Source organism: Nicotiana sylvestris, chromosome 7 (assembly GCF_000393655.2).
Source record: "Nicotiana sylvestris chromosome 7, ASM39365v2, whole genome shotgun sequence".
NCBI classification, from domain to species: domain Eukaryota; kingdom Viridiplantae; phylum Streptophyta; class Magnoliopsida; order Solanales; family Solanaceae; genus Nicotiana; species Nicotiana sylvestris.
In genome coordinates, this window is record NC_091063.1 from 90,487,704 (window position 1) to 90,559,792 (window position 72,089).

Consider the following 72,089-nt stretch of genomic DNA (forward strand, 5'->3'; position numbering starts at 1 on the left):
TAATTTGCGTATTAATTATACATGTATGTTTAAAATTTTCCGACGAAGCCGCATCGGATGACACCACTTAATATAATATGCATCCGCCCCTGGGTGACACTGCTCGGAAGTGTAAGTGGGAACTTTGTCTGTCTCCGAGAAATGCAGAGGTTCAGATCACTCTTGCCGCGTCCTGTTGTACGCAGAAGCCTTTGTACTCTGTCCAATACCGATGTCATTGTCGACCCAGTAAGCTAGCTCACACACTTTATCAATTACTGTATTTGACACTTCCACTTTAACCAATGCAATGATCCACAAATAATTAATATTTCTTGATTTCAGGTAATAGTTGAAGGGAAAGGTTCTAATAGGACTGTTATTCTCAATAGGCCCTCTGTGCTTAATGCTCTCAATTATTCCATTGTCAGTTTTTCACCTTCAAATTATGCATCTATATTTTGTTGTTGCTGTTAACTGTTTGTTTTTTTTCGTCTCGTTGAATGACTCTTTTTGTTGTTGTTGTTGTATACAGTTGTCTAGGTTATGGCAGCTGTACAGAAGTTGGGAAGATGATCCTGCTGTTGGGTTCTGATCACGCCCAACTCTAGTCCTAAAAAGGATAAGCGGTCGCTACAAATATAATCCGGTCTAAAAGTCCGGAGTCGAATCCCACAGAAAACTAATGCTTATTTATATCTGTTTAATATCACTAAAAAGACAAGTTTAAACAATTTTTTAAATTATAAAGATTGATATTTATAGTTCTAACTAATTAACTAGCAAATACTAGAAAACGGTAAAATTATCAACTAACAAGACAAAGGGTTGGAGACTAAATTAAGGAGGTCTAGAGTTATGATTTCCCCAATTGTCGGAATCCTTCTAGCTATGTTCCCTATCATTTTTCCAACGTATTCTCTACTGATCGTGAGCACTTTAGGTGTCGTAATTCTCTCTCGAGCAACTACAACAATTTACTAGACATATTCTTTCGAACTACGCTAGTTGGCTTTATCTAATCGCTCATTATGACCACGCCAAGGCTTTGTTATTTCTAAACCTACCTTTAAACCCACTGTATTGATTTCTCACATACGTTAGGAGTGACGTTGTTCAACAATCACCTAAATATGTATCCTTTCTCAAGCAACACATAATAAATAGGCATAGTCAATCGATGGTCATTCAATCAACAACAATAAACACGTAGTTGAACAAGTAGAGAAATCCAACGGCTCAATTATATAAAAACATAACAAGAATTTATCCTACAAAAGGTTCTATCAAAACCCTAGATAACAATTTAGCTATTCATAATAGTATGTAAAACTACAATACTAAAAATCATAACCAACAATGAAAAATAGGAAGAAGAAGGAAAAACTCGTTGAAGAATTCTCAGCCTTGCTCCTATCCTTAGGTCGAATCCTCAGTCTTCTTAGCCTCTTTAGGTCTAATTTTTATGTCAAAAGTGTGTCCCACCCTTAAAAATACCATTTTTCCATGTATATATACCAAGTAGGGTCGGGCCCAAACAATTATACCTTCTCCTACGCGAAAAAGGATAATATTTCACGTCTGGACTGCCGCGACCGCGGTCAACCGCGGTATATGGCAGGTATACTGCCTCAGCCTGCCTCAGCTCCGTGGTCGCGGTTTCGACCGCGCTTTTCACCCTGTTACGTTTAGAATTTGAAAACACGTAAAACATGAAAGTTGTATCCCTTTGAGTTAGCTTTCCAACCATATATTGTGGAGCCCAAATGGAGTTTTGAGCGAAAAATTATGTGTATTTTACTAGACAGTACGCAATATGCCTACTCGAGTCTTCGTTTTGTTGCTTTATCATTCGTTGATCCCCGAATACGATCCCGGATTAATTCCTTGGGCTTTTACTCAGATTTCAAAGCTCCAAATCATTTTAATTCATTATATAACATCTATATAGCTCGAAATCACTCCTACAAGGTATAAAACACATCGTTAGTGCAAAACACTAGTGATTAAAGCGCAAACTCAACTAAAGTGCAGTAAATTAGAGTGTAATAATCGACTAAAATACGCAATTATAGCCGATCATCAACACCCCACACTTAAACAATTGCTCGTCCTCGAGCAATTAAATTATACTTTATATAGACACGACCTTTTAAAACAATTTTCCTAACTCATCACACTAAGAATATTTAAAATAGACTAAGCACAAAAGCGTAACATCTTCACCTCAAGATTTGACTCACAAGTACCACGCATTATTCACAACTCACCTACTTACTCTAACATAGAGGTCACTGACATTACTTTTCCTTCATGAATCAAGTGCCCTCACACAACAAAAGAGAGTAGTTCCACACAATAAAATTTAAGGACACTTAGGAACTCAAGATAGAAAGAATTCACTCACTCTCAGAAATAATATTCATATGCCACAAAAGATTCACCATAAGCTTGCCCGTAGTGTATTACTCCACTAATAAAGCTCATTCAATCTAAGATCAATTAGGACTTTATTTGGTTATAATGTAGGCTACGGGACGGGTAGGATACATTTATATATAAGAGTGACTACACCTCCCTAAGCACTTTAATACTCAAACACAATACTTATGTCAAACCAAAACTCCACCTTCACATCAATGTATATTACCCCATTCTTTTTTTAAGCGCACTTACATCAAGAGCCACCACTTATCAAGGAATTTTTTTTCACAACAATCCAACTGTTTTTTTTTAATTCAAGTGGCTCTTACTTTTTCAAAACAGTGCACCTTTCTCCTTATTTAATTGTTCCACTCAAAAGCCAAACCAAACACCCCACACTTTAACCTTTTCAAAGTTCATTAACAATTCAAGTGCTCATGAGAGGTTATAATGGTTCAAATAGATGGTTAATTCGAACAAATGAGTAAGACTTGTAATGTGGTTGCCAAAGAAACAAGATTACAGGCTCAAAGGGGTTAACTACGATACATAACAATTAGGCGGATAAAATATACATATCTGGCTCAACAAAGAAACACCTATATCACTTCCAAGACTGAACAAAACTACTATTTCGCTTTGTAAATACACGGGGCAAGTTCTATGCATCAAATGCAATGCACAGAATGACACAAAGCCTTGCACACACATGACACATAACTCACTCAGGATTGGATTCATAGACACTCTAGTCAAAGCAGTTAAACAAAGTTAAGATCATACAATTTAAGGTACTTATACAAGAGTCAAAAATTGAGTCTAAACGTCATAACCAAAGTACTCACTATTCTCAAGGCATAACAAAGTCAAGAGATATTTCTTCAATTCAAAACACAACACAATGGCTCCTACTCCAAAAAAAAATAACTACACTCGGTTCAAACAAAACCCTTGAAAAAGAACCGTGGTTTAAAGAAAATCCAAGGGGTAATTGCTACACTACCTAACAAAAGAAAATCTTTTTTGTTTTTTTTTTATTTAGACTTAAATCCCTCAAAAAAATTGTCTAATAGATCCATTGTAGGGAGAAGTCCAATCTTTTCTATTTAAAAAAAAAATTATTCAATTAAATTAACAAAACTAAAATAGCATAGAAAGTCACCCAGACAATCTCCTCACCCCACACTTAAAATTGTGCATTATCCCCAATGCACACCATAACTAATAAAAGGATAAAAGAGACTCCCTGGTAGACCAAAGGCCGAAGCACTAACAGCTCATGGGGGTACTCAGACTTCTCCCAAGCTTGGTCCTTCGTGCGGGTACCTCACACTTAGTTCCAACCATTTGGTTTGTTGTTGCATCTTTCCAATACCTTTGCTTTCCATGCTCCTAGAAAATAAAAAATTGACACTACAAAAATAATTCAATTAAAAAAAATAAAAAAATAAAAGAAAGCAATAAAGTTGGGTTGTCTTCCAACAAGCGCTTGATTTAACGTCACGGCACGACGCGAATCACTTTTTGCCTCCACCTTGAGCTTATAAATTGAACCCCCAATTTGGCATCAAGTTTTCGGCTAAGATCTAGGGGTGGAGGGAACAAATCTAATTGGCCCAAGCAACCATTGTACTATTCTACACTTCTTGGCTTTTAGATGAGGTATGTAGTCCTGTCTTTCTGGCAAGAAAAATTCCAGACTGTAGGCACCTTGTTCCTCATTCCTTGACTCCTCAATCGGCTCGGATGACTCTATTTCCATATCATCATCCAAGCCAATGTGGAAAAATGTTTGGAGTGAGGACCAATGCGCTCAAACACATGAACTTCAGGACTTTCAGCATCCTCAACATCAATGATACTAAAGTCAACAAAATTTGTATCCTCAACGTCCTTGGCTGACTCTAGTCCCACTTCTTCAACATTGACATCCTCAAATTGTAGTTGGCTAGGTTGTTGATGTTCTACTCTGGCCTCCCCAATTAACACCTCAAATTCATGCTCTTCTTGGCTACTATCCCCAATATTGGCTTGTTGAGCATTAACAGCTCCAACCACTTGACTCAATTGAGCCTCCAAGTTGCGAATAGTTGCCTCTTGTCTCTCTATCTGCAGTTGTTTCTCATTATTTTGTTCCAGAAGACACTTTAACATATCCCTGATCTCCTTCAGGTCTGCATCCCCAAGCTCTTTGTTCCTGCTAACTTCACAAGAAAAGGTAGAACCATCATAATAAGGGGTTAGGGGAAGATAAGAAATATAAGCGCAACCATAAAAGTGACCATTTTTACCACCACACACATCACACACATTCCACAAATAAGATTGAGTTGGTGCACATAACTCGCTCTTAGGAACGTTTTGAAAATTTTGCCATGGGTGGTTTCCTTCACAATATGTATGGAGATTAATAGTAGAATTATCTACACCTAAATTCCCATAATTCCAAGATGTCATGTTTCTCAAATCAATAGCTATAAAAAAATAAAAATAAAATAAAAAAATAAAATAAAAGTTCAAACTCGAAACCTAGCAATATATACAGTTACAACTATACCGTTAGTTTCCCGGCAACAGCGCCAAAATTTGATCACGCCCAACTCTAGTCCTAAAAAGGATAAGCGGTCGCTGCAAATATAATCCGGTCTAAAAGTCCGGAGTCGAACCCCACAGAGAACTAATGCTTAGCTATATCTGTTTAATATCACTAAAAAGACAAATTTGAACAATTTTCTAAATTATAAAGATTGATATTTATATTTCTAACTACTTAACTAGCAAATACTAGAAAACGGTAAAATTATCAACTAACGAGACAAAGGGTTGGAGACTAAATTAAGGAGGTCTAGAGTTATGATTTCCCCAATTGTCTTAATCCTTCTAGCTATGTTCCCTACAATTTTTCCAATGTATTTTCTACTGATCGTGAGCACTTAGGTGTCGTAATTCTCTCTCGAGCAACTACAACAATTTACTAGACATATTCTCTCGAACTACGCTAGTTGGCTTTATCTAACCGCTCATTATGACCACGCCAAGGCTTTGTTATTTCTAAACTTACTTTTAAACCCGTTGTATTGATGTCTCACATACGTTAGGAGTGACGTTGTTCAACAATCACCTAAATATGTATCCTTTCTCAAGCAACACATAATAAATAGGCACAGTCAATCGATGACCATTCAATCAACAACAATAAACATGTAGTTGAACAAGTAGAGAAATCCAACGGCTCAATTATATAAAAACATAACAAGAATTTATCCTACAAAAAGTTCTATCAAAACCCTAGATAACAATTTAGCTATTCATAATAGTATGTAAAACTACAATACTAAAAATCATAACCAACAATGAAAAATAGGAAGAGGAAGGAAAAACTCGTTGAAAAATTTCCCGCCTTGCTCCTATTGTATTCTTGACTCCTTAGGTCGAATCTTCAGTCTCCTTAGCCTCCTTAGGTCTAATTTTTATGTCAAAAGTGTGTCCCACCCTTAAAAATATCGTTTTTCCATGTATATATACCAAGTAGGGTCGGGCCCAAACAATTATACCTTCTCCTACACGAAAAAGGACAATATTTCACGTCTAGACTGCCGCGACCGCGGTCAACCGCGGTATATGGCAGGTATACTGCCTCAGCCCGCCTCAGCTCCGTGGTCGCGGTTTCGACCGCATTTTTCACCCTGTTCCGTTTAGAATTTGAAAAAAAGTAAAACATAAAAGTTGTATCCCTTTGAGTTAGCTTTCCAACCATATATTGTGGAGCCCAAATAGAGTTCTGAGCAAAAAGTTATGTGCATTTTACTAGACAGTACGCAATATGCCTACTCGAGTCTTCGTTTTGTTGTTTTATCATCCGTTGATCCCCGAATACGATCCCGGCTTAATTCCTTGCGCTTTTACTCAGATTTCAAAGCTCCAAATCACTTGAATTCATTCCATAACATCTATATAGCTCGAAATCATTCCTACAAGGCATAAAACACACCGTTAGTGCAAAACACTAGCGATTAAAGCGGAAACTCAACTAAAGTGCAGTAAATTAGAGTGTAATAATCGACTAAAATACGCAATTATAACCTATCATCAGGTTCCTAGTATTGAAGGTAATTAGTTGAAAATGTTCTCGGCTTGTACAATCATTTTTCCATTGAATGATCAGTTTCCTTTTTTATTTTTCAACTTTTGAAAGGGGAAGGGCCGTGCATTTTGCTGGCGGTGATGTTATCAATACTTATAATATGATACAGAAAGGTACAACTGCTATTCCTCTTGTTATTTTTTGTTCAAAAAAAGAAATCAGCCCAACGTATAACCAAAGGATGTTTGAAGATAAGTTTCGAAAAAAAGGAACAGTTTTTATGGACAAACGAGTCCTGTCTTCCTTCCGCGGACGCATTCTGAGATGTAGACACTATCTTGTCCAAAACCTTCTTTAGTCTATAGAAAGCACCTTAGAAATTATCTTATAGATACTAACTTGTCACGACCCAAATTTCTCACTTTTGGAAATTGTGATGACGGCTACTCGTGAAAGCTAGGCAAGCCGAGTATTATAAAATCATTACCCTTTTTATTAAGCATGTTCAATAATTCAAAGTAATAAGTGATTAATCAGCGGAATAAATTAAATAATCAGAAATGCGGAAGACGAAAACTTAATCGTTTAACCAAACATTGCTACATAATCTGAAGTACAATACTACCCAGAATTTGGTGTCATAAGTCACGGACCATCTAAGAATACTACAAATAAGGTCAGAATAAAAATACACAAATCTGTCTCTAAATAAGTAAAAACAGAAAGAAAAATGATAGGAGGAGACGCCAAAGCCCGCGGACGTCTGCAGGGCTACCTTGGGTCGCCTGAGTGGACTGAAGACAGCACCCTCACTGCGGTCCAAACGCTCCGGTATCAGTATCTACACACAGTGCAGAGTGTAGTATTAGCACAACCGACCCCATGTGCTGGTAAGTGCCTAGCCTAGCCTCGGCGTGATGCGCGGATAATTTGACGGAATATTAATCTTATAAAATTATGATCTAATATATAATATTATTTTAATAAATATTAATATTATTATTTTATTATTTAATGCAATGTACATAAATATAATAAAATCTATAAAAAATCAAAGGATACAAATCATTTTAGTAATCAAATAAATTATTTATTCCTTGTTTATTCTTTATTAAATTAGCAGGTACTTAGTACTATACATTTACTAATGTGATACTACTTCTCTTCTAGTAGAATATACATATATATTTTCTTATTCTGAAAATATATATTTTTATACTTATGTTATACTGTTTAAAATTCTTCAATTGTCTAAATTTATCCATAATTTTCTTGAGTGTTATATATTTATATTTTGTTTATTAATTAATTTAAAATATAAATATTATAAAATTATCTCTATCCACCTCTTTTCGTACATTCTTTTCTACTATAATATTTGATTAGTTTTTTCATTTTATATTTTACTGATAATTTAAATAATATAATTATTTTTACTAAATTATAATTTTTAATTCATCAAAAGTATAAAGAGATAAGCTTTTTATTATTTTTATAAAAAAAGGTACTAATATTTTTACTAATTAAATAAAATGTTTTTTTATATAAAATATATATCTTATGTATAATATCCTAATTATTTATTTTTTAGTATTCTTCATTTATGACTAATTTTTTATTATTATTTTAGTTATGTGTATACGTACGACTTTTCTCATAATAATTATAATTATTTTATAAGTCTTATATATATATATATTTGTTCCTTGATTACCTAATTGTATTATCCATTATTTAATATTGTTAAATCGATATATGAATCTATTTATCTATATAGAATAGGAGAAGCAAAAACACTACATTAAGACAAGTGTCTTAACCACAAAAAACCAAGTGGCATTATTAAGAAAAAATAAACTATTTTTTTTTTAAATTTTAAATTTTAAATTAATTGGTTACACTACTTGAATTAATAAATATAGATATCTTATACTAATTATCAATAAAAAAACAAAATACAAAAAATATCCTACTCACCTCCTCTTTATATAGCGTTCAAAATCATGATATATTGATTTTTGCGCTAATTGTTACACAAATGCTACAGGGAACCTTCTTCTGTTGTTATTAATTTTGGGAGCTATTTTCTCCCTTATAGATCTTGTTCTTTTTTTCTCATTAATTATAATATATTATGCAGGTAACATTGACGAGTGAGTGTAAAGAACTTTACCAGAAAATATAGTCTAGCATATGTTATTGGCACATACTCGAAACCACAGGTGAGTGTGTGTGTGTTTTTTTTTTCCTTTTCTCCAGATAATAGATAATAGATGACAGAAATTTTTGTAATCATTGGATATTCCTCTTGTTGTTCTCTGGGTCCAAAGTTCCAGGTGAGATACTGGTCTCCAATTAGAACAAATCCCTGTAACCAGTCTATCACACATTTGCATTACCTCTCTTTCAGATTCTTCCTTTACTTAACCTAGTGTACTCAATGTCTCCCCGTTCTTAGAGTCAAGGGATTGTGGTTTTAGTGGTAAGATAAAGAATTATGCACTGTTGCTCGGTAGCATACACACAAATGTTCCAAGTCCCAATCAAGTGATAAAGAATAAGAGTATCGTCTCACAGAGAATTGTTAGTAATTAATTCTTCAATTATTTAGTATCAAATTTAGAACAACTTCAATTTGTGCAAACAGTAATTGTTGAATTAATTTTCTAACACTACTCGAGAATTTAGCTGACAATTAAATAAGAACAATGATACGTTATGGAATTCACGTACAATTTACTAAGATTACACGAGAATTTAAGTTTAAAGCCTAGAGTTGTGACCTCCCTCGATTCATTTACTACTTGCATTCTCTTTAACTTGCTTCAACGAATTGAGTCATTAACCAAAGGCATAACTGTGCTAATTAATATATCTCGGATTGCTCATAAGTTTATCTTCTTTAATTTATTATCTATATCTCTATGAGAATAACACTATTTAAGATGCTTAGTTTTACACCCTAATGATGGTTGCAGTTAAGAATTATGAAGGTGTTAATAGGGCAAGCGTCAATTCCTACGATTGTGTAATTATGAAGATAATTACTTTCTTTTCTTATTTAGGATTACATATAACACTATTTTAACCCCAACATACTTGAGGAGATAATCAAACAATTCAATTACCAAATCACTTCTGCTCTTTTTCTTTACATGGTAGAGCATTAGGAAGATTAGCTACATTTGATGATGCTCAACCGAAGCAGGGAATGTCCTGGAAGTAGGCTATGAGTCACATGAAGGACTTTGTTTACCTGTATAATGGGTAGAAATATCAGCTTATTAGCGGGTGGACGTTTAGTTGAGGTCATCTGGAATAGGCTAGAGGTCGTTTGGATTAGACTTAAGGAGGAGAAGCTGGAGTCAAACGAGTTGGAATGGCAAGAACCGTGGGGATGGCCTTTTGATTGTGTAATTTGGTGAGAAGTAGAGGATGTCTAAAAATCATTACATCTGCTGAGACAAAGTACTTATGTGTAGCAGTATCATAGCATTTGTAACCTTTTTGGTGATGGGAGTACCCAAGAAAGTACATTTGATAGACTTTGACTGGAGTTTGTCATTTCCGGGAGTGAGATCTTGGATGAAGCTTGTGCACCCAAACACCAGTTGAGAAGAGGAATCAGAGATTGATCCGACTAAAGGATAGAAGAAGGACCTTTGTGCTGTAAAACAGAGGAAGACATGCGATTGATTAGATAACAAGCAGTTAGTAACAGTGTCACTTCATAGAGGAACCGGATCATGAGAATGAATCAGTATGTGCAAGTTGTCTCGATCAATTAACTTTCATTTTAATACTTGTCAACATAGTATGGCTTATTTGAGTAGTTTATAAGGTTCTGAGTTCTCCACTACTAGTGATTGGGACTTAAGCTTTCGAGTTAGCAGGGACAAACCCGAATAGCTTGTTTGGGCCAGTGTTGGACTAAGGATGTTATTCACATCCATTATTTTTCTGTCAGCACTCTGTGATCTGCTAATCTCTAGTGTGAATGTGTGATGCATGGAGTCCCACACTCATTTATGAAGATCTTCATCTATATTAGCTTTAAGCTAGGATTTCTTCCCTTTTTGATTGACAATAACTTTCCATTACCTTTTCTATTTCTTCTTTTGGGTGACTGTATTACACCTCTTTTGGCAATGGGAGTAGTTTCTTGCAATTAAAGGACTCAACTGATTCTCACGCAGGTAGCTCTTCTATATGGAATCACAATGGGTGGTGGAGCTGCAATTTCAATCCCAGGAACATTCCGTGTTGCGACTGAAAAAACTGTAGTATATCTGCCCTTATTCTGCAATTTTGTTCTTTTTAAGTATCTTTCATTTGCTTTGATGTATCCCTGTCAAGCGGGTGCAATAAGGGTGGGAATACTTAGTGTGGATTCTTCAATATACACTATAAATTAGCAAAATGTTTGGTGTTTCCCACATTGAATACTTATGCACATACATACTTAATACGTACCCATAAATGAATAACATAACTTCTGCTGTTCTTTGTTAGTTTTACCGTTAAATTGACCAAATTTAATACTTTTTGACTCTGGTATTCTACCTACTGGGGGTGCCTATGTGACTAGTTGTATGGGCATGCATATTTTGAGTCCAGATTGCAATTTTCATATTGTTGAACAGTCTTAATCCTTTTTTTTTTCCTAAATATTTGAACAAATTCTTCCTTCTGAGTTGAGGTAAAGAGATTTTGAGTCCCTAACAAGGATGATCTCGAGAAAGGAAAAAGAAATTTCTAGCTTACCTTTACTTCTTGGGATCAAAAGAAGACACTTTCGCTTGCAATCAGCTTCGTTTCTTAACTTTGCCTCTTGCTCCTCCATGTAATTCGTCTGTCATATCACAAATTGAGTACCCTATGTTTTGCGCTGCTTTATGCCGAACTATATTCGTTTCTGATCTTATGGTGTAGCACCTGTTGGTTTCAACTTCACTCTCTTTCATATGATTCATTTTCCATTATCCACTCCTATTCTCTCACCATTTTTCATGCAAGTGATAAGGCTGTGATCCTGATATCCATGATTGACGTTTTGGACTTCTTTATTTGAACCAAAGATTGATCTAACTTGTGATTTTCCATATTGATAATCTTTTCTGAGAATTTGCTTAAACATGATATTTGCTTGGTAAGAAAAAATAGGTTTACTAAAGTTGGATCGTGGAATATGTGATAGTTAAAGTGAATGTATTCAATTTGTAAGAGGGTGCTGCCCTTACCCTCAAACAAAGCTGTCAGACTTGTCTTCCATATGCCTAGATCACATATTCTGGATTTGTTCCCAACATTAGGTCTCTTATTCCATCTCCTCAAAGAAAAAAAAAAAATTGTTCCCAGAGTACTTCTGTCCTCATCTCAGCCACATTTTTGGATACGAAATGTTGAATGCTGGAGTGAAATAAAAACTGTGCTGCTGATGTTGGAAGGAGTGAAGACATCAATGATTTGTTAACCTTTATGGATGGACAGGGTGGAAAGGGAAGTTGTGGATATTTTAAGGGAATGGCATTCTGGCGATGCTATTCTCATTGGAACAAAGAAGAGGAGCAGCGGGGTGCTGGTCATCTGGACAGGAGATGGAAAAGGAAGGGAGGAGAGCTTGGATGTGATTGAGTTTCTTTAAGTGGTCTATCTAATGAAATAATATGTGCTCAACTCTTCAGCTTTTAAGATATCTCTTTTTGATGATGTTCAGCTTTTAAGATATAGATATCTTTTCTTACCTACATAACTGCTCCACCTTTTTTCGGAAAGGTCCATGAATTTTGATTTCCTTCCAAATTCTTTTCTCTTGCCCATCCCCCAGTGTTTTGACACAGGAAATTCTTTATGTTGGTATATCTTTTAAAGAAAAGGTAGGAAATATAAAACAATGAACTGCAGCTAGTAATTCCTCTTTGGATTTATCAATACTCAATTCACGATATTGCGAAACATACTCTATTATCGTCATGAATATTATTCCTTCACTGAGCAATTCATACATTCAATGCCATTGTATTGCTGTGTGTACCATGGCTCACCCTGGTTCAAGATTTGTCGCAACAGGCAATATTAGTTGCTAGGGAGCTGATTATGTACTGCATTTGCAGGAGAGTACCTGGCCCTAACAGGAAACAAGCTCAGTGGAGCTGAAATGATGTCCTGTGGTCTTGCTACACACTACTGTCTCAGTGTAGTCAGTTCCTTCCACTGAATCATATGTTTTTCCGGTTGCTGTACAATTACTAAGATTACCTGATATATGTATCATCCGGCTATGTCACCTTTCTTCTTTTCAATCCTCTCAGAGGCTTCCCTTAATCGAGGAACAACTCGGAAAGCTTATAAGGGACGAACCTTCTGTCATTGAAAGTTCCCTTGCAAAATTTGGAGATATTGTCCATCCGGATAGAATGAGTGTACTTCAAAGGTACTACTTATCTTGTGAACCAGTTCCAAATTAGAGATCCATACTGTTTGAGCTTCCCTTCACTGGGTTTCATTAAGCTTCTTTAGGTGTCTAGGCTTCTTTAGAAATTCAGCGCCGCCCTCCCTCTTGTTGGAGAAACCACTTGAACCAGTGTATGGACCCTAAAGTTTTCATGCTTCCTAGTTCTCGCAATGCTTCGTGCACTAACCTATTTTGAGTTGTTCTCTGCCTTCTAGCAATTATTTTAGCTAATTTTTATAATTAATCAGCGAAGTGACATTCACTTCGTATAGCAACGTCTTTTTTGTGATACATAGACATGCTTATTGGAGATTATGCCCTATGCAATCTTGATAAAAGAATTACTAATTACAAAATTAAAATGTTTGGCATTGTTAGTTACTTTCTTTAGAACTCTTCATTGCGCCTTGAGCTCTGTTTGTTTTATCATTCTTCTGTATCTATTAATACCTTGCTTGCCTAACTCCTGATGCTTTAAAATTATGCAATTTGAGAAGTATGAATTTTACAAGCTGATGATTATGGATTAAGCTTTCTCATGCTTTCATGAATCTTCTAATTGTGGTTTTTCTTTAGTTTTCAAAAGTTTTTGGTTATCTATCCTGTTTTCCTTCTGCGTCATTTCTGCTTAAATACCAGCCTATATCTGATGTTTTTGTTAGTTCGTCTTGTTTGTCCTGTGTAGGATTGAAACACTTAATAAATGTTTCTGCCATGAGACAGTGGAGGAAATCATTGATTCTCTGGTAAGCATGTAATCTTTACCTCCTGTTTCTGTAAAAAAGATGTAATTCTATTTTGCTAAGCAAAATGTGATAACCCGCCATGTCATCATGCCACATAGGCGCCATTTGGCATATATTAATGCCATGTGGAAGCTTACATAAGAAGAAGGCTAGCATTTGTGAGAACATTCTAGAGAGGTATGCACATTTCCTTAGGAAGAACCTAGATCCTTATGGATTTGCTAAGAAAGTCCTTGGAATCTTCTAGGTTTGTAGAAAATTCTAGAAAAGGCCCTTATCTTGTAAATATCAAGGACTTGTGTAATAATTAATATTTACACACTAGCCCCTAGGAGACTAGTATATAAAGGGGGCCATTCATTTGTAATTCATCAAGCAAACAATTCAAGTTCTCTCTAATACAAAACTTCCTTTAACAATTCTCTTGTGTTCTTTCTTCCATTCTCTTAGCGATCTTGAGAGTAGTAAGGCTGACTTGACATAGCAAGAACGTGAGCAAGTTGTGCAAGATCGTGAGCGAGTTGTCAAGTGCCGCACGTGTACTTAGTTAACAACTAAGGACGTGACAACGTGGTATCAGAGCAAAGGTTTCAACTAAGGGACTAGCGAACGACGGAGAAATTAACGCTGCCAACACCCAAGCCAACGTCATCCAGGATGCTGCTGGCAAGAGCGGCCGTAGCAAAAGAGGAATGCCACCAACAAGAGCCATGAGGTGCCACCCGAGGTTGTGTCAAACGAAGGGCTTACATCCCAAGAACCATCTGCCACTGAGGCGAGCGAGGATGAAGTGGAGGTCCTTCCAGAGGACGTCTCGCTCGGTAAAGAGTGGGTGATGAAGATGAACACGGGGATGGACGCTTTGGAGATCTTTGGCCAACGCTTGGGGAATGTGGAAGGCACCCTTAACGTTCTTGAGGGGCACACTCTTGAAGAGATTGAGAGTATCCGAAATGACTTGGAGGGACGTACACAGACTGAGATGGAACTAAGGCAAACCATCACTGCCTTAGAGTGCAGACTCATGGAGGCTTTGAGTACTATCGACGCTATAAAGGCAAAGATAGAGTCACTCGAGGAGCATGTCAATGCTGGCGTGACCGAGGTAGCAGCAATGTTGTGGTGACGAGGGAGGCCAAGATCGAGGCTCCCAAACCCCCGGTGTTCAAAGGTGTTCGTGATGCACAAGAAGTGGAAAACTTCCTTTGGCACTTGGAGAACTACTTCAGGCACGACAAAGTGAGGGACGACGAGGCCAAGATCAACACTGCGGTATTGTGCCTCTTAGAGACTGCCATGCTATGGTGGAGAAGGAAGATGGCCGACGTGGATAAAGGTCTATGTACTATTAGCACATGGGATCAGTTCAAAGCGGAGTTCAAGCGATAGTATTTTCCAAACAATGTCTTGTACGAGGCAAGGCGCAAGCTTAGGGAATTGAAGCAAACAGGGAGCATATGTAACTATGTCAAGGAGTTCACTACCCTTATGCTTCAAATCCCCAACCTGACCAATGATGACTTGTTGTTCCACTTCATGGACGGGTTGCAAAATTGGGCTAAGCAGGAGTTGCAACGCCGACAAGTCACTGATATAGACCAAGCCATAGTGGAGGCCGAATCATTGATGGATTTCAGGCATGACAAGCATGACAAAGGCAATGTCAAGGAGTCAAAGGTTAACAATGCTAAAGGTGGGGGAGACCGTGGCAAAGTCAAGGAGATACAACAACAATACTCTAAGACTCAAGATTTCAAAAAGTCGAGTGGTCGTCAGGGCTACGCCGAGAAGAAGGCGCAGGTCGAGAAGAAGGGATGCTATATATGCGGAGGGCCACATGGCTTCAGGAATTGTCCTGACCTCAAGAGCCTCAGTGCCATGGTACGTGAGCGAAAGGAGCAACCACAAGGAGAGAGTCCGGGAACCGCACAGTTGGGTATGATCGGATTATGTGGTGCTGTCACGAAGCAAGCTATCCAACCTACCGAGAATGGCAATCAGTACGTGGATCTCACCATCAACAACAAGCCCGCTCGTGCAATGGTGGATACTGGAGCAACTCATAATTTCGTGATTGAGGCTGCCGCAAAGAGACTCGAATTGAAGCTTGCTCCAACCAACTCTCGCGTCAAGACCGTGAATGGCGAGATATAGAATGCTCGGGGGGTAGCTAATGGAGTTGGTGTCAAATTGGGAACTTGGAAAGGTATGACAAACTTTACCGTAACCGCTATGGATATCTTTGACATCATACTGGGGCAAGAGTTCTTTAGACATTATCATACTTTAATCGACCCCTACCTCCAACGTCTCTTGGTTATGGAGCGAGAAGGAGCTTGCATGGTACCTATAGTGACTATGCCACACGGACAGATCCAAGCACAACTCTCAGCTATGCAGGTTGTCAAGGGGATCAAGAAGGGGGAGCCGACGTTCGTGGCAACCATTGCAAGTCTAGAAGAAGACAAAAATTTTCAAGAAACAGTACCGCCTTGCATAGAGAAGTTGCTTAAGGAAAACAAAGATGTCAAGCCCGAGGAGTTGCCTAAGCACTTGCCGCCCAGGCGAGAGGTGGATCACAAGATTGAGTTGGAGCCAGGGGCTAAGCCACCCGCATTTGCCCCATATCGTATGGTACCTCCCGAGCTAGAAGAGCTCAGGAAACAATTGAAGGAGCTGCTAGATGCTGGTCACATTCGCCCATCAAAGGCATCTTTTGGCGCACCAGTATTGTTCCAGAAGAAAAAGGATGGATCGTTGCGTTTGTGCATAGACTACCGAGCACTTAATAAGGTCACCGTGAAGAATAAGTACCCGATCCCGCTCATTGCTGACTTGTTCGATAGACTTGGGCAAGCCAAGTAATTTACCAAGGTGGATCTTCGAAAGGGCTACTACCAGGTTCGCATTGCGGAAGGGGATGAGCCAAAGACAACATGTGTGACGAGATATGGAGCCTTTGAGTGGTTGGTGATGCCCTTCGGCTTAACCAATGCACCGGCCACATTTTGCACCCTTATGAACAAGATTTTTCATCCCTACCTTGATCAGTTCGTGGTAGTCTACCTAGATGACATAGTCATCTACAGCAACACCTTGGAGGAACACATGGAGCACTTAAGGAAGGTTTTCCAAGTCTTGCGGGAGAACGAGCTATACATCAAGAGAGAGAAGTGCGAGTTTGCACAATCAAAGGTGCACTTCTTGGGCCATGTCATTAGCAATGGCGAGCTACGCATGGACGATGCTAAGGTACGTGCTATCCAGGAGTGGGAGGCACCCATAAAGTTAACTGAGTTGAGATCCTTCCTTGGCCTTGTTAACTATTATCGTCGGTTCATCAGTGGATACTCAGCAAAGGCCGCACCATTGACTGAGTTGCTAAAGAAGAACAAGCCATGGGTTTGGACGGAGCATTGCCAAAAGGCGTTTGAAGGCCTTAAGGCAGCTGTAATAGAGGAGCCAATCTTGGCATTACCTGACTTTGCCAAGACTTTTGAGGTGCACACAGATGCCTCAGACTTTGCCATTGGGGGTGTCCTGATGCAGGATAAGCATCCCATAGCATTTGAGAGCCGCAAGTTAAATGAGACGGAGCGGCGTTACACGGTACAAGAGAAGGAAATGACTGCCATTGTGCATTGCCTTCGTACATTGAGACATTATCTGCTCGGGTCGAGGTTCGTGGTCAAGATTGATAATGTGGCTACTAGCTATTTTTAGACACAGAAGAAGCTCACACCAAAGCAGGCTAGGTGGCAGGATTTCTTGGCCGAATTTGATTATGCGCTGGAGTATAAGCCGGGCAAAGGTAACGTTGTAGCCGATGCCTTGAGCCGGAAAGCCGAGCTTGCTGCAATCACTTCAGCGAGATGGGATATTCGGGAGGCTATAAAAGAAGGCATGCAACATGATCCAGCAGCCAAACAACTTATCGAGTTAGCCAACCAGGGCAAGACGAGACGTTTTTGGGTAAAAGACGGCATATTGCTTACCACGGGTCGGCGGGTCTACGTACCTAAGTTTGGAGACATTAGACGACGGATCATAAGGGAGAGTCATGATACAATGTGGGCTGGTCATCCAGGCCAACGTCGCACCAGGGCCTTGGTTGAGTCAGTCTACTATTGGCCACGCATGCGAGATGATATAGAATGTTATGTGCAGACTTGTCTTGTATGTCAGCAGGACAAGGTTGAGCAACAACAGCCCGGAGGACTTTTGGAGCCACTACCAGTTGCAGAGCGTCCATGGGAGAGCGTGACTATGGACTTTATCACTTGCCTACCAAGGTCCGACGGTTATGGTACAATTATGGTGGTTGTGGATAGATTTTCCAAATATGCCACCTTCATGCCCGCCTCACCAGGTTGCGCAGCCAAAGAAGTCGCCAAGCTATTCTTTAAGAACGTGGTGAAGTATTGGGGCTTACCAAAGCATATAATCAGTGATCGAGACCCCCGCTTTACTGGAAACTTTTGGAGAGAGTTGTTTGACATACTTGGTACGGAGCTGCACTTTTCTACTAGTTTCCACCCACAGACGGATGGACAAACGGAACGAGTCAATGCCTTACTAGAATGCTACTTGTGGCATTATGTAAGCACGCATCAGAAAGATTGGGCAAGGCTCATAGACATTGCCCAATTCTCTTATAACTTGCAGCGGAGTGAGTCCATGGGACGGACACCATTTGAGCTAGCCACAAGCCAACAACCACAAACTCCACATTCCTTACCAGCCGCGTTTGAGGGAAAGAGTTTGGGGGCTTATCATATGGCCAAAGGATGGGAGGAGCAACTCGACACTGCTAAGTCCTACTTGGATAAGGCAGCTAAGAAGATGAAGAAGTTTGCGGACCGTAAGCGGCGTCCCACATACTATAGAGTTGGGGACATGGTCATGGTGAAGTTTAACCCAAGACAGTTCAAGGCACTACGGGGCATGCATCAGAATCCTGATTCGCAAGTATGAGGGGCCATTTAAGATCGTCGCCAAGGTAGGCAAGATCTCATACAAGCTTGACATGCCATCGTATCTTAAGATCTACCCTGTCTTCCATGCCAGTATGCTTAAGCCATATCATGAATATAAGGATGATCCGAGTAGGGGCCAATCAAGTCGGGCGCCAATGACTGTCACCGCCTCGCATGATCGGGAGATCGAGGCTATCATAGATTACCAGGCCAGGCGAAAACAATGACAAAAAGCCACCGCTATGTTCCTCGTCCATTGGAAAGGGCAATCACCAGAGGAGGACACGTGGGAACGATATGAAGACTTGTGGCAATTCAAAGATAAGATCCGAGAGTTTATGCAGCAATATTGCGCCGCGGTCGTCGCAATATTGGGTGGGGGAGACTGTGATAACCCGCCATGTCATCATGCCACATAGGCGCCATTTGGCATATATTAATGCCATGTGTAAGCTTACATAAGAAGAAGGCTAGCATTTGTGAGAACATTCTAGGGAGGTATGGACATTTCCTTAGAAAGAACCTAGATCCTTATGGATTTGCTAAGAAAGTCCTTGGAATCTTCTAGGTTTGTAGAAAATTCTAGAAAAAAGCCCTTATCTTGTAAATATCAAGGACTTGTGTAATAATTAATATTTACACACTAGCCCCTAGGAGACTAGTATATAAAGGGGGTCATTCTTTTGTAATTCATCAAGCAAACAATTCAAATTCTCTCTAATACAAAGCTTCCTTTACATAGCAAGAACGTGAGCAAGTTGTGCAAGATCGTGAGCGAGTTATCAAGTGCTGCACGTGTACTTAGTTAACAACTAAGGACGTGACAAAAAGCTCTTAAAATTATATGGGAGTTAATATCTTTATTTTTATGTTCAATCAAACAAAATTCTGAAGGATGAGAACTTATAGCAGAATTCAAAAACAGAGTTTTTGTCTGTCTACATAATAGATATCTACATCTCATCTTTGTCTGAAAACAATATTCAGAACCATATAGAAATCTTTCTAGGTTTGTGATTTAATAGCACATCCACCCAAGCTCGCAAATCTATTCAAAATAGTTTCTACAGGACAAGAGTTTTCTTTCCTGGCAATACACATAGGGTCTAAATTTCTTCTCTTGTTTTCTAAATATTTTTTTGGCACACCTCTGATCACTAATTCCTAAAGAATTTAGGAAAGTGAGGCAGGTAAAACAGCAGATGCCTGGTGCATTTCAACACTGAAGAGACTAAGAGAGGTGTCACCATTGAGCTTGAAGGTTTCTTTAAGATCAGTAAGTTCCTTTTGAACATTTTATCCTGTAACATGCCCACCTGCATTCTTGGATGACACTCCACAAAGTGCTTTTTCTAACAGATACGTGAAGGAGATTTCAAACTCTTGACCAGTGCATAATTCGTGAGTATCGAATGACATTACAAGCATTCTTTGGACGAATTACTCGTGACTACTGTGAGGTACAGCATGTTTCTTGAATCTGGTTCAATTAGTAGAAGCTATGAGTCCTTGCAACTGAAACTGCACCTGTGTCTTCTTACAGGGGGTTCGAGCACGGATGTTGGATAAAGATCTTTCCCCCAAGGTAAACCCTTTTTTTTGGGCACTTCATTGAGTTTGATGTGTCTTCACAGAAATAATTTATGTGTAGAATCAATTTTTTGAAGTCATTGATTAAAGATAAACGTTAGGGGCATGTGATGGTAGTATTAAGTGGTGGGTGAGGCATAAGGATTCATCATGAAGGCTGCCAGCCTACAAAACAAGGGTAAGGCATAAGCCTAATCTTCTATGATAGTCATAAATAGTAAAGGGTGAAAATAATTTATTCATGTGGAGCAACTGTATGGAGTAAGATTGTAGGTAGTTGTAGAAAACAATTTACACCTCTAAAGCATGCATTTTTGTAACTCATTCGGGCAGAAAAACATTCTCAATAGTTTGTTACAGTTTAAGCCGAACCTTGAGGTCCTATACAATTGAACTATTCTTTTTCCAGTTTCAAAAACACATATACAATTGAAAGGGAGAACAAGCTGACACAAACAATAAAAAACACACACAAATAAGCACAAATCAGGGAATATTGTTACATAATGCTAATCAGAGCATCCACTCTGTTGGGGTCTGTCTTATGAGCACTCAAGGGCATGGCCTAGCGGTCAATGAGGTGGGAGAAAATCTTGAAGACCAGTGCTCAAATCCGAACAAGGACAAAAAACGTTAGGTGACTTGTTCCCATTTGTTAAAGTTTTGGTGAGTAAAGTTACCCAGCACGTGATGTTACCACCTCAAAAAAAAAAAAGGGAAAGAAAAAAGAGTTACCCGGTGCTATGCGGTGGGAAGTAGCAAGTGCTTGGTGCCCTGGTGGAATAGTCAAGGTGAATGCAAGTTGGTCCAAACATCACCGTTATATCTGTCTTGTGGATAATGCCGCCTAAGTCCATTTTCTGTAGTAATCTGGCCGTGCTTACCTACTGGAGATTTTTGTTTCAGCTAACAATAGTTCAGTTCTTAGAGCAAAGCTAGTTGCCAGTTTTTGAATTGACTTACTGTGTGACATCACATGCAGTGGGATCCTCCAAGCTTGGAACATGTAACGAGTGACATGGTAGATGAGTATTTTTCTCCTCTAACAGCGTTGGAACCGGATTTGGAGCTACCGACACAGCAACGGGAAGCTTTCGCGTAGCCTCTGGGAAGGACAACAGTAATTTCCCTATTATTCTTCCCTTGGCTGACCACAGGCCAAATAAAAGAAAGGCTTACCTGTGCTTATGTAACATTCTTATTACTGGTTTCATTGGATGAATGAAATTAAGAGAGCATTGAATATATATGCCTTCTATATAACCTTAGTTGAATTCTGAAAAAGGACAACGGATCTAAACTGCCAGTGAATTGGTCGAGGAAATGAGCAAGCAGCAGTACTTTCTGACAGAAACTAAATAAAAATGAATCAATAATACATCGAAAAATGTTATCCAAAAGAACGCCAATCCTCCAGGGGATTAAGACGGAGATCCCATCTCCCCTTCTCTATTGGTCTTATCCTCTGAACTCCTCTCCAGAATGGTCAATGTGATTACTCAATGCCAAGATTTTATCCCTTACAAGATGAGGAAACAAGGTCCTTGTATCGCTCATTTAACTTATGCGGATGATACTATCTTATTCAGCTCTACTGACACCACTTCTGTTGAGATCATCAAGCAATGCTTAGATGATTACTCCAATACTTCTGGGCAACTGATTAACCTCAGCAAATCTCATTTTTTCTTACATCCTAATGCTCAGGATAATCAAGTACAGTTTATAAAAACCTTACTGGTTTCTCCAACAAGAACTTCCCATTTACTTACCTTGGTGTCCCTATCTACTTGGGAAGAGAGAAAATTGAATTCTTCAGTGATTTTTATGATAAGGTGGGTAGAAGAATTCAAGGCTGGAATGGAAAACTTATGTCCTTTGGAGGTAAACTATCCTTATGAAGGTTGTCCTCTATTCCATACCCATGCATATCCTTGCAGTTTAAAAAACCACACTCCAAATTATTGAAAAGCTGTCTTGTAACTTTTTGGGACAATTCAGGAGAAGGTAAAAAACATCACTGGTTCTCTTGGTCCTCTATGTGCTTTGGTAAAAATGAAGGAGCTGGTTTTAGGTCCATCCATGACATAGACAAGGCCTTTGCAACTAAGTCATGGTGGGTCCTTAGAACAAAAAATTCTCTATGGAAACCTGGTCTTTCCCATATTTGGAGAAGAATGATGGATATAAAAGCTGAGTCTGAGAAACATATTAAGGGGTCGTTTGGTATGAGGTATAAGAAGGTATAAGGGTGGTATAAAAATGTAATACCACCTTAATACTCTGTTTGGTTAGCAAACCATTTATAAGTTATCCCGGTGTTAATTTAAACACTGGGATAACTTATACCTTATAGAAGGTGGGGTAATTAGCACCGGTATAACTTATACTTTCTTCTTAAAAATTATACAATTATCATTCTTAATAAAACATACCAAACAATGAATAAACAACAATCCCAGCATAACTAATCCCAACATAACTTATCCCAATATAACTTATACCGGTATAAATCCTATTCGAACCAAACGACCCCTAAGTGGAGACTTTTTAATGGAAGGGCCTCTTTCGGGTGGGATAACAGGTCAGAACATGGCTCCTTAGCCAAGTTTATAAATGACCCTAATAAAGGGAAGGAGACAGTTGTAGACTTCATTCATAAAGGTCACTGGAACCTTTCTGCTCTTGAGAATGTTCTTCCTAGTTCCATTGCCAGGTATCTCTCTCTGATTAAGGCTCCTGATGGCTCCAAACTAGATCAGCCTATATAGACCATTACCAATGATGGTTCATTTTCCTGTAAATCTGCATGGCATCTTTTCAAGCAATCTAGAAAGGTTACCTACTCTACTAGTAATATTTGGTATAAAGGGATCTCTTTCAAAATATCTTTCTTTATGGTGAGATTAATTCATAACAGATCGCCTATTGATGAGAGATCAGTAGAAAATTTGGATTTGTTGGTTCATCTATGTGTTCTTTCTGTAAAACACCTAAATATGAAATCATTGAACATGTTTTCATTAGCAGTGAAGGGAAGGGGCATCAACTGCTTGGGACTTGTTTGGTGGTTCTTGTGGCTTGAAAACTACCAACAGATTGGGACAAACTCTTTCCAACTGGTGGTTAACAAAGTCCAAGAACAATTTTCACTCTTTTTTACTTTACTGTCTCCCATGCATATGTTGGGAATTTTGGAAACAAAGATGTGCTATTAGATATGGAAGTGGAAAATATTTTGTTAAGAAACTTTTGCTCCAAATCCAGAACAGGATCTGCGTTCTTATTAATGTCAAGTTCCCATTTTTGCCCATCTTTTCTGAGTGGAAACATTTGATCCAAGCTGTGGAAATATGTAAACCTTTACTAAAGGTTATCGCTATCACATGGATTAAACCACCTGATGGTTACCTAAAACTTAACATTGATGGATGCAGCAAAGGAAATCCAGGCTTTGCGGGAGGAGGAGGATGCTTAAGAAATTACTATGGAAATCTAATTATAGCTTACTCAATTTTCTTTGGTTCCTACACTAATAATATGGCTGAAGCAAAGGCTATTCTAGATGGCTTGGAGTGGTGCATTGTCAATAGATACAAGGAGGTCGAAATTGAATCTGATTCTTGTTTGACCAAAAATTGTTAAGCTTTTTGTTAAACTAATTAATGAGAAAATAGAGGATAAATCCTAGCCAAGGATAATTAGCTCTAGATCAAAGTGCATTAAATAGGAGAATGAGATATAGTCAAGCTCATGAACCTTTAAGACTTATAAAAGATATCGAATATAAATGACATGCTTACATTCTTGATGTACTGTTCCATAATGTAAGAATAAAGAAGGAAAAGAAGGAATGCTATTAACAGCTGTGAGATCTATCTTTATTGATTCAAGAAAGATGATTACAAAGATTTGCCGCCTAGATCCGAAACTTCTCTTATTTTTCTCCTGTAGCATTCTCCGGTTCTTCTGCCTCTTTTTTTCTAAAAGAGACCAGACCCCCTTTTCTGGTTATCTTCCCCCTATATATATAGTAAGTATTCCCTTTTATCCAATGGTTCTTATCCAGAATGCTTTAATCCATTGATTGTACGTTGGGTTGTTCCCCTTAAATGTCTCGACATATACTTTGTTGTACAAGCTTTCTGATAGTTCGATCCCGGCAGCAACCGAGATACTCGTTGTTATGATATCTTATGAATACGACCACAACTTAGTCGACCCCTCGCCATTCCTTTTAATACTGATCCTTGTGTAGTCAGATTTCAACACATACAGCTAGTTCCCCTATTGAGGTCACCTCTTGGCGAGCTCGATGGGCGGACTCTGTTGATTCGAGAAGGGGAAATCTGAACGCTTATTCAAGAGACAAGCACCTCATGGAGAGGTAGAGATGTGACGTTTCGAGAACTGCGTCAGACCGTTACGTCAGTTCATAATGTCATTAATGTTTTTCATGCGTCATTATGGCGCACGTTTTCTATGTTTTGCATCGTTAATCGTGCCTTTTCCATTTTCTAACTGGCGGTGCTTGGTTTTCCCGCTCAGGGCATTTATATCCCTATAAATAGGTGAGAATCTCTCATTTGAATGTTACGCTTCTTAATCGCTCAAGAGAGAACTTTGCAACTCTTCTTCTCCAGTTTCTTAAATTTCTGTTTTTGTTAGGATTTGCTGCGACCACCACATTTTTCCCTTATCATTCTCATTTCTTTAGACCAAAGAGAAAATGGTCAGTGTTTCTTCCTACGCTGATAGAGTTATTGGTGCTCCGGTGCCGGAAGATGACGTACCCCTACTTGGAGAAGGAGTGGAAATGGCGAAAGACAAGGGTTTTCCAACGGTGGATGAGGTGGTTCCCCGCCCAAGGAAGGAGAGGACCGACTTTAATAGCCCTGCCATAGATGAGCGGGAGCCCGTTCCTTCTACGATGGATGCTGCGGCGCTCACGACGTTCAGAGCCAAATGAGGGATCCCTGATCATATTGAACTGGTGCCGACGGATCAGGACATAGTGCATTTACACCGTCCGAGCTACTGCGCATTTTATGCGTATCCCTTTGTCATCGGGTACACGCTTCCCCTTCTTTCCTTGGTGGTGGAATTTTGCCGCTTCTATGAGGTGTGTCCGGCTCAACTCTCTTCGTACGCGTACAAGCATTTCCTTATTCTCATCAAGTACGCAGAGCTGGCTGCCCGAGGAATTTCTCTACGATACATACTTCACCTCTTCGCCCCCCATTTTCTTCGGGGTACGATAATTCACATGCGTCACTGTGGAGCCAAGAGTTTGGTGGTGAAAATGGACGACAAGGCAAATTGCCGCTTTTGGAAGAGCTTCTTCTACATCCAAACAGAGCACGTCGTGTCGAACCCGGTAGGGTTTCCTAAGACGTGGAATTTTGCCCGTAGGTCTTCTTTTTCTTTTTACTATGCATTTTCTCTTAAGATCTCGTCTCCCTTTAATGACCTCATTGAGGGTTTGTTTTTGTTTTTGCAGCCGAGAGGGTACCCCCTCCGCCAGTTGCTGATATTCGCGAGTGGGTGAGCGCTATTCTTCCCCATATGGTGGGATTCACGAATGGGCACCTTTCCATGAGAAGTTTGGGCGCAAGCCTCTTGTTGGTGAGTCTGCTCGTTGTGGACTGTTACTTTGTTCTTTGCTCCGTATTTTCTTTTACCTTATCTTTACTTGATAGAATCTCTTTTCATTGGTAAGTCGGAGAGGAGTGAGAAGGACGAGGGCTCCTGCGCTCGCTTTCTGCCAGCCGGCTTTCTCTACTCAACCCGTTCAAAAGACACATGTGGGTGAGAGCACCCAACGTGTGGTTGCACGGCAGACCATGTCAGCGATCGGGCTTGTTCGTTTGGAGGTTGCTCCCCGGTCAGATATTCCAGTTCTCGCCGTCCGTTCAACGGGCGAGCCTTCTCGCAACAGTAGCGAAGGGGCACCGTTAAAGATGCGGAGGTTGTCAGAGGGAGCGTCTTTGGTTGAGACGTCCTTGAGGGGAGACCCTACTTTGGCGGTATCTGGAGCTGGTGGTGACACCGATCGGGGTGCGGAGGCAACGCCTATTCCGGTTGCGGAAGAGACCACCGTGGCGGGGGATAGAGTTCGGAGGCTGTCGCGATTGTTCCTAGCGGCCCATCGTCATCTCTGCAGAACTGCTCCCCTTCTTTGGCCAATGAGAAGGGGAAAGGCGTGATTGTGGATGATTATGAATCGGATTCCGACATCGACCATAAGGATATGAGGATGTTCGAGGAGGGCTTTACCAGGGTCGATGTAAGGGAGGAAGGTCCTTCTCGTGTGCTCGAGATTCCATCAGATTTCAATCTTTTGGAGGACACAGTGGAGTTGGTGCCTCAATTCGACCTTCTGTGTTCTGCCGCCGAAAGCGAGTCTCTTCGGGAGATCAACGATTCCGCTTTGTCACGAGGTGTGGCCGAGATGGCCTTGAGGGTGAGTTTCTTTTTTATATTTTCTTTATTTGTGCTATTTTGCCTTCGCTAATTCCTCCCTTCTTTTTCTTCCCACTCCTTTTTTTTTGCAAACTTACATGCTGGAGATTGAGAGTGCTCGTAGGGCTGAGACTAGGGTCGAAGTCTTTTTGAAAATGGACGCGAAGTATCGCCGGTACCGCGACAAGTGTCGTGAGATGCATGCGCAACTTAGGGAGGACAGTAATACTCAGTCTGTTAGGGAAGAGTTGGAGAAAAGGGATGAGGAGCTCGAAGTGGGCAAAGGGGTTGCGACGGAGTGTGAAAACCTTCAAGCGAAGGTGCAGTCTTTGCGGGCCGAGCTTGAACAAAATGCTACTAGAGTCGCTGATTTAAGTGTTGAATGGACGGAGAAGGTGGCCGAGCTAGAAAAGAAGGTGATCGAGTTAGAGATATCCGAGGGGGCTCGGGTGTCGGCTTTAGCGAGGGCGGCGGCGCTAGAAGATACTATCCGCGTCCTCATGTCTGAAAAGGAATCTGAGAGGACGACGGCCACACTGAGGGAGGCACGGCTCGAAGAGCGTATTGGGGAACTTGATCGGGAGGCTACGAACCTCGGAGACCGAGTTGCGGTTCTTGAGACCGAGAAGGCGCAGTTGTTGGCTCAGGCTACCCCTCAAGAATCTTCCTCTACTACCGTCCCCCGCCGTTTGTATGAGTTATGGGTCCATGCTGAGGCCTAATGAGATATATACAAGGGTTTGTGGGAGGCAATGAGCGTTCTTGAGACCGCTTTTAAAGATGCTCGGGTGAAGGCACACGAGGTTCGTATTGCCTGCGGTTACGACCCTGCGACACCGGAGGCCGGTGAGGGTGCTGAGATTGAAGATGGACTTCCTTTTGATGATGATGGGGAGAACGGCGGTGGAGATGATGCCGAGTGAAAAACATTTCTTGCAGCTTTCGTACTAAGTTTTTTTTTTCTTTTGTTGTTTGTTTTCATCTTTTCCTTGGGAGCCCGCTTTTGGCCTTTTGTAAGGCGCAACAGTTGCGCATGTACATTTTATGAATAAAATAGTTGCTTTGCCTTGGTTATGTATCTTTTGACTTTCTTTCTCCCTTCTCCCTTTTTTTTTTGAAAAAGATCTTCGGACTTCCCCGCAATGAGTCCCTGATTTTTACTTGGGAATTCGAATAAGGTCGAACTTAGAGCAATTCGAGCGAGATCAAATGTGAAGTAATTCGAGCAAGGTCGAATATAAAGTAATTCGAGCGGGGTCGAATGTAAAGTAATTCGAACAAGGTCGAATGTAAAGTAATTCGAGCGAGGTCGAATGTAAAGTGTAAAATCACTTGGTGGGGTTGTGCGAAGATGCTGCTTCATTTATTTCATTCGATGGAGAATATTACATATTGCTGCTTGTTTCATTCATATATTGGAGAAGTTCTAGTCTACCTAGTCCCTTCATCGTTCGGCCTGGAGAAGTTGTCGATAGGCGCGGCGATGAGTTTCACTCGAATTTAGTTTGCTTGATCCGAGCGAGATCGAATCTCGTTTTGTGAGTTCGATTGAAGTCGCTTTTGATCTGAAAATTCGAGTGAGGTTGACTTCTGATTTTCCATTTTGGGCGAAATCAGTTTTGACTTATATATTCGAGCGAGGTCGAATTTTGCTTTCACCTGGTGATGGTCGTAAGGGTGTTAAGTCGAGCAAGGACGAATTGTAACCCGTTTGGCGATGGCCAATGGTCGTAAGGGTGTTAAGTCGAGCGAGGTCGAACTGTAACCCATTCGGCGATGGCCGTAAGGGTGTTAATTCGAGCGAGGTCGAATTGTGACTCGTTCGGCGATGGCCGGTGTAAGGGTGTTAATTCGAGTGAGGTCGAATTGTAATCCGTTTGGTGATGGACGATGGTCGTAAGGGTGTTAATTCGAGTGAGGTCGAATTGTAACCCGTTTGGTGATGGTGCGGCTTTGCCTGTTGCATTACTTTTATTGGAGAACATCACTCATTGTTGTATTGTTTATGCATGCATTGGGGTGAGTCCCGGTTTGTTTAATTTTGCTTTCATTGGAGAGTATCGTGCGTCGGGATGAGTCCCGATTTGTTTAATTTTGCTTTCATTGAAGGGTACTGTGCATCAGGATGAGTCCCGATTTGTTTAATTTTGCTTCATTGGAGAGTACTGTGCGACGTGATGAGTCCTGATTTGTTTAATTTTGCTTTCATTGGAGAACGTTATGCGTCGTTACAGCGTGTACGTGTCGGTGGAGTCCCAGTTTACCTAGACCCTTCTTTGCTTGGCTTGGAGAGGTCGTTGTCGGGACAAACGACGAACTTATTGCTTGGGCTTCTAGGCACCTTGGACTAAACGATGTTCGGACGCGATTCACAATATTTAGTTCGCTGAATTGGCGTAGGATTGCCATGGCGAATATGCATGCAAGCTTTTCGAGTTCAAGTTCTGCTTGTGTCGGAGAGACAGTATGTTCCACGTGCTCACCGCTTAGTCCCGGTTCATGGAGATTTTCTTAATAATATCAGCTTGTTTTGAGCCGTTTGTCTGCTATTTGCAATACGGTATGGTGTGGAGGGTTTTGTTTGGTGCGTTCGGTGTTGTTTGTTCCTTGTTCGCGTACTTGTGAGAATGCTCATGTTCCTATCCCAGTCCAAAAAGAGAAAAATGACAAGTTAGTTCCAAATGAAATTGCCCGTTACCTTGACCCGGTAAGTCGGGGGGAGGGCGCTATAAGGCGACTCGTTCCACCCCGTACTCGAATGGCGATTTCAGATTTGGCAGCCCCATGTTTGGTTTCACCATTAGTCGCATCTAGGCTTCTCATGGGCTGAACTTACCTTGCCCGTTGGGATCTCGAGCTCGAGTCCTGGTTCAACCCCGTCTGATGTGCGTAGATAATAAGGGAAACATGTTATACCCTGTGCATATGGGTACAAAAACAAAGCACGGTAAGTCGGTTATTTCAAAAAATCACACAGTAGGCTACCGTCCCTTCCTAAGAGGCAGAAGTATAGATCGGCATATAAAGTTAATACGACAAATAGGATTGTGGGCGTGCTAAGTGCGTAGTGGTCGTAATCCCACTTTGACTACACATAAGACGTGTCGAACCCATCACTACAGTCGAGGCATGGGTTTTATATAGACATCAGACCTAATTTTGATTTCATGTAGAGATCTAACCCTAATTGGCTTGGTTATTTCAAAAGCCTGCCTATAACTTTCTCAAGTTGGTATTTGGTATTTATACTGAGAGGGTGAGGCTACGACAACCGGGAAGTGAAACTCTGGTTGACTTTAGATCTAGAGGGAATTAAGATTTTGGCTAGAAAATCCCCACAGATGGCGCCAAATTGTTTGACCAAAAGGTGTTAAGCTTTTTGTTAAACTAATTAATGAGAAAATAAAGGATAAATCCTAGCCAAGGATAATTAGCTCTAGATCAAAGTGCATTAAATAGGAGAATAAGATATAGTCAAGCTCATGAACCTGTAAGACTTATAAAGGATATCAAATATAAATGACATGCTTACATTCTTGATGTATTGTTCCGTAATGTAAGAATAAAGAAGGAAAAGAAGGAATGCCATTAACAGCTGCGAGATCTATCTTTATTGATTCAAGAAAGATGATTACAAAGATTTGCCGCCTAGATCCGAAACTTCTCTTATTTTTCTCCTGTAGCATTCTCCGGTTCTTCTGCCTCTATTTTCTAAAAGAGACCAGACCCCCTTTTCTGGTTATCTTCCCCCTCTATATATAGTAAGTATTCCCTTTTATCCAACGGTTCTTAGTCAAAATGCCTTAATCCGTTGATTGTACGTTGGTTGTTCCCCTTAAATGTCTCGACATATACTTTACCGTACAAGCTTTCTGATAGTTCGATCCCGGCAGCAGCCGGGATACTCGTTGTTATGATGTTTTATGAATACGACCACGACTTAATCGACCCCTCGCCATTCCTTTTAATACTGCTCCTCGTGTGGTCAGATTTCGACCTATATAATTCTCTAGTCCTAATCAATGCTATAAACATTCATGCTGGAACACCTTGGCGGATTGGACTCACTAGCAAACTGGAGCTTACATAAGAAGACTTCTATTTTCTTCATGGGAGCTGACGCTTACCTATGATTAAAATCAGTTAGTCAACTTCAAAATTAGGACGAGAAAGAATTCCTTCGCTGTTTAGCCATTTTCATAATTGGTTTAGTTTAGCTGGAAGGATTAATACCTTGCTCAAGCTTTTACTTTGGAGCACTTTATTTTATACTCCACTGGGACATTTTGTCCCCAGCTGTTGACTTGGGAGTTGTTTAGTTTAGATTTACGAACTCCTCATGTAATGATAATTTAATTCAGAATTATGGAAATTAAACTAAGAAGAAAAAACTAGTATGACAGACAAAAAGGTGACCGGGTAAATGACAATATAGCCACATAAATACATAAATGGGCTGTACTTTACACAAATCAGACGATGAAACAAACAATGACAATGCCAGTGATTAACCTCCCCATACCAAATGGCTTATTTTTTAAGAAAATAGTTTCCTAAAAGCATCTTCCAGTGCCTGGTTAGTAAGTAAGAGATATCTTAGGAAGAAAACGTAAGTTTAATAATATTGTTAACAAATCAAATAGTGCTTGATGAACTACTTATTATTAATGAGTGATGATGTATCGTTCAACTATTGAGTTAAGCAATGATATACCGTCAACAAATCAGACAGTCGTGGTGAAAAATGACGTCTACCACAGATCTTTATCAAAATTTACAAGTTTTTAAAGATTTTTGGAAATTTTTTATCAAAAACCAAAAAGTAAAATGCGTGTCCAAACATAATTTCAAAAGAAATTCTCGCCCATAAAATTATAACATTTTTTCAAGTGAAATGTATGTCCAAACATAATTTCAAATTTCAAATATCATTTTTCTAACTTAATTTCAAATATTACTTTTTCTTTAAAAAATCAAAATATTTATGTCCAAACACCTACTTCTTTCTTTAAAAAATCACAATATAATCAGTACGCGGATCGCTATAAAAGTGGACAACATAGTCATAATGAGAATACCATGTCTTTGCATCCAACGTGTAAACCCAGCTCCAAAGTTTATCCTTAGAAATTCTGTTTATCAAATGGGCAGGGGAAGGGCAGCAAGATGATTTTTAGCCAATGCTACCACCATTTTTCTCCAATGGATGAATTAATTACATTTGGAGACTTGACAACGAAAACGAGATATCCATGAGAAAATACATGCACTTCTATTTTGAAGCTTGGTTTCCAAGCCAAGCATTCTCAGGAAAATTTGTCCCTATAAATTATCCTCGGCCTCAAGCGGTATAGAAAGAAGCAAAAATGAATCCGCTAATCTTCCTCTCGGAGTATTCCCTCTCATCATCTTATACCACTTTGATCAACTAATTAGCTTTCTGAGTCTCTTTTCAGCCAGACTGGCAACCTTATTCTGCGGTTCCAGAACGAGTGCATGTCTGAAATCTGGAATGTCCAAATTCACAGTAAATTAATGAACAACCAAACTAAAAGGAAAACAGAATCCCATCTCTGGGGAGGATACACCATCAACCTAAAACTGATATCTGTGCAGTTTTACAAGTGTCTTCAACAAATATGGTTCTACTTTTGATATCACAACGAAAAAAAGGAAATATAGTTCATGAACCATGGAAAAAATGGAAGTGACAAAAAATTAGAGTGAATAATATGGTCAATGGGAAAGTGGTTACAAATTGATTATAACGTTTTTAATTCACACACGCACACATTAAATTTATGTATATAGTGAGAGCTTCGAGCCAAAAGCAATGGTGCAGAGGTGTCCACACCTACTGCTACTTAAATAGCTGCCCCGTGACACAACAACAAAAAACCAGTGGTATCTCACATTTGGAGTCTTGGGAAGGTAGTGTGTACGCAGTCCTTACTCCTACCTTGCGAAAGTAGAGAGGTTTTTGGTAGACTCTTGGCTTAGGAAAAATATAAAGGTAAAGAAGATTAAAAAGCTCAGGAAAGGTAAAAAGCAGGAAATAACAAGAAGCAGTAACACAGCAAAGCAATCAGAAAACGAAAGCGCAAAAATCGACAGGTAATAACAAAAATCTGAGAATAAGAAATACAAGATTAGCACTAAGTAATGCACTAAAACTACTGGTATGAACAAGGTAGACGCTAGGCTACCTAACCTTCTATCTTAATTCTCAACTTCCACACCTTCCTATCAAGGGTCATATACTCGGTAAGCTTGAGCGTCGCCATGTGTTGCCTAATCACCTATTCCCAATACTTCTTTGGCTTACCCCAACCTCGCCAAAAGCCCTTCACGACCAACCTCTCACACATCCTTGCTGGGCAATCACCGCCTCTCCTCTTCACATGTTTGAACCATCTAAGAGCCCTTTTGGCTAAGCTACCAAAAACTACTTATTTTGAAAAGTACTTTTGTTCAGAAGTGCTTTTCGAAAAAGTACTTTTTCATAGATTAACAGTTTGTGTTTGGTCAATTCATTTGAGAAGTACTTTTTGCGATATTTAATAAGCGAATTGTGTTTGGCCAATCTTTCCAACAAGTACTTTTGAGTGTCAAATTACGGTAAAGGAGAATAAAAATTAGTTTTACATTAGCATTATTTAAAAAAGAGCAATCTTAGATATTTATTATAAGAGAATTTAATTATTTTTAAATTTTTATGTAATTATATTAAAGTATAAGACATAAAGTAATATATGTATATGTATATATATATATATATATCAAGATTTAAACAATATAAATATAAGTATATAAAAGCAATAATTTTAGTAGGAACATATGTGCTTACAAGTAACATGTATAAAAAACAACATCAATTCTTGAGAAAAACAAACTAGGTAGTATTGCATTATGTCAACTATATTATATGCATGCGCGCAAAAAAATAAATAAATAAAATTACAAAGTGGAGATCATATAATATTGGTATACTATAAGAAGAAAAAAATCATACCTTACGAAGAAAATGCTTGGATATGGTGATTAACATTGTTATTTCAAAGAGTAATAGGAGACTAAGAAGAAACGGCGGAAGAGAAAAGAAGATATCTATTTATAGTAGAGAGATTATTCTAAATAGGAATAAGAGAAGAAAAATAAAAATACGGTAAATATAAAAAAGAGAAAGAAAGAGATGGTAGAAAGAAAAAACGTAAAGGTTAAATTAATAAGGGATGATTTAGGAAATATAATTTTACAGTTAGGATATTTATGTCTTGAAAGAATTAATTTTCTGCTTCTGCTTTTTGTGGGAAGGCACAAGGAACTGTATCATATTTTTGTACAAATATGTAAAGGCTCTACTAATGTTATTTTGGATGCATATTTATAAGACAGTTGACAGAACTGTTGAGCCGAGGGTCTCCCGAAAACAACCTCTCTACTCTTTCGGGGTAGGGATAAGGTCTGCGTACACTCTACCCTTCCCAGAAAGTCTCTTATTGTGAGGCTTCCCTTCCCTTACTCTAGGGCTTTTCTTCTCTTATTCTCTAAAGGCAGATAAAGCCATCTGATATAGGGCTTTCTCCTGTAATCTGTCTCTTGATAAGAAGCTTTCTTTTGATCTGGGTTAATCTCGTCTTCTTGAAGAATTATGGATTCCTAAACCTAGTACGGGAAAGCGATTCTACTCCACTAGTGGGATTTTGCTGGGTATGTTGTTGCTTCTTGAAAGAAGCTAGAAGTTGTAGCTTCTTCTCAAAAGCAGAAAAATTGCTTATGTTGCTGCTTAAAAGCACTTCTCGGTTTTGGCCAAACGCCTCATATTTTCAAATAAGTACCTTTTTGACAAAAAAAGTACTTTGACCTCTGAGAAGCTTGGCCAAACAGGCTCCAAGTCTCGCTTCCCACATCTTGTCCTCCACAGGAGCTACTCCCACCTTGTCCCGAATAACTTCATTCTAATCTTATCTACCCTGGTATACTCGCACATCCATCTCAATATTCTCATTTTTGCCACATTCATCTTCGTGACACACAAGGCACTAAAAAACAAAATAGCAGCAAAACCAGAAAATAGGAAGCCACCCAACCCCCCCCCCCCAAAATGCGTAGTACAAATCTATATCAAGCTACCAACTTTTAAAATTCACATGACATGACTAAGTTAAATTTGGTAATTGTCCTTGTCATTAGCTCCGGAGAGCTCTTAGTGATACGGAGATATCAACCCTGAGCAAATTCTGTGCAATTCAAATATTTCTTCCTACACAAAATGGAATCAATATCTGATAAACACTTACAACAAGAATTCATTGCAGAAAGAACGCAAATGAACAGGAAAGATGCACCTTGCAACGGACAGAGTCACATAGAAGCACCATAACCTCACCTTGTAGAGCCTCTTTATAGAAGAGAAGCGACTCCCTAGCTGTTCCCCGTCTCAAATAAGCCTTTACATTCTGCAATTAAAATAAATAAATTCCGCCAAGTGAGAATACATTTGGATCATACATGCATCAAATAATTAACCTAAGCTACAAGTGGAAAAAGTAGAATAGTATGAGTCTAACCTTACATAATTAAGCTCTCACGTAATTAACTTTATGTATAGCTTGTAAAGTGTGAATTTCTTTTTTATTCTCAAGTTGTAGATAAGTAAATATTGATTTCCTAGATCAAGTATGCTACAGATTTACCCTAGTTTTGGTTCTGATTTCAGAAATCAAATTGTATCTACTCTCGAATTTTTTCGTCCGTCGTGATTAAAGTACCCAATATTGTTTGACCAAATCCGGTACGGATCCCATACCAACACCCATACTAGTGTCGTGTCGACACGGGTGGAGCACTTAAAACTGCCGTGTCGGAGCAACTTAGTTGAATACTAGTATTATTTTGGAATAATATTACAAAGGAGTGTTAGATTAGAGTACAACTCAGAAAAAAGAGTGCACTTAATATCAGTTGCACAATTCCAGAAATTAAATTTCTCCTGATACCTTTTTATCAAGTAAAATTGCTTTAGTACAGTCCTCTTCAGCTTGTCGAAAGCTGCAAGTGAAACGTAAATAAATAAATTAGAACCTCAAGCGCTGAAGAAGTTGTTCTACATGATTTTTTATCATACCACCCCAATTCTAAGTAAGCAGCTGCCCTGTTGCAATAGTATGTGGCGTTATCATTCAATTTTATTGCTTCTGTATAGTAGCTCACGGCTTTGTTCCACTGCTTGCCCTTATATGCAGCATTTCCCTACACAAAACACCATGATAAATTAGAAGAACATACTAATGAAAGAACCCATAACTTTCAGAAGATAGTAAAGTGAATATGGATAACTATTATGCACAACATTATTTCATATTGCATATGCTGTTACTTATGACTGAAATTAAAAATTTGCTAGGATTACGGTAACCACTTAGCAGTAGCAAATCGACTGGAAATCAATGTTACAACAATCGTTGTGAAATTGAATGTTTCTTGTATGTCTTATTAGCGGACTCTTCTTCTTTGGAGTAGAGAATGAAAGTCAAAGTTAATATTTTTAAGTGCCCCCCATGCTGCTCATCAGAGATAATATTGAATACCAGTGCTGGGAGCTAAAAAGCTGTAACAAGGAGATGTGAATTATACTTCAGGTCTTTGTACCCTGTCGGATGAGGATATAAAACAGTTTGATGCCACAAAGAGAATTAAGGAACTGAATATAATCATGTTGAACAAAACTAAGCAGTTGACCTTAACATATTAAAAGAAAAAGAGTAGAACAAAACCTTTTCTTTCAAAAGTTCAGATGCATCAATGCTCCCATTGGTATCCGATAATGGTGATGCACTGGATTGTATGCTTACTTCCTCTTGAAGAGACGAATACATATCCAAGACAGTGTCAAGTAGAAACTTATCAGTCCCATGAGATGCAATAAATGACAGGGATATAGGATAGTTATCATGTTCTCCAAAAGGAATGGAAGCCTGACATTCAAAACAAGGAACAGAATATGAAATCACTAAAGAATGGAAAGAAATCTGAAGTATGGGGAAGACTAAGTACAGCATGATGCTTGAATACTGCAAATGAAATTACCTGACAGCAACCTGACATACTGGCAATGCTCAATAAGGCAAATAGTCTATCATGAACTTCAGCCGATAGACCTTTCCTTGACTTTAATTTTGAAGGAGGATCTGCGGTCGTCGGAAGTACCAATATGCTATTGTTCTTCAAATAAAAAAAGTGAGTCCTTGAGATGCATATTCCATGAAGATCAAATAGATACCACAAACATGAAAATCAGAGTAAAGATTGTCTGGCTTTAGAATGAACTGAGGTCATTTTTTTACATTCAACTCTTAGAAACATTATTTTATGTCATGTGGTCAAGCAGAGGAATCAGGGATCTCTGTGAGATAAATACATTGATAGTCTAGAAGGTAATGTTGAACTCATTATTAAATTGGTGTAGAAAGTTTCTTTGATAGTTAAATCTATACATGATTGTATAGCTTTAACATGCCATTAGATATGCCGATACAATAGTTGGATGTAAAAAGTGGGATTATGATACATTGGAATTGTAATACAAAGGACCATACTAGTGGGGGCATTATAAAAAGGGAATAGCTAACAAATTGGTTAATGACATCGACCATCCTGTAACACGATACTCTATTTGAGGGATAAAAGAAATCGAAGCAGAGGGGTTTTGAGAGAGTAACCAAATCACTAACTATACATGAGTGTTACGAATCCTTTTCTATTTAACAACCAAAGGCCCATCACCAATAGTCCAATACTATATGTGATATGACTGTTTCTGGCCAACCAAATGACTCCCTACTTTTTCTGATGTATTGTACATGCCAAACATTGTGGGACAACCCAAAACACAAACATGTTACATGAAATGGGATGCAAGACCAAGTGTTATATTGCATCAGAGATTAAAGTGGTAAGTGACATGGTAAACTTTTCAAACTGTTTCCTTGACATTTGTACCCAAAGTTGTTTGAACATTTAAGTGGTATTGATGAAGATGAGAAGCTAATGGTACCTCATAGCTGCCACCAACGGAGTGGTAAAATCTCAGACCTCAAACCCCACCCCCCCACCCCCCCACCCCCACAAAAAAAAAAAAAACACCAACCCCAAAAAGTCAAGTAGGAAAAGAGGATGTATGAGGAAAAAGGAATCATAATAAACAAGAATTTTTTGTTTCATATTTAAGCTGCCGAAAGATACCTTCAAAAGATTCTGCATAGCAACTCGCATCTCGGTCCTAACTTTGTAAAGAATTTTAATATTCTCAGGAGTCGAGGTCATTGCTGCAGCAACATGAGTAGAGACTTTAGAACCTAATCTCGGTTTCACCGCTTTCATCCATTCTTCATAATTTGTTTTAAACTCATATCTGAGAAAAATTAAGCAACAGAGATGATGGTCATGGGGAAATCAAAGCCTCGACTACATCAGAATTATCGACGAGATAAGGCAGGATGAAGAGGAAAAAAACAGAGATAACAGAGATAGCACAGATGCAGCTGCTGAGTATGTCTATAAACTAAGTTTAGACAAACATGAGAAATAGTACACTAAAAGGCATACCACAGTGAACCACGTAAAGCAATCTTTCTCGAAAGGCAACAAAAATAAAGAGAATACTAAATGCTCCTATCTGATTCAAAAATAAATCCAGTTGATATTTACTTATCCCAAAAAAAAATCCAGTCCGCTAAAATTGTTTTTAATGACTGAGAAATCTGTCTCGGACCGGCCGCAGCCTTCGAAACTCAGGGATACTTGGTCCACCCCCTACCCTTCTCCACTTAAACAACAGGCTTAGTTCACATGGCGCAGAGCCCGAACCTGTGACCTAAGTCATAAGCCCCTCAACCTTTGCCACTTGAACTAAGCCCTACAGGCAAAAATCCAGTTCGACATTTCCCACCAGTACCTGCTATCCGTCAGCGCTTTACTACTAATAGAGAAAATCAACAGCACCTTGCAGATGGTTGTCAGTGCTTTACTGCTAAAAGTGCAAAATGCAGCACTATAACTATCAATTAACAAGTCACGTGCTACTTAACTTCCAAATAATTGCAGTTTTGACAAAGTTATTGATATATTGACAAGGTGGAGTGCTTTAAGCTATGAAAAACTCCAGCTAGCGGTTGAAAGTTTCAAGGTGAAAGTGGCTTAGTGAAACATACACTGCCAGTGCTGGAATGCCCCATAGTTGCTTTGGTTATAGATCATAAATTATACAGAAGTCTTCCAGATATAGTGAACAAAGCAAAGGTAAGAATCCTACTACATTTGCTAGATGAATATATGGTCATGATTGAGAATTTAGCGAAACAGCAGAACAATTTAGAATAGGATCAAAAAGTGGGTTTTCGAATATGAAACCATTCAGCTCCAATTCCAGTATCCCCTCTATGCCAAATACTTCATAATGAGTTTATGCATCATCTAATGTGCAAGAGTATCAAATAATTAGTTTACTACGAACCAGATCTAGAGTTGTCCATAAACTTGAGACTATTTCTTAAGTAGCTTTCTTTATTCTACAGGTGAACCAAGACTTTAGTGAAGATGAGGAAAAGAAGAATATACACACAGTGGACTCTCGTTGAAGGAGAGAAACAACCATCTTCTTAGATCAAAGTGGTATGCGGAGGGATAAAGTATTCACTTTCACGGCTTTAAAAGGCACAGCTCCCCATGGATTTACAGAACTCAAAGATGAGATTTCCAACGCCAGAAAAGAAAAGGTAAACGGAGAACCTCTGGGAAACAAACTATCTCCATGCAGATGGAACCCAGGAAGGTACAGGAGGTGTTGCAAGAAAGAAGCAATGATCTTGCCAACAAATAAACCACGCTGGAGGGCAGCTCAATGTTTTGCACATGCATGCCTGAGGTTCCTCACATAGACAAACACTGCTATCTCTCAAGGTGGTCAACCCAATGCAGGAGGCCATAACTAAACTGTAGCCAGATGCTATTAGCTTTCGCTCCAAAAGAGAGAGAGAGAGAGAGAGAGAGAGAGAGAGAGAGAAAGGGCTTTGGAGATTTTCGTGGACAGAGATTCTTGTGAAGAGAGAATCCAGCAAATGAGTTGCTCAAAATTTTCTGAAACCAATTCTGGTGCATATTAAATTATAAACCGCTAAGATACGGCACATAGCAGGACATGTTATCAGACAGTGGAAAGCATAATAAGAGCAGCTTAAAAAGTCTTTCTTGTAAGAAAATAGACTAGCCCATCAAAGAATGGCATGTGCATGACCTTTGAAGAAGAAACATCACAGAAGAGAGAGCCGTCAGGGTAGACATCCCATTTTGCTGGTTGATTGATTCTTCACGGAAACCTTTCAAGCTGGGTACATTTGATGCAATATACTGCCCAAGGTTCAGATGTTTCGGTGTCTGGTCTGTGCAAATACAAGAAAAATAAGTGATACAAAGGAAGTAGATAATACCAGCATCTGCCACCCGAATGACTGCATCGAAGAATTGTAATACTTATAAATTAGGAGGAAAAAGGACAAGGCAACCTGCAACTTACATCCAGATAATTTTTCTATTACTTTGCTCACAACATACATCGTCTTCTGCTTTGGTACTTTACACAGCTGAAAAAGATCATCAGCTATGACAAAGCATCTTGTCCTCTTAGGTTCAACTGATGCTAACTGAAGTAAAACATGTCCAACTCGATGCAGCACAGATGGATCACGGGCCAACCATCCTAATAAAGGCATTGCCATCATCAAAAATTGAAACTGATATAATGCCTAGCACTAATACCTGAGAATTCTGCATATTTTTCCAATAGTGACCAATGTAAACTTTTTTTTTTAAATAACAGTGACCATCTTAATTTTCAGTTAATCAAACTTCAGAAGCTGAAATTTCAGCTTTACCATCAACACATTAGCCAAGGCATCTATAAAATGATCCAGATACGCCTCAGTCATGAGTATTTACTACGCAATTCCCCCCATTGCTTTTACCGAACTTCTTGTATCAACCAGTCATCGAACATATCTTTGTTCTCAGTGTCTTTTGTTAGTTTGGTGTTTACTTTTGTGATACATAATAAATTGTCCATTGTTGATTCTTTTAAAGAATAGATCATCGCAATTAGATGAAGGAATAAAATATGAAAGGATACTATGATTCAAGGAAATTTAATGAATGGATATATGATCAACCAACATTTATCGGCTCAATTGTTCACTCGCCTATACAAGGTTGACTGACCTGTAGACCTAATATAATCTCTTTTTCCCTGCAATAGTCCCTTAACCCACTTCCATTCATGCATTTTATTTTAAATGTATTTGCAGCTAAAATGTCTAGAACAGTAGATGGCAAAACGGCGCACAGTTGCAAATTTCCCACCAGGCACCCCCAAGTACGATTACACAAACCTAGTCAATATGGAACACCTTCTGCAGGTTTTATGGTAACAAAAAAGGAGTAGCAGAGGACTGAGGGCGATTGACTCGGGAGCCACAAGTTTGTAATTGGATAGCCATTGAGCAACATCAAGACGATGGCAGTGGTCCCAGCGCTTATCAAAGGTTAACATAATCATAATTAATATGGTTTCAACGGAAGTACTACTCACTCTTAGATATGAGCATGCAATCTTATCCACCAAACTTGGTAAGGACCTGCCTCTGGAAGGAGGAGAACAACAGTAAAGTCCGCTATAGTCCACATGTTGAGGATCAGAAGAAGGAAGAAGCGAAGGAACAAAAGGAGGAATGAAAATCCAATATTTAAAAATTGTATCCATAGGAATGTGTTTGATTAGCTACTAGTAGTAGATGAAAGAATTGCTCACCAACTCAATAATCAATAGTTGATCTGAGCAGATGATCAGCCACAGAGGGAGAGGGACACGACTTACACTCCTAAGGGATGCGACAGTAGAAAGTTTCCTGCAATGAGCGAGAGCCTGATAGACCAATGCCACGTAGAGATGAAGTGCCCAAGGTTCGCGGACCTTTTTCCTAGAAAAGGCAATGACGTTATTTGGAGAATAAGCATCGACAGTAATACGGGGGATGCAAGCGTTACAAGAAATGATTGAGAGTTTAGCTCCCATTTGGCCATAGAATTTGGGAGCTTGTTTTCAAATATCCGTTTGTTTATAGATTTTAACCATTTTTGGCAGATTTGAAAACAAAATCTTCAAATCCCATAAGCATCTCTAGAGTAGTTTTTGAAGTTTTCTACTCACAGAACTTCAAATTCTTTTCAAGTATAATGCATATCCAAACACAATTTCAACTTTCAAAAATCATTCTTTATCTCATCTTTAAAAACTTATTTTTTTCAAATTTTAACCAAATCTATGTCCAAACGCTAGCTAAGAATCTGTAGATGGCTTTATGTCCACCTTCAAATCCTAAAGATCAATCCTTGAGAAGCAGTGAAAGTACCAAGCTGGAATACAATATGGGCAGCGGATATTTCCAGGGGAATGGTGAAATGCATGGATTGGAAAGAACACCTATGGTAAAAGTACTTTATTGGGCCAATACCGACAATAGGAGACGAACGCTGGGGGCCATTAGGAAGGAAAGCGTTGTAAGAAACGATAGTGATGGTAGTGCAAAGAACTAAGTTAGAGAGAACTGAATATTTCAGAATACGTGAGAATGGTGCCTGTCTTTATTGATTTTATTTACAGATACAAAGTTACTTTATTTACTATGATTTCCTATCCTTCTAATTATGGGATAGCTTCATTAACCATACACCAAAGTTGCTAACACTAATACAGTGGTCACCTAATTACCTCATAACATTAAGTAGCTGCCTCATAAATCTGAAATAGTTTAACACTCTACTTCAAACTTGTGTATGAATTTGTCCCAATTATACTTGATAATGGCCTGAATCTAACATTTTGCAAATAGAATCAAAACATGATAAAAAAAAAACATTAATAGCATTTTCGAATTTGTAAAAAATGTGGGCAGTTGAGTGGACATGTCTACTATACGAAATGTTGACTTCACAGGTCAATTGACGTGAGGTGATTGGAGATGTCATTTGACCTAGACAGCTAACTAGATCAGTCAGCTGAAGTAGATTGTTGACTTGACTGGTTATTCACATGGCTGTGAATGTGGCAGCTAATGTGGACTGTTGACATGGTTGTTAATGACAGTACTAGACCTAGCATGTGAGGCATGGGGCGCTGAGGAGGATTCTGGAGTATGTTTTTACCGTTGTATTCACCTTAAGAAAACATACCTTCTGGCGTGGCCAGTCGACAAATTTGACAAGACAAATAGATGGGGCACGTTATTTTTACAAATAAGTGACAAGTTGGACAATGCCAAAGAAGAAATCTCAATAAGATGGACTGGAGAATGCAGAAATAGGTTGCTAGCGATGTAGCTAAAGATAAAGTTGAAAAATATGGAGTATCCTCTAAGATCCTGCGCGCATTAAGAATTTAGAAACAACACTTAACTTTAAAATATCCAGGAATGCTCTTGCAATAGAAATGTTTCCAAGTCCTTGTGTATCAGTACTAAATATTGTAGTTTTTTATTATTTCCTTTAATTCACTAACTTATTTATTCCTGAGGAAGCCACCTAATTTACATTAGACCAATTAAATAGCTGCCTAATAAATCAACACATGTTCTAATAGGTTCTTGTGACAACTAGTTTTATGGTTGTGAAAAGTATCAGAAATTGGGGCTGGATTGGCCTTCAACAGTAAAGAAGAGAACAGGTAAAAGTTCCTTTTTATCCCATTTAGCATAAAAACTTTTCAACTTTTTTTCTCCTTTTTTTGGTGCTGTTCTAATAAGAAAAAGGGAAGAACTTTTTATTATCCTGGTTTCCACCAATGCATTTTGCAATAAAAAGTTAAGGGACTTTTGCTGGGAGACTATTTCTACCTCTTCATTAACTGCTTACATACAACTGCAGATAAAGATTTTGGCCTCCTGGACATTGTTTTGATAAGTCACAAAGCAAATACTGTGGTAATTGGAGATAACGAAATTATACATACCAATACTGTCCAAACTTTGCGATACAGGCAGGATGCCAATAGTTGATATGGCCCCATGTGACGGTCTAAACCCAAAGACACCACAAAATGCTGCTGGTACTCTAATGCACCCAGTCGTATCAGTACCTGAAATAATTCAGCCTCTGTAACCATCTAATTTTCTGAATCTGAAGTCAAATCCTTTTACAAATTGTTACCACTCCAATCTAGTTAAACAGAAACCAATCAACCTCGTAAAAATAAAATCCATAGGTCTTTTTTTATTAGTCCAGTACAGTCAGAAATGTGGTGAAACTACTTCACACATATCTAAGATGAGGAAAAAAGAGTCTGACATTAAATTATCCAAAAGAAAAAGGAAGGCACCAAAGAGGAGGCCTTGACCACAGCAAGAATATATCTTCAGCAGGTCCAACATATTTATGCATCATATGCATACTTTAAACCATTATGGCTTAATCAAAATGAAACAGGGAACACAAGAAGAGGAAATCTTTGAATCAGTGACTCTTAATAACTGTAACTTCAATTGAAAACCCATACCTAGAGCAAAATCAACTAGTTCAGCTGCAACAGCAACAGCCGAGCCACTGGATGAGCCACCTGGAATATGAGATGGCACTTTTGGATTTGTTGGAGTACCGCAGTGCAGATTCTCTCCAGTAACCCTGAAACATTCGGGGGAGGGGGGGGGTGTTAGTGGCTTAGTGCAGCGTCCAATAATAGCCATTGATATAGCTGAAAATCATACTCTCTCCATCCCAACTTTTCAAACACTCTTTCCATTTTGAGACATTCTAGAATGTTTGTTACCATTCCATTCCTATACATCTTTCACAACTTGTAAGAATTCAAATTCATCAAATGATTCAGTTCAATTTTGATGAGATGTTTTCTCTATCAAACTACTGTTCATGGTTAATTTAATGTTTATCTAATAGATTTTTTTTATAAGGTAAATTGTATTAATCAAAAGGGAAAAAAAACTCCCGTATACAAGAAGTATACCAAAAAGTAGAGAATTTACATCAAAACATAATTCTCTACAAAAGACGCCAATCTTCTAGACAAGTAGGGGCTATATGAGTGCACCAAAAAGCGATCAAAGATAAAAGACTATTCTTATTTATCTAATAGATATACAGGGTGTGTTTGGTACGAGGGAAAATGACTTTCTGGAAAATGTATTTCATGAGGAGATCATTTCATGGTGTTTGGTAAGACGGAGTCATTTCTCATGAAAAACATTTTCCATTAAAAGGAGGAAAATGATCTCTCTCACTTGTGGGCTGAAGTCATTTGCCTTACAACTATCTCATTTCTAACTTCATATTATTCGTTTCAATTAAAACTTAGACATTACCATTAATCTCTAGTACCCAAAATTTCTTCAAAACACTCTCCCATTTGTTGATATTATTGTTAATCTTTAATATATATTTCTTCTGGGGAAAAATTTCACTCACCAACCAAATACTAGAAAACATTTTCTAGGAAATATTTCCAGGAAACATTTTCTAGGAAATATTTCCATGGAAAATGACTTCCTTCATACCAAACATACCTATGATTCAAATTAACTTTTGAAACTCCGTATCCAAATAAATATCGTCAAATAAAATGAGAAGGGATTAATGTCAAACAATAAATAGTATTAAAAGCATAGCTACCCGAGTCCAAATTCATCCATGATGGTCTTTCCAACACAAGTAGCACCATTCTTCAAAAGAGCAGTCACGACCATGGCTGTCTTCGTAGCCACCTCATGTGTCCGCTTCCACTCCGGACTACCGAAACCCGTCACAGATTCCTTCACATCAATACTATAAGTACATGAAAAAAAAAATAATTAAAACCAATTCCACGTCCAAAATTGCATTATCAAAACAAAATGTTAGTCCAAAAAGAACAATTTTTTTAAAAAAACTGTTCTTTATCAAATGGCCAAATTTATTTAACAGAGGAGTGTGACAGAACTTGTCTTTGATAGCAAAAGTGAGGGCAGAAAGGGAAAGTGGAGCAGCGGGAGGAGGAGGTTGAGGAAACGGAAGCAGCTCAATGCGTTCAATGAACGCGCCAAAATCTTCTTTGATTGAGTTTCTGGCTTTAAATCGTCGCCGTTGAACTTCAGCCAGGATCAATATTCCGGCAACACCGACGCCGATCACAACCCAGACTTTGGGGTTCGATACATTTAGCTTCGATAATTTTGTCATCACCGAAGTTTGGTCGGCGAATTTAAGGGTTTAAGGAACAGAGGAAATGGTAGTACTGATTTTTTGGGTTTTAGAGAGGAGAGGACAGGGAAATGGGGTTTAAGAGGAGCTTTGTCTGCGCAGCTGTAGAACCTTCCACGTGCTTGCGCGCGTTTCCTTCACGCGCGAATCTTCCTTTTTCGCAAGATACAAGAAAACAATTCCTTTTATCACGTATTCTATCACTAATCTTGCAATTTAGACGGTCTTCCGAAAAGAATGATATATTTCTACTATTAGAAATAATTTAAGTTTAAACTCTTCATTTTATGGGAAAAGTGTACAATAATAATAACGATTCAGCAAAATTTTACTAGTGGGGTCTAGGGAGGATAGTATGTACGCAGATCTTACCCTGACCCCAAGAGAGTAGAGAGGTTGTTTCCGAAAGACCCTCGGTTCAACAAGACGAAAAGAGACAATATTAATTCCACAATAGAAACTATAGGTAAATAACAGCATGAAAATGAGAAAGTAGATGCAAAGCAAAAGCGATAGACAGAATAGATTCGGCACTATGAAAAGCGAATGAGTAGTAAGACACAACATTGCTACTAGCTCAATCGACAAAAATCGGACTAGCCTCATAAAGGTACGAAGTAAGGAAAGACTCAACTACCTCCTAACCTACAACCCTAATACTCGACCTCCACAGCTTCCTATCAAAGGTCATGTCCTCGGAAATCTGAAGTCTCGCTATGTCCTGCTTCATCACCTCTCCCCCAATACTTCTTAGGTCGTCATCTACCTCTTATCCTACCCTCCAAAGCCAGCCGCTCACACCTCCTTACCGGAACATCTGGGCTTCTCTTTTGTATGTGCCCGAACCATCTGAGCCTCGCTTCCCGCATCTTGTCATCAATGGGAGCCACGCCAACCTTCTCCCGAATATCATCATTCATAATCGTATGAGGGAAGTGCACAGTTAACCACTAATTAGAGATGTATTTACTCTTAAGCCATTATTTTAAACGTATTTATTCTTTAGCCAATGCTTTAATAAATTTTTACCCGTCCGAACAAAAATACTCATGTGCTAGACATGGTATCCTTAACTTTATGAGTGTTGTGTAAATATTAAGGACAAAGTATCATGAATTAGCACATTTTGTTTTAAACTTTAGGACATCCTGTCTTAACTTCATATGTGCAGTGTAAATGTTAAGGACATGTGTCCTTAACTTCACAAGTGTTGTATAAATATTAAGGATATGGTATCCTTAACTTCATGAGTGATGTGTAAATATTAGGGACAAAGTGTCATGTATTTGCACCTTATGTTGTTAAATTCTAGGACATCAAGTCCTTAACTTCATATATGCGGTGTAAATGTTAAGAACATGGTGTCCGTAACTTCATGTGTGCAATGTAATTGTTAAGGACATAGTGTTCTTAACGTCGTGAGTGTTGTGTAAATATTTAGGACATGGTGTCCTTAACTTCATGAGTGTAGTGTAAATATTAAGGACAAAGTGACTTGTATTTGCACCTTTTGTTGTTAAATTTTAGGACATCATATCCTTAATTTCATGAGTGCTGTGTAAATATTCAAGACAAAATATTCACAATATTTACACAACACTCATGAAGTTAAGGATACCATATCCTTAATATTTACACAACACTCATGAAGAAAGGGTAAAATCATCTTTTCGTATTAATTTTAATAGAGTAGTGTCTATTTTTGCTCAGCATTAGAAATACTGGATAAAAACTAAATACCACATTAAAAAGTGGCTGCCCCACGCTTTCTACTCATTTTATCGTTGATGAGAAGTTTTTATAATCACACAAATGTCGTGGTCCAATAAAGTTTTATAATCACACAAATGAGAAGTTTCAAAAGTCTTTTTTTCTTAAACTTCATGTTGAGTCAAACTATCTCATCTAAATTAAAACAGATGGAGTACTATACTAGGAGCTTGTTTGACCAAGCTTCTGGGAGGCAAAAGTAATTTTTGAATAAAAAACACCTTTTTTTTTTAAATTTAAGTTATAGAAGTAAGTAGTTTTTCTTTAAGAAAGAAACAATAAATTCTAGCTTCTTCCAACAAGCAAAAGCATAAGCAAAAAATTAATTTTTTCAAGACAAAAATATTCTTGTGGTAGATTTATATTTATTCAAATTATTCCTCATTAATTTAACCTTCTTCTTTTTTTTCTTTCTACCATCCCTTCTTTTTTATTTTAGTGTATGTTTATTCTCCTTCTTATCCCCTTTGGAATAATCTCTCTAGTATAAATAACTATTTTTTTAATATATCGTTTCTTCTTGTCTTCATCCCATATCCCTCTTTAAAATAATTTACAAGGCTAATCACCACATTTAGATACTCTATTTACAAGATATGAATTCTTTTTTTTCCTTTTGTAGTATCAATATCATATGCTTTCTAGTTTGTAGTTGTATTTCACTTTTTATTAGCGTATATATATATATATATATATATATATATATATATATATATTTGTGTGAAGTCGCTCCTAAATCAACTTTATCTTCTCCAAGGCATCCTTCACTAAATCAGTGCCATATAACCTGGTCTCGCTAGGCTCAAACCATCCGATGGGCGAATGACATCGCCGACCATACAAAGCCTCAAATGGAGCCATCTCAATGTTGTACTGATAACTGTTGTTATAAGCAAACTCGGCCAAAGAAAAGAATCGATCCCACTGCTATCCAAAGTCAATCACACATGCTCTGAGCATATCCTCCAAGATCTGAATCGTCCGCTCTGACTACCCATCGGTCTGTGGATGAAAGGCCGTGTTGAGCTCTACCCAGGTACCCAACTCGCTCTGTACTGCTCTCCAGAAATGCGAAATGAATTGAGGGCCTCTATCTGAAATTATGAAAATAGGCACACCATGCAACTAAACAATATCCTGAATGTAAATCTGGGCCAATCTCTCTGAAGAGTACGTAGTCACAACCGGAATAAAGTGTGTCGGCTTGGTCAACCTATTGACAATGACCCAAACGGTATCAAACTTCCTCAACGTCCGCGGTAACCCAACAACGAAGTCCATAGTGATGCGCTCCCATTTCTACTAAGGTATAACCATCTGCTGAAGTAGGCCACCTGGCCTCCGGTGCTTATACTTATCCTACTGGCAATTTAGGCAACTCGCTACATGCTCAACTATGTCTTTCTTCATCCACCGCCACCAATAATGTTGTCTCAGGTCATGATACATCTTCGTAGCACCTGGATGGATAGAATAGTGAGAACTCTGTGCCTCTTCTAGAATCTTCTCCCTCAATCCATCAACATTAGGAACACATAGACGACCCTGGAGTCGTAGGACACCATCCTCATCAATAGTAACCTCCTTGGCACTACCCTGTAGTATTGTCTCCCTAAGAACCAGCAAGTGCGAATTGTCATACTGACGAACCCTGATTTGCTCGAATAATGAAGACTGAGCAAGGACGTATGCAAGAACTCGACTAGGCTTTGAAATATCCAACCTCACAAGTATGTTATCCAAGGACCAAATGTACATAGCCAATGGTCTCTCCTCTGGTGAAATGAAGGCCAAACTACCCATACTCTCGGCCTTTCTACTCAAGGCATCCGCAACCACATTCGCCTTGCTCGGATGGTAATGGATGGTAATATCATAGTCCTTTAGTAACTCAAGCCACCTACACTGACTCAAATTGATATCCCTCTGCTTGAACAAATGCGGCAAGCTGCGATGATTGGTGTAAACCTTACAGGACACCCCATAAAGATAATGCCTCCAGATCTTGAGAGCATGAACTATCGCGACCAACTCTATGTTATGTATGGGGTAATTCTTCTCGTGGGGCTTCAGCTGACGTGAAGCATATACAATAACACACCTTTCCTACATTAATACACAACCCGGGCCAATGCGTGAAACATCGCAATACACAGTATACATCCCTGAACCGGAAGGTAACTCTAATATGTGGTCTTGAGTTTCTGAAAGCTCGCCTTGCAGTCATCGGACCATCGGAATGGAGCATCCTTCTGGGTCAATCTAGTCAAAGGTGTTGCAATAGATGAGAAGCCCTCCATAAACCGGCAATAATAACCTGCTAACCCCAAAAAACTCTTTATCTCGGTCGCTGTGGTAGGACGAGGCCAACTCTGGACTGCCTCGATCTTCCTGGGATCTACCTTAATACCCTTGCATGATACAACATGCCCCAAGAATGCCATAGAACCTAACCAAAACTTGCACTTGGAGAACTTAGCATAAAGCTTTTGTTCTCGCAAAGTCTGAAGCACAACTCTAAAATGATGCTCGTGCTCCCCCATACTACGCAAGTAGATCAATATGTCATCAATGAAGACAATGATAAACAAGTCAATATATGGCCTGAACACCCGGTTTATCAAAACTATAAATGTCGTCGGGGTGTTAGTCAAGCCGAAGGACATCACTAGAAACTCATAGTGGTCATATCTATTCCGGAAAGCCATCTTCGGAACATCCGAAGCACAAATCTTCAACTGATGGTACCCCGATCTCAAGTCGATCTTAGAGAACACCTTGATACCCTACAATTGGTCAAAAAATCATCAGTACGCATCAACAGATACTTTTTCTTAATGGTAACTTTGTTCAACTGGCGGTAATCAATGCGCACCCGCATAGTCCCATCCTTCATCTTCACGAACAACACTGGTGCACCCTAAGGCGACACACTAAGTCTGACGAACCCCTTTGCTAGCAACTCCTCAAGCTGTTCTTTCAACTCCTTCAACTCTTTTGGAGCCATGTGGTACGGTATAATAGAGATAGGTTGGGTACTTGGAGCTAAATCAATACTGAAATTGATGTCACGATCTGGTGGCATGCCTGGTAAAAACATACTTAGACTTCAAGGTTTTCCAACTTACTCAGAATGCAACGAATGTACTTAGACTAATCGAAATGACACCAAATTTTGCGTACAAGTCATAAATCACCATACTAAACTCTTCCTAGGCTCGGAATCCCAAACGGACCTTGATAACATCAAAGCCTACTCCAAACCAAACTTAAAGAACTTGAAAACCTTCAATGTGCCATGTTGAAACGCTCCCGGATCATCTGATACCCGATCTAAACACACACCCAAGTCCAAATACGAACCTATTGAAATCGTCAAATACCGGTTCCAAGGTTGTTTACTCAAATGTTGACTCAAGTCAAACTTGGCCATTATGGGCTATTATTAAGGAACTAAGTGTTCCGATTTCAACCCGAACCTTTCCAAATCCGAACCAACCATCCCCACAAGTCATAAAATAACAAAAGATTACACGGGGAGTCTTAATTAGGGGAATGGGGACTAGGAGTGTCAATAGTTCGGTTCGGCCAGTTATTTTATAAAATTTGTACCATACCAATTTTTTGATTATTCTATTATATATAACCAAAATTAAACTTTTAGAAACCGTACCAATCATGTCGGTTTCTCTTCAGTGTCGGTACGGTTCGGTTAATTTTCGATATTTTTTAAATGTCATTTAAAAGTCACTAGTAAAAGCAGAATGCAATAACATACGTACTTTTATAGGACTTAGCAACATTCTCTAGACATTTTTACTATTTTAAAGAGTGATAAATAAAGAAAATATAAAAGACGACCAGAGTATAGATTCATCAACTATTTTACAGCAACACAAAAGAAACTAAGCAAAGACAAAGGAAATATAAATCACACGAGTGGAAAGATATTAATCAAGTCGGGACTCAAGAATAAAGTCTATAGAAGATTAAATATTTGAAAATATAAGTATAAATCATATGAAAGGAAACATATTTAATACATTATAGTTTGCTACTCATAATCGCTAGAATACGTTGTGCTTGTGAGCACATGATTTTATCCCTATAGGAATTACTCCCATAAACTCTAAGAAAATAATTTTTTCCCATTATTTACAATTTTTGTAGATTTTTCGTAGGATTTTTGTTAATTGTTTGCATTTGCCTGTGCATGTTTATTTTATTTAAATTATGAAAAAATACAAAAAACATCCCTGCATTGAATTTGGGATTTATTTTTACATTTCAGATTAATTAGTAAATTAGTTGTTTTATTAAAAATAAAAATCACAAAAATTGGCTTACTTTTGCATTTCTAGTCTTTTAATTTTAGATTTGTAATCTCCCTTTTAGTTTAGAAGTAATTAATTTTTATAAATGTTTTAGTAATGGATCAGCTTATTTTTTTTTAAATTAATTATTTTTAGGAGTTTTAATTTAAGTTTTAATTAATAAAAAAGGAAAAGAAAAAAACAAATTAAAAAAAGAGAGGAAAAGAGAATTAGGAAATAAAGGGTTGTTGATTTTGGGCCAAATTGTCACGGCCCAAACGAATTCCACTCGACCCGTCCAAACCACGCCCCAACCCGGTCTAGCCCAACCTCAAGCCAAACGATGTCGTTCCATCCCCCTCCCATCTCAACTGTTGGATCACATTGATCTAACGGACCAGAACTAGACGCCCATTAAATACATATATGTCTGAAACAAGCCTTACCCCCCCTCAATCGACCCCCTCACTTCATCTCCTCACTCAGTTTCTCTCTAAGAACCCTAGACTCGCCGCCCTAAAATTTCTAAGCCTCCACCGACTGGCGGCGTGGCCCAATCGACCCCAAATCCCCATCACACAATCACCACCCACCCTTGATTCCTAATCCACCGCTACATCTCCCCAAATCCTCACCAAATTCGACTAGTGTTAGGTTTAAAAAAAAGAAAAAAAAAAGAAAAATCTTCCAGTTCTTCAAGTTTCCAAGAGCGATTTAGCCTGAAACTTATATTGATCGTTTGTTCTCGACAAGAACATGTGATTAATACGAATTTCGGTTCAAATCGAAAGGTGCCGGAGGTCCGTTCAAGCCAACCGTCCGTCTACCATTTTAGGTATCTCCGTTCGTTTTTTTCCTTTCTTCGTTTTCTTCCCATCTTCGTCTCCTTCTGGTTCTTTCTTTTTCTTTCTTTTTTTCCTATTTCAAATCATTTGCTGCTTGCATGTTAGGATTAAATCATTTTAGTTTATAGGATTTAGCTTAATAATACAGTTAATGTTTTGTTAGTACATTTGATTTCGTGTTTAAGTTTGCTCAATTCTCCTTTGTTTTATTTCTTTGGAATTCTGATATCAGGAGTTTGCAACTTCGTTGGCCTGTTTTCTTGTGGGATGTTGGTTTTTGAATTAGAATTTGGGTTTCGTAGGTCAGAAGCCCAAAAAGGGGAAGGGTTCAATTCTGGCTGTCAAGCCCATGGGTTGCATTTGGGTTTTGGGTTAATTTGACCCATAAGCTGAGTTTTTCTGAATGTAAATAACATACATTTGAGGGGTAGTTTAGGAAAAATGGACAGAAGGAATCTTGCCTAACTGACTAATAAGTTTCCAGGAAGGTGGGATTGGGGTGGTTTAACAAACAAGCTGCAATTTTAGGGTCTGAAATGAAAAAAAGAAAATTAGGGAAGGGGTAATGTTAAAATCAGTACTGCTGCCCTAAAGTCCTTCTATATAAGGCTTGCTTCCTTCATTGTCAAGGCAGATATTAGAACACTAAAAAATAGCAAATGGCTGGAACCTCTTCTCTGAAAATATTGATACTTGTTTTCAACCTTTCACTCTTTCCTTTTTGTTTCACAAAAGTTTAAGAAAAACTCTTCTTTCGATTTCTGGTGGTTTGGAGTCAAGAAAATGGTTTAATTTGAAGTTGGTGTTGATTATTGTTGCTGCATTTTGTTGTTGCTTCTCTATTTCCTGTTTAGCTCTTGTCACGTTCAAAGATTTACTCCCTTGTTTTGTGTGTTTATAACCAGGTATGCAAGCTGAATCCCTGGCCTATGAAGCTCTCAAGTTTGTTGGTTGTTGCTATTCAATCGATGCCTATTTGTTTTGCTGGAGATCGATCCCACGGTGTTGGAGTTTATTGTACTCTGTTCCCCTCCCCATTCTGTTTTGTAGTATATTAGAAGTGAGCTAAGATTGGTCCATGATAGATATGTGTTTTGAGTTTAAACTACATTGTAAGGGGTGGGAGATGTTTGTGTTTCTTAAGTTGCTTTTGGAATTTTTTTTGAAGTTTCAATCTGTTTCCTTATCCGGATTTTTGTGTTTTGCGGACTGTAAAACAGAGTCAATCCTTCCTCGATTCGGGATTTGAACTGGTGACTTGGGACACTATAAATTATCTCAAGTGGCGACTCTAAATTTTAAATAATTAATCCCATTTTGATTGTCACTTAAATTGGAAAAAACTCCCTTATACCCTTCTGGGTGTAGGTAAAAAGGAGGTGTGACAGCTCTGGCGACTCTGCTAGGGAAAAGAATCCAGAACCTTTGGTTCAAGGTTCAGAATTCGAGCTTAGAATAATTGTTATAGTTGGCTTTTGTTTATTATCTGATTTTTACGTGTTTCAGCCTAAGGTGCTAAATGTCGCTTTTTACCACTTTGATATTGTTTGAACTGTATATAAATTGTTACGAAACCCTCCTCTCTCTGAGTCTTCTAAATCATCTGGGAAGTGTGCACTTCATGTGACTTCTTTTCTGTTAGAGTCATATTCCAATTTTAGAATGAGGTTCGGACAAGTTGCAAAGTTGGTGAAGCTTCTGTATTCCTGATACGTTGCCCCCCTCGGCTCGAGCTGTCCGCTCAGGTAAGCTAGATCTAGAACAAATAAACCCAGGTTTTCAAACCTAGTATAACATAGCCTCATGGGGATACATAGGCAACCCTCATCAGGTCCAACTCCTTTTTTGCAAAAGATAACCCAAAAAAATATGAAATGTCGCTATTTTGTCATAAATAAATTAGGTGACGTCGTTCTTGTCCAAAATAGCCAAAATGCCCCGAAAGGGCGCCGGAAGGCCATTTTTGCAAGAATAGCCACCTAGGGTCTTTTTTTAGAAATTTTGGTTGATTAACAAACACAACCCTAAAATCTTCTTTCTTGAGGTGTTGTATTCGCAAAAGTGTTTTGTTTCAAATTGAAATTTTCGAAAATTGGTATTTTTCTCTTGAGTCAAAATAAATCACAGTCTTTTAATTAGTCACTTTAAATAAATGTACAGGATGAGCACGATTGAAAATGAACCTTTCACAGGCTTCGAGGAAATCCCGTTAAAACTACATATGTGGTGGAATGATTTGGGGGAAGTCAGCCGAGATACTGTGATAAAAGCTTTGGGTGGTCTTTTTGGGCTTCTGAAGATTAAGCCGAGGAAGGATATAATTGAGGCTTTGATATCCTTCTGGGACCCAACACATAATTTGTTCCATTTTGCTGATCTTGAGCTAACCCCTACGCTTGAGGAAATAGCGGGTTACACTGGTTTTAGTGGGAATCTCAGAAATCAATACCTGGTGGCACCCAGAACAGTGACTTCTCATAAGTTTCTGGATCTTCTAAGCATCAGTCGAGAAGTTCAAGACGGAAATTTTGGCTAAGGGATTCTGCAAATTCCACTTCTTGTACCGTCATTACGGGAATCCCCACGGTTTTGAGATGCCAGATACCGGTCTTACTCATTCGGGGAACAAAGACAAGTGGGAAGCTAGGCGGGGACTGGCTTTTATAGTGGCATTTCTGGGTGTTTTGATTTGCCCAAGAAAGGATGGAAATATAGAATTTGAGCTTGTGGGAATAGCCGAATTCATGACTAAAAAGGCAAATGACACCATTGTACCGATGATCTTGGCGGAGATTTACCGAGCTCGAACTGTTTGCCAAGAAGGAGGAAAGTTTTTTGAAGGATGCAATATGCTTCTACAACTCTGGATGAAGGAACATCTTTGCCACCGTCCAGGGTACATGAACTGTGGCATGACTGGTCTTAAGTGCATTGAAAAACATGAGTAACAAGTGGAGGGCCATGAGTTTCCGGATAGTACGGAAGCCTGGTTTGCACATTTGAGCTCTCTGACCGCAACCAAAATTGAGTGGACATTCGGGTGGTTCCTGGTCAATGAAGTCATTTACATGTCGGCCGAAGTATGTTTTCTTCTATTAATGGGTCTCCGGAGCATTCAGCCTTATGCCGCGCACAGAGTTCTACGCCAGTTAGGCAGGTAGCAAACCATCCCACATGATGAGGATTTGAGTCGGCAGGTCATCTAACTGGAACCAAAAGGTGCTTTCTCGGAAGAAAGGGTGCGTCGGATTTGGCATCAATGTAGGTTCTTAGAGCCAAAGACTCAGGTACGAGATCTGTCCAGAGACGAGTTGGAGCCTAGTTACACAACTTGGTATGGTAAAAGGTCTCAAGTCCATCAGGAGCTCGAACGGCCCGCAAAAAGTCCTCATGTCCAACAATTCACTAATTGAGCGCAGGAGAAATGGGATTGGTTGGCAAAAGAGGCAAGCTACAGAGCCACCATAAGCAAATTGGAGTGATAAATCCGAGATCTCAAATTTGACAAAAGAGTACAGGCCGCTGCTGATGAAGGGGAGAAGAAGAAATTGGCTCAAGAAAACAAGGCCATTCGAGCATAGATCCAAAAGATGAAAATAGCTGCCGAGAATCAGGAAAAGAGCTGAAAGGATGAAAGACTCATAAGTGGCCTTAGGAGGAAAATAGCTGAGTGTGAGGATAATTTGAAAAAATTCGAGGGTAATCTGGCGAGGGCCCAGACACAGTTAGCGAAGAACGTAGAGGGATGAATAGAGTTTGTCCGGCAACTGAAAAAGAGATATGAGGGAGAAGCCATCAATTTGAAGAAAAGGCTAACTACCCTCGAAAATGAAATGGCCAAACAAGTTAAGAACTTTAAGGCAGAAAGGGAACATTGCTATGCATTAATGTCCCAGCTAGAGGAAGATATGCAATAATTGAAGGGTCAAAACCATCATGATGCCAGGTGTTAGAAGCTAGGTCTCAGCAAATAGGGCGTTTGCTCCAAGAAAAGGGTATCATGAGGGAGAGGGTTAGAGCAATTGCTGACTACATCGTCATAAAGTGCCATGAATGTGAAGACATGACTGGAACCACCTTCTTTGCTGTGGGTAATGACCTTTGTTCATCAAATAATGAGTAACCTAGAGCGTCTTCAAGGTATCTTGTGCATAGGCCCGTGGCAAGACCGACTGATGTCCCACGGGCCCCTGGAGCAGTTGAGGCACTTATATATTCATGATTTTCTTTCGAGTCTGTATTTTCATCTTTCTTCCAAAATCTGTTAGTCCATTTTCGAGTCTATATTTTCATTTTCTGTTGGAATATGTTAGTCCCCCTTTTCGAGTCTGTTAGTTTTATGATTAAAATCCGTAGGAGAAGTCGTTGTAATCAAGATGCTTTTTATTTTATGAAAATTTTAAAACCCCAAAGATGTTTGTTTTATTTATTTATTTTATTTTACACTTATCCCCCAGAATAATGCTTGGTCTGATTCATGCGCGTCATGATATGTAGGCAATCCCCATAGGATTTGATCATAACCGTGAAATAAAAAGAAAAAAAAGGAGAGAAAACAAGAAAAACTGTAGAAAGAAATAATGGCAAAACAAGAGAGAAAAATGAGAGAATAGAGAACAACGAGAATCAAGCAAAGAAAGGTAGGAATGAAAAAAATAGAGAAATTGCAAAATGAAAATTAGTGAAAACCAGGATGACGCAAGCAGCCGTTCAAATGCATAATAGAAGTGGTTAACTGCTTAGGTGCATTGCATCCCCAATGTGCGATTGCCTATCTGTTAAGCTAATCGCTAACGAGTTTGCTTGTTGTCATCAAGTCCATGCAGGTGGTTATTTTGTTTGGCATTCTAGCAACTCACCCGTACAACACCAGGTCCAAAGACAAGTTGATCATGGCTAATCAAGAACTGGATGCAAGTGTTATTGATCCGTCAAGAGAGGGGGAAGAGTCTGATGTTAATCTGAAAGAGGAGTTATATAAGTTGAAACACCATATGGTAGAGATGTACCAGGCATGGGTGAAAGGGCATCCACCACCATCATACGACGCCAACCCTGCTTTCATCCCGCCGCTGGCTCAATCCCAAGAATCTTCCACTGTTGATTCATCTCCAGGTTTCCCAATTTACCATCATTACCAAGGCACCACTTCCCAAACCCCACAACCACCACCACCCAAACCCATCCCATATCCCCCTCCACCAGCCACCCCTATTTTCGTGGAACCCCCGCCCACTACACTCCATCGATCCTCCAGTGAGCCTTTATTCCAGACCCAAGATAACCAATACTATCCCCCAGAGCCTACTCTCAAGGCCCCAGAATATTACTCCTACACTCCTCATTTTGACCTCCCAGTTGAGACTGAAAAACTACCTAAAAACCCAGAATAGGAGGAGATGTTCAGGAAGGTTAGAAGCCTGGAACAGTCATTCAGAAACATGCAAGGATTAGGAGGCCAGGTGAGCGTAGCCTACAAAGAATTGTGTCTAGTTCCCGATATTCAGTTGCCTGTGGGGTTTAAGATGCCGAAGATTGATTTGTATGACGGGCACAGAGACCCGATGGACCACTTGAGGGGATTCTGTAGTAAAATGAGAGGAGCCGACAGGAAAGATGAGTTATTGATGGCATACTTTAGCCAGAGTCTGAGTGGCTTGGTATTGGAGTGGTACACTCATTAGGATCACAACAGATGGTATATCTGGGATGATTTGGCACAAGAATTTACTCCTCATTTCCAGTACAACATCGAGATTGTCCCAGATCGTTTGAATTTGACTAAAATCGAGAAGAATCCTAGTGAAAGTTTTAGGGAATATGGTTTTTGCTGGAGAGAACAAGCAGCAAGAGTTAACCCCCAATGGAGGAGAGTGAAATAGTGGAGTACTTTCTACAAGCTCTGGAGCTCACTTACTTTGGCCATCTGATATCGGCCATAGGCAAGTCTTTCAACGAGGTAGTGAAGATGAGTGGAATGGTGGAAGAAAGGCTTAAATAAATCAAAATTATGAGCTACTCGGCATTAAGGCGACTATCCAAGCCATTCAGAACGGTACTAGGGGAGTGATTGGAAAGAAGAAGAAAGAAGATGCGGCAACGGTTGATTCGGGATCATGGTTTGGACCTAGGGGCCCATCACACCAATATTCCCAGCCTCGACCCCATCACCGAACCTACACCCAAACCCCATATAATCAACACTACTTCCCATCACTAGACCCTCATATTTCTATCCACCACGCCCAAACATATACTCAACCTCCTGCCTACGCATAATGCCATGCCCCAGCACCACAAAACACCTACCCATCTCCACAAAATGCTTACCTACCCCTACGAGCCTGCCGAAACCCTGCCAACCTAGGTTTCTGGCCCAATCCAGCATTTAAAATGAAAAGTTGTAGCGGAAGAAAATTTTCACCCTGTTGTGGGAGTCTTATACCAATTTATTCCATAGATTGAGGTAGTTGGATATGCTGATGTCAATTGAGTCGAAATTTCCAAACCCTCATCCAAAGAATCTTGATTACTCCGTAAGCTGTGAATATTGTTCTGGTACTCCGGGGCATGATACGGAGAAGTGCTGGCACTTGAAAAATGCCATCCAGGAGCTTATTGGCATGAACTGGATTGAAGTCCAAACCCTAGAGGCACCCAGCATCAACCAGAACCCATTGCCAACCCATCAGGAAACGAACATGATCTAGATAGTACACAAAGGGGGGAGGGGGAGCCCAAGAAGCTTTCACAGTTCGTCATGATGATTCGGTCCAGTGAGTTCAAGTCAGCCGAAAAAACAATGGTTGAAGGATCAGTGAACAAGTTGAGCATGACAAATGGTGAGCCATCTGTGGTAGTTAAGAAAAGATCTCCAAGTGATGTTGTATCAAATCAAGAAAAGTCAAAAGTGGTCGTGCCAAGGTTGGCAAACAAACATGTCATATTGTCGTGCCAAGGTTGGCAAACAAGCTTGTCATAATTGTAAAGGGTTCCCCGTACGAATCCTGTCATTATCAAGCCTGTAACCTAGTTGCCGGTAATCAACAGCAAGGCTATCCCATAGAACTATAAATGGGTGATAGTGACCTATAAGGAAAAGGAAGTGAAAGAAGAAGTCAATGAGGCCCATGGATTAATTTGTTCGGGGAAATGCTTTGCCCTGGAAGAATTAAGGAAAGCTAAAACATTCAGAGATAATCCAGTCCTAGTAAAGAAAGCAGTGACTGAAGAAGAGGCAGAGGAGTTTCTGAGAAAAATGAAGGTACAAGATTATTCCATCGTGGAGTAGTTGAGAAAGATGCCTGCTCAAATTTCCTTGCTGTCATTGTTGACCCACTCAGATGAGCATCGTCGGGCCCTGATGAAAATTTTGAACGAAACTCATGTCCCTGAAAAACTTTCAGTGAACCACCTGGAAAAGATCACTAACAAGATATTTGAGGTGAACATTGTCACCTTCTCTGATGACGAGTTGCCTGTGAAAGGTACTGAACACAACAAAGCTCTCTATCTTGCGGTAAAATGTGAAGATTCTATGGTTACCAGTGTATTAGTTGACAACGGTTCCAGTGCAAACAACTGCCTTCTCTCTACTCTGAACAAGTTAAAAGTGGATGATGAGAGGATTCACGAGAACAACATCTGCGTTCGAGGTTTTGATGGTGGAAGGAAAGATTTAGTTGGTGATATAGTCCTTAAGTTGACAATAGAACCCGTGGTATTCACCATGGAGTTCCAGGTGCTGGACGTAGCCGTCTCTTACAATTTACTGTTGGGTCGAACTTGGATTCATGCCGCCAAAGCAGTCCCATCCACTTTGCACCAGATGGTCAAGTTCGAATGGGATAGACAGGAGATCGTCGTGCACAGTGAGGATAATTTGTGTGCTCACGGTGATACCTTCGTCCCGCTCATTGAGGCTAAAGATGACAAAGGTTCTTGGGTTTATCAAGTTTTTGAAACAGTGTCGGTCGAGAAGGTTCCAGCAAGGAAATGTATTCCAACTCCAAAAATAACCTCCACATTAGTCATGGTGATCTTTGAAATGCTAAAAAATGGCTTTGTGCTCGGTAAAGGTCTGGGTGCATCTCTGCAGGGTATCATACAGCCAGTGACCCTTCCTGAAAATTTGGGTACTTTCGGTCTTGGATTCAAACCTACAGCGGCAGATGTGAAAAGGGTTAAAAGGTTGAAACAGAAGGTGTGGGCACTTCCAAAGCCCGTTCCGCGTCTCTCCGGGTCTTTTGTCAAGTCGGGTGCTAGGAAATGCCTAGTGACAACAGTTCCAAATTTTGTGGTTGACATCGACGAGGAATTAATTGAAAGGTTCCAGAGGTTGTTTGATGATGTGAACATGGTAGAAGTTGGAGAAGGTTCTAGCAAAGCGGACGTGCAGTTCGTCGGGCCGAATGTAAAGCTTAACAATTGGAAGGCTACTCCTCTCCCTAGTAGGAAAGAGTCTCAGTAGTTTGTTTTGTTTTCCTTTCTATCTGGGTCATTCCAGGGTTGTGACCCAGATTTTTATTTTTCGCTTGTTGATGTACAAACCCCGTTATCCTTTATTTTCAATGAAATGCAATTTCCCTTTTCCCATCATTCCTGATAGTTTTATTTTTGTTTTTCTTTTATTCTCTATACAGTTCTTTTTATGCTGGTTTCAATGACATGACATGCATGAGGAATCTTCGGCCCAGTCTTAAAAGTCAATCTAATTCTGAAATAATAATCCAAGAGATAGAGTGTGATGATGAATTAGAATATGATGAGGATGAGGCCTTTGAAGAGATTAGTAAGGAACTAAGTCATTTTGAAGAAAAACCCAAGCCTAATCTGAATGAAATGGAAGCAATCAATCTAGGGGATCCAGATAATGTCAGAGAAACTAAGATAAGTGTCCATCTAGAACTGCAAATCAGGGAAGAAATAATTAAAGCATTGTTTGAGTATAAGGATATTTTTGCGTGGTCGTATGATGACATGCCAAGATTGAGCACCGATTTGGTGGTTCACAAATTGCCAATTGATCCAGCATTCCCTCCCGTCAAGGAAAAGTTGAGAAAGTTCAAAACCGACATGAGTGTGAAGATTAAAGAAGAAGTTACAAAGCAGCTTGATGCAAAGGTCATTCGAGTCACGCGGTATCCCACGTGGTTAGCCAACGTTGTGCCTGTGCCAAAGAAGGATGGTAAGACCCGAGTGTGTGTTGATTACCGTGATCTCAACAAGGCAAGTCCAAAGGACAACTTCCCGTTGCCAAATATCCACATTTTGATTGATAGTTGTGCCAAGCATGAGATTGGGTCTTTTGTGGATTGCTATGCGGGCTATCATCTAGGGGTGGACGTCGGTCAGTTCAGTCAGTTATTATGAAAGTATGGTTCAGTTTATCAGTTTTCTATTTTGTAATATTAATAACCAAATCAATTCAAAGTATTTACGGTTCGGTGCGGTTTTTTCAAAGTTCAGTTCAGTTATTTCTAATTTAGTTTTTCAGTTATTAATGGTTCAAGATTTTTATATCTTGGATTTACTTCCCATACATCAGAAACTTCCAGTCCAGTGGTTTTTGCATCTTGAGCCGCTGGGCATAAGGTTTTGGTTGTTTCGCCGAGAAGGGATGTAACTTCTGGCATTCTCCCAGAGAAGGGACTTGATCCTTTCAAGTCCAAATAGAATATTTCACAATATAACAATTAACAACGTCAAACATCTAAGTAGCAAAACATCGCACAATACATCCAATAAATACAACATCACTCTCTACAGTCTCGGCTACTTTACTACTTACCCTCTACTAGCTTATAATAAGTTCAAGCATAGCTCCTACATATTTTGCTACGGCCAAACATCAACAGTTACGTGTAATACCCAAAATTTTGGCTTTTCGGTTTACCCGAAAACCAAAACACCAAAACCGTAAACCGCATAGAAAAACCAAAATTTAATAATTAAAAAACCGTGCACCGACCGAATAGCCGATTAAACCGAAATCGAAAAACAGAAATTCATGGTTCGACCATTTTTTTCGGTTCGACCGGTATTATGCCCACCCTACTATCATCAGATTTTAATGGATGAGGAAGATGCAGAAAAGACATTATTCATCATGCTATGGGGAACATATTGCTACAGGGTCATGCCGTTTGGTCTGAAAAACACTGGGGCAACTTATATGAGGGCAATGACGACCATATTCCATGACATGATGCACAAGAAGATCGAGGTTTATGTGGATGATGTGATCATAAAGTCTAGGAAGTAGTCTGACCACGTCAAAGATTTGAGAAAGTTCTTCTAGAGGCTCCGCACGTACAATCTTAAGCTCAACCCTACAAAGTGTGCATTTGGTGTTCCAACCGAAAAACTGTTGGGGTTCATAGTCAGTCGTCGAGGCATTGAGTTGGACTCGTCAAAGATCAAATCTATCCAAGAATTGCCACATCCAAGGAACAAGACTGAGGTGATGAGCTTACTCGGGAGATTAAACTACATCAACAGGTTTATTGCTCAACTCACGACAACTTGTGAGCCTATCTTTAAGTTGTTGAAGAAGGATGTTACGGTCAAGTGGACTGATGAATGTCAGCAAGCATTTGATAAGATAAAGGGTTACTTGTCAAACCCACCTGTATTGGTCCCGCCGGAACCTGGAAGACCTTTGATTCTTTATTTGACAGTCTTGGATAACTCATTTTGTTGTGTGTTGGGTCAGTATGACATCATTGGCAGGAAAGAGCAAGCCATCTACTATCTCAGAAAGAAGTTCACATCTTATGAGGTTAAGTATACTCCCCTTGAAAGGACATGCTGCGCCCTGACTTGGGTAGCACAGAAGTTGAAGCATTATTTGTAATCGTACACTACTTACCTCATCTCTCGTCTGGATCCTTTGAAGTATATCTTTCAGAAGCCCATGCCCACAGGAAGGCTCGCAAAGTGGCAGATCTTACTCATAGAATTTGACATCGTATATGTGACTCGGACAATGATGAAAGCCCAAGCATTGGCCGATCATTTGGCTGAGAACCCGGTCGATGAAGAATATGAACCATTGAGAACTTATTTTCCTGATGAATAGGTGATGCATATTGATGAGGTGGAGCAGGTTGAGAAACCAGGTTGGAAACTTTTCTTTGATGGAGCTGCTAACATGAAAGGTGTCGGGATAGGGACAGTGCTTATTTCTGAAACAGGGCATCACTACCCTGTTACGGCCCAGCTGCATTTCTACTGTACCAACAACATGGATGAGTACGAGGCATGCATTTTGGGACTAAGGCTAGCTGTAGATATGGGAATCCAGGAAGTCTTGGTCTTGGGGGACTCGGACCTTCTGGAGCACCAGATTCAAGGAGAATGGGAGACACGAGATTTAAAGCTTATACCGTATCGACAATGTCTGCATGATCTTTGTCAACAGTTCAGATAAGTGGAATTCAGGCATATTCCAAGGATCCACAATGAGGTTGTTGATGCTTTGGCTACTCTGGCGTCGATGTTACATCATCCAGATAAGGCTTATATTGACCCTCTACATATTCAGGTCCGCGATCAACATGCTTACTGTAACATGGTGGAAGAAGAACTCGACGGTGAGCCTTAGTTCCATGATATTAGGGAGTACATAAGGTTGGGGGTATATCCGGTACAGGCCATAGGGGATCAAAAGAGAATAATTCATCGTTTGGCAAGTGGATTTTTCTTCAGTGGGGGAGTTTTGTACAAAAGAACTCCAGATATTGGATTGTTAAGATGCATAGATGCTAGACAAGCCACGACTATCATGACCGAAGTGCATTTCGGAGTCTGCGGATCGCACATGAGTGGGTATGTTCTAGCAAAGAAAATTCTCCGAGCAGGTTATTATTGGCTCACCATGGAGCGAGATTGTATTAGTTTTGTGCGCAAGTGTCATCAATGTCAAGTACATGGAGATTTAATTCATTCTCCGCCATCTGAATTACACACAATGTCCGTACCATGTACCTTTGTTGCTTGGGGTATGGGTGTCATCAGATCAATTGAGCCAGCAACATCCAATAGGCACAGGTTCATTCTGGTAGCCATTGATTACTTTACCAAGTGGGTTGAAGCTAAAACTTTCAAATCTGTGACCAAGAAGGCAGTGGTCGATTTTGTTCATTCAAATATCATTTGTCGATTCGGGATCTCAAAAGTGATCATCACAGATAATGGTGCTAATCTTAACAGTCATCTAATGAAATATTACGCATCGCAATTCCACCCATACCGCCCAAGGCGAATGGAGCAGTCGAGGCAGCCAACAAGAACATAAAAAAGATACTTCGAAAAATGGTGCAGGGTTCCAGGCAATGGCATGAAAAGTTGCCCTTTGCGTTATTGGGTTATTGCACTGCTGTTCGCACTTCAGTAGGTACAACTCCTTATTTATTGGTATATGGCACTGAAGCAGTGATACCCGCGAAAGTTGAAATTCTATCCCTTCGGATTGTTGCTGAGGCCGAAATTGATGATGATGAGTGGGTCAAAACCCGTCTAGAGCAATTGAGTTTGATTGATGAGAAAAGATTGACAGCAGTGTGTCATGGCCAGTTGTATCAAAAGAGAATGGCGAGAGCATATAACAAGAAGCTGCGTCCGCAGAAGTTTGAAGTGGGTCATCAAGTATTGAAGCGCATCCTTCCACACCAGGCTGAGGCGAAAGGCAAGTTCGCCCCAAATTGGCAGGGGCCGTTCATTGTAACGAGAGTATTGTCCAATGGTGCTTTGTATTTAACAGATATAGAAGGCAAATGTGTAGACATGGCTATCAATTCTGATGTAGTCAAAAGATATTATGTATGATTTCTTTAGTTTAAATTGTGTTTGTTTGTACTTGGCATGTTTTGAAGATTTGAATGATGAATGCATTTTGTTCTGCTACTAAAGCACTTTATCCTTTGTTACCCCTTTGAGCCTTATTTATTTCATTTTATACCACTCTTTTGGAATCAGTAGCGAAATTCAGAAACACGAACGCAAAAGGTAAGGAAAGAAGAAAAGAGAAAGGAGAAAAGAGAAGAGAAAAGAGAAAAAGAGAAAAAAAAGAAAAGAAAAAAGAGAGAAAAAGAAAAAAAAAATAGAAAGAGAGAAAGGAAAAGAAAAGCGAAAGTAACAACAACAAAGCAATTCCTATGTCATGAGCTATGTTCGGCCTGATTCCTTTTAAGGATATGTAGGCAGCCTCACGGTTCGGTCCCAATAAAAGAAAAATTCAAAATTCCCAAGCAAAGAAACTGGGGTAGAAAGCTGTGATTGTTGTAAGAAATTTGATTCCAAAAGTTGTAATTTAAAACCCATTCAAGTCGTTCTGAGCCTTTGCGATATCCTTTCTTTCAAACTATATCCAAAAGCCCACATTACGATCCAAAGAAAGACCTTCCGATCAGTCTTTGAGAGGTGCAAAGTCGAGCAAGTAGAGGTGTGATTCATATCAGGGGCAACACTCTGGTCTAAGCAGAAAAAATAAAAAATGAGAGAGTCTTATTGGTGAAAACCCTCATGGGCACCGTAAGGCGACGAAAAGCTAAGAGAAAATAAAAATGAGAGAGTCTTATTGGTGAAAACCTTTACAGGCACCGAAAGACGACAATGAGTTGAGAGATGAAAAAATGAGAGAGGTTTGTTGGTGAAAACCTTTCAGGGCATCGCATGCCGAACAAAGTCAGTGATTTGATAAAGAAATTGGGTTACGGAGAGCCTGGGACATAAAGTATGATAACTGAAAGTTGATTGGTTGGACATGCTGGGCTGATTAATTCGAAATGCATGTCATGTTCATTGGCACCAGCTTCTCCACTCAGATAAGTCTTTTTCCCTTTTCTTCCTCAAACAGTCATACAATTTTGGATTTTCTTTTTTATTCCTAGCTCTCGAAGCCATTGCATTTTATTTCTTTTGGGTTTATTCCTCTAAGGTTTTTCCAAATGTCAGCTTTATTTAAGCAAGAAAGAAAGAATCGCAAATCTTACTACCAACTTCCAAAATTGCATAAAGCAAAGTGTGGCCAAAACATACCAGGAATATCATAATGCAAAAGTTAAAAAATAGGGTGTTAATGAAAGTTCAAACGGTTGAATGGTTTGTGAGTTTTGTGGAAGATACAAAGGTTCAAATTAAAAGGACAGAAATGTAAAATGACGGGTTGAGCGTAGAACATTCGGGTCATTCAGGGTCCTGTGGTTGAAATCCAGTCAGAAAGGCAGACAATTCTTGGCCAGTTCAGGGCGGACAGTCAAAGCAAAGCACGACATCGAAAGGGCTACCTTCAGCAAGAATGCCGCAAACTAACCACTACATTTTTAAACTGACAAGATCTTTCTTTGATTGAAACAGAGGCAGAAAAGTTAGTTTGTTTCGGAGAAACCCTCCGTAAGGAAAGCAAGTACCGGACAGGTTCGACCGTAAATTCTCAGGACCCTCTTGGACAATGGGACTTAGTTAAAATTCAAAACATTCACGAGTAACAAGATCTAGCATAAAGCTTTACCTTGAGGAAATATAAGTTGGCTTTGAAGTTTTCATTCTTAAGATGATATGTGACTTTAATCTTCAGGACCCTCCTGAATAATGAGACTTAGTTTTAAGACCTCCATTAGATGATGAGATTTAGTATAAATCCTACATTTAAGAAATATAATTTAGCTTTAAAGTTGTCATTCTTAAGATGATGTTTGATTTTAATTTTTAGGACCCTCCTGGATAATGGGACCTAGCTTTTGAATTCTTAGAGATATTGGGTAACATGATTCAATTAACACTGACAGATGTGCTCAACTACCAAACTGGGGCAGGAAATTTTCTTTGTTTTATCTATTCTATTATAATCAGGCGCCCACCTGAAGAGCAAGGGAGAACAACACGATTTTCAAGAATAGAAAGCAATTCAGGTTCAAGCAATCAAACACCCACCTTGAGAAACAAGGGAAGACAGTTCAAAGGAAAAGAAGTCACAAGAGGAAATAGTTCAAGTTTAGCAATCAGGAGCCCACCTGAAGAACAAAAGTGTCGAGGGAAAAATAGTTAAAGTATTGGAAATCAGGCGCCCACATGGATAGCAAGGGAATACAGTTAAGTTTCGACAATCAGGCAACTACCTGGAGAGCAAAGGAATACAGTTAAAGTTTTGGCAATCAGGCGCCCACCTGGAGAACAAAGGGAAGACAGTTTAAGTGTTGGAAATCAGGCACCCACCTGGAGAACAAAGGGAAAATATCAGTTTCAGAGGAGTCAGTTCGAGTTCGGCAATCAGGAGCCCACCTGGAGAACAAAGGTAAGCAGTTCAAGTTTCGAGGAAAAACAGTGCAAATGTTGGTAATCAGGCACCCTCCTGGAGAACAAAGGGAAAACAATTCAAGTGTTGATAATCAGGAGCCCACTTGGAGAACAAAGGGAAGCATTTCAAGTTTCTAGGAAAAACAATGCAAATATTGGTAATCAGGTACCCTCCTGGAGAACAAAGGGAAAGTAATTCAAGTGTTGGTGATCAGGAGCCCACTTGGAGAACAAAGGTAAGCAATTCAAGTTTCAAGGAAAAACAATGTAAATGGTGGTAATCAGGAGCCCACCTGGAGAATAAATGGAAGGCAGCAATGTTCAAAGGAAGACGGTGCAAGTTCGGCAATCAGGCGCCCACCTGGAAAACAAAGGGAAAACAAGTCCAGTTTCGGAGGAAAGGAAGATAATTCAAATTTTGGTAATCAGGCGCCCACCTGGAGAACAAAGGGAAAGCAACAATGTTCAAAGGAAGACGGTTCAAGTTTAGCAATCAGGTGCCCGCCTGGAGAATAAAGAGAAAGCACCTCAGAATACAATTCAAGTCAACAACAAAGGAAGCTCACCTGGAAAGCACGAGTCAACAGAGCAGCAGAAACTGCAAAATCAAGTTTGAAGAAGTGTAGATAGGATTCTTGTAATTCATAGATCATATCTTAGTCCAGTTTTCGTTTATTTTGTCTCGGTGTAATAAGGAGTTCAGCAAGCAGTAGCAGCAGCAGCAACACTGAAATCACAGCTTCCTGTTAGTCCCAGCTACCGAAACTTCCTGAACTATACTAATCTGATTCCTTTATAGCCAAGGATATGTATGCAACCTTGGAGGCAGGGTGCGGTCAGATCTTTCAAAAATGCTTCCCACGGACTATTCAAACAGGCAAAAATCGCTCGTATCCGCTCACTTTATCTTTGCACGAAAACTCTTCGTGTTTCCGAGTAAAGAGGGGAAACTGTGAGCACGTGATTTTTTCCCTATAGGAATTACTCCCATAAACTCTAAGAAAATAATTTGTTTCCATATTTTGCAATTTTTGTAGATTTTTGTTAATTGTTTGCATTTGCCTGTACATGTTTATTTTATTTAAATCATGAAAACATACAAAAAATACCCTGCGTTGCATTTGGGATTTATTTTTACATTTTAGGTTAATTAGTAAATTAGTTGCTTTATTAAAAATAAAAATCACTAAAATTGGCTTACTTTTGCATTTCTAGCCTTTTAGTTTTAGATTCGATAAGAGCAGAGATCTCCTCTCTCCTTTGGACCCTCTACCTCTACTTCCCTTCCGCTCATAAACAGCCTTCCAGCAAGGAGAAAGAGATAAAGAAGAAAATTCTCAAATTCCCACAAATGGTTTGAATAAGCATTCCTTAGAGAGGGAATGTCGGATGAGACACTATTTGGCCTTCTTTCAGGAGTTGTAGATAGTATCACCTTTAGCTGGTAGCTAGCAAAGAAGTTATCCCCTATCAACGTATATAGTTGAGGGCAAACCGAGGTTTTACCCGCAGCTTCTGTCCATGAATCTTCTTTCGCTTGGTTACGGGACTAGAGCGAATCGTCTCTTGTGCTACGGTCTAATATATGTGTCAAAGAGCGGATTCTCTTGCAGCGGATACGGGGCATGCCCCTGAGCCTATTGATTCAATTCCTAGCAAGTCCTGTCTCTCTCCTTCACTTAAAACACAGCCTATGATGATTCTCAATTCCTTTTTTTGAAACTTCAGTAGGCTCCCCCTTCTTTGGCGATAAGGCTCATCAGTAGATTGACTACGAGGCCGAAGAGTCTTACTACAGGGGTTACCACTCCTGCAAGACTGATTTGGGTTCCAGAGTTGTTATAAGGGCGGGACGGCGAGAGGAGGAAGCTACTACTACCGGGCGAGATGTTAGTAAAGGGCCGGAGAAACTTTCTACTTATGAGTCGGGTATAGAACCAATGGGCGATGCTTGGTTACAATTTCGAATCCGTTATTATATGTTTGCTCTAGTTTTTGTTGTTTTTGATGTTGAAACGGTTTTTCTTTATCCATGGGCAATGAGTTTCGACGTATTGGGTGTATCTGTATTTATAGAAGCTTTCATTTTCGTGCTTATCTTAATTATTCCATTCACGATAAATAAAAAGAGAAAAAGAAAAGCCATTCCATTTCGACAAAAGACCCACACCCAAGTTCCATAGCTTTTGGTTCGCTATCCCGATCATGATTTTCCTACCCCCAGAGGGAAAGGTACTTCCCTTTTGGGCCGGTTGTGGGCGAGGAGGGATTCGAACCCCCGACACCGTGGTTCGTAGCCACGTGCTCTAATCCTCTGAGCTACATGCCCCACCCCGTCTCCACTGGATCTGTTCCCGGGAGTACCCTCAAAAAAAGGAACCTTTCCTCTCCCCAGCCATTTCGGTTTTAGTTTAGGAGTAATTAATTTTCATAAATGTTTTAGTAATGGATCAACTTAGTTTTGTTTTCAAATTAATTATTTTTAAGAGTTTTAATTAATAAAAAAGGAAAAGAAAAAAACAAATGAAAAAGAGAGAAAAAGAGAATTAGGAAATAAAGGGCTGTTGATTTTGGGCCAAATTGTCATGGCCCAAACGAATTCCACTCGACCCATCCAAACCACGCCCCAACCCGGTCTAGCCTAACCTCAAGCCAAACGACGCCGTTCCATCCCCCCTCCCATCTCAACCGTTGGATCACATTGATCCAACAGACCAAAACTGGACGCCCATTAAATACATATATGTCTAAAACAAGCCCTAACCCCTCCAATCGACCCCCTCACTTCATCTCCTCACTCAGTTTCTCTCTATGAACCCTAGACCCGCCACCCTAAAATTCCTAAGCCTCTACCAGCCGACGGCGTGGCTCAATCGACCCCAAATCCCCACCACACAATCACCACCCACCCTTTATTCCTAATCCACTGCTACATTTCCCCAAATCCTCACCAAATTTGACCAGTGTCAGATCTAAAAAAAAAAGAAGAAAAAAAAAATCTTCTAGTTCTTCAAGTTTCCAAGAGCGTTTTGGCCTGAAACTTGTATTGATCGTTTGTTCTCGACCAGAACATGCAATTAATACCAATTTCGGTTCAAATCGGAAGGTGTAGGAGGGCCGTTCAAGCCAACTGTCCGTCTACTATTTTAGGTATCTCCGTTCATTTTTTTTTCCTTTTTTTCGTTTTCTTCCCATCTTCGTCTCCTTCTGATTCTTTCTTTTTCTTCCTTTTTTTTCCTGTTTCAAATCATTTGCTGCTTGCATGTTAGGATTAAATAATATTAGTTTATATGATTTAACTTAATAATACATTAAACGTTTTGTTAGTACGTTTGATTTCGTGTTTAATTTTGCTCAATTCTCCTTTTGTTTTGTTTCTTTGGAATTCTGATATTAGGAGTTTGCAACTCCGTTGGCCTATTTTCTTGTGAGCTGTTGGTTTTTGAATTAGAATTTGGGCTTTGTAGGTCAGAATCCCAAAAAGAGGAAAGCTTCAATTCTGGTTGTCGAGCTCATGGGTTGGGTTTGCGTTTTGGGTTAATTTGACCCATAAGTTGAGTTTTTTTGAATTTAAATAAAGACATTTGAGGGGTATTTTAGGGAAAATGGACAGAGGGAATCTTGCCTAACTGATTGAGAAGTTTCCAGGAAGGTGGGATTGGGGTGGTTTAACAAACAAGCTGCAATTTCAGGGTCTGAAATGAAAAAAGAAAATTGGGGAAGGGGTAATGTTAAAAGCAATGTTGCTACCCTAAAGTCCTTCTATATAAGGCTTCTTCCTTCATTGTCAAGGCAGAGATTAGAACACTAAAAAATAGCAAACGGCCAGAACCTCTTCTCTGAAAATATTGATACT

The 72,089-nt window shown here is 39.4% G+C and overlaps 3 protein-coding genes and 1 non-coding gene across 10 annotated transcripts; 2 read left to right on the forward strand and 2 right to left on the reverse strand.

The window, feature by feature from the left end:
• Positions 1-8,503: 8,503 nt before the first annotated feature.
• On the forward strand, positions 8,504-40,010 carry LOC104225870 (small ribosomal subunit protein mS47-like). Of its 7 annotated transcripts, none has more exons than XM_070150501.1 (10): positions 8,527-8,709; positions 9,650-10,247; positions 10,684-10,767; positions 12,601-12,686; positions 12,799-12,920; positions 13,627-13,687; positions 19,841-19,939; positions 20,023-20,123; positions 20,207-20,248; positions 21,236-21,500. In XM_070150501.1, exons 4-8 carry the CDS (start codon positions 12,645-12,647, stop codon positions 20,059-20,061), a joined length of 363 nt encoding a protein of 120 aa, XP_070006602.1. In that variant the 5' UTR covers positions 8,527-8,709; positions 9,650-10,247; positions 10,684-10,767; positions 12,601-12,644; the 3' UTR covers positions 20,062-20,123; positions 20,207-20,248; positions 21,236-21,500. The 7 variants fall into 7 exon arrangements, with proteins under 7 accessions (XP_070006601.1, XP_070006602.1, XP_070006600.1 ...); XM_070150502.1 differs by lacking the exon at positions 8,527-8,709 and adding an exon at positions 8,750-8,823; XM_070150500.1 differs by lacking the exon at positions 9,650-10,247 and having other exon boundaries at positions 8,504-8,709.
• LOC138873421 (COP1-interactive protein 1-like) lies at positions 25,520-27,437 on the forward strand. Its single transcript, XM_070151891.1, has 5 exons — positions 25,520-25,661; positions 25,754-25,797; positions 25,953-26,279; positions 26,417-26,716; positions 26,823-27,437. The coding sequence occupies exons 1-5, from the start codon at positions 25,520-25,522 to the stop codon at positions 27,435-27,437; spliced, it is 1,428 nt and encodes a 475-aa protein (XP_070007992.1).
• On the reverse strand, positions 31,759-46,082 carry LOC104225863 (outer envelope protein 64, mitochondrial). Its single transcript, XM_009777744.2, has 13 exons — positions 45,749-46,082; positions 45,442-45,594; positions 44,315-44,439; positions 43,772-43,897; positions 40,289-40,471; positions 40,010-40,154; positions 37,960-38,128; positions 36,805-36,939; positions 36,492-36,692; positions 35,843-35,967; positions 35,715-35,766; positions 35,105-35,174; positions 31,759-32,222 (listed from the first exon to the last, which is right to left on the reverse strand). Exons 1-13 carry the CDS (start codon positions 45,985-45,987, stop codon positions 32,140-32,142), a joined length of 1,806 nt encoding a protein of 601 aa, XP_009776046.1. The 5' UTR covers positions 45,988-46,082; the 3' UTR covers positions 31,759-32,139.
• A 24,406-nt stretch (positions 46,083-70,488) lies between these two features.
• On the reverse strand, positions 70,489-70,562 carry TRNAR-ACG (transfer RNA arginine (anticodon ACG)). The gene has a single exon. It is a non-coding gene; the product is annotated as a tRNA-Arg (tRNA).
• Between the last annotated feature and the right edge of the window lie 1,527 nt (positions 70,563-72,089).

Coding starts and splice junctions, on each gene's coding strand:
- LOC104225870 (XM_070150499.1), top strand. CDS start 8,761: ATGACAGAAATTTTTGTAATCATTGGATATTCCTCTTGTTGTTCTCTG. Junction 8,824..10,683: donor CTCTGGGTCCAAAGTTCCAG/GTGAGATACTGG, acceptor ATTCTCACGCAG/GTAGCTCTTCTATATGGAAT. Junction 19,940..20,022: donor TGAAGGTTTCTTTAAGATCA/GTAAGTTCCTTT, acceptor TTTTTCTAACAG/ATACGTGAAGGAGATTTCAA.
- LOC138873421 (XM_070151891.1), top strand. CDS start 25,520: ATGCGTCACTGTGGAGCCAAGAGTTTGGTGGTGAAAATGGACGACAAG. Junction 25,662..25,753: donor TAAGACGTGGAATTTTGCCC/GTAGGTCTTCTT, acceptor TTGTTTTTGCAG/CCGAGAGGGTACCCCCTCCG. Junction 26,280..26,416: donor GGGGAGACCCTACTTTGGCG/GTATCTGGAGCT, acceptor TCATCTCTGCAG/AACTGCTCCCCTTCTTTGGC.
- LOC104225863 (XM_009777744.2), bottom strand. CDS start 45,987: ATGACAAAATTATCGAAGCTAAATGTATCGAACCCCAAAGTCTGGGTT. Junction 45,595..45,748: donor ACTTTTGCTATCAAAGACAA/GTTCTGTCACAC, acceptor ATGTACTTATAG/TATTGATGTGAAGGAATCTG. Junction 36,693..36,804: donor GTATGTCAGGTTGCTGTCAG/GTAATTTCATTT, acceptor TTTGAATGTCAG/GCTTCCATTCCTTTTGGAGA.